This window comes from Staurois parvus, unplaced genomic scaffold, assembly GCF_062004578.1.
Source record: "Staurois parvus isolate SC_StPar_1 unplaced genomic scaffold, SC_StPar_1.0 ptg000897l, whole genome shotgun sequence".
Lineage (NCBI taxonomy): Eukaryota > Metazoa > Chordata > Amphibia > Anura > Ranidae > Staurois > Staurois parvus.
In genome coordinates, this window is record NW_028318693.1 from 972,411 (window position 1) to 1,043,846 (window position 71,436).

Below are 71,436 nucleotides of genomic sequence, written 5' to 3' on the forward strand. Positions count from 1 at the left end.
TCCTCCCCAGTGTCCCTCTATCGATCAACTCTCTATTTTCCCTTCTAACTAGGTGCCATTCCTCTTTTCCCATAGAGCATGTCTCTCCTTCATCTTTTTCCCATCCCGGTGTCTCCATTGTCTGCAGGTCAAGTTTATCACAGAATTCTCTCATATCTTCAGGAAATCTCAAAAATGCTGTAACTCCATTCCTCCATCCGATTAAACACGCCGAGTGACCCCATCTATATTGCACATTTTGTTTTTTCATCTGTTCTAATAGGGGTTTCAATGATCTCTTTCTCCTCAATATCCCAGCCGCTAAATCTACAAAAATCTGAATATTTTTTTCTCCATACTTAATACTTGTTCTTCCTTTGATCTTCTTCCATATCTCTTCTTTGTCCCCATAATTATGGAATTGAACAATTATATCTCTCAATTTTTCTTTACCTCTTTCTTGTTGGAACTTTCCTATCCTATACACACTGTCCAATTTAAACATCTCAGAAGCAGATCTGTCCATTATGGAGTTTAACATTTTGTCCCCCTTAGGTCTTCCCCTTGTGAGAGCTCTGGGACTCCTCTTATCCTAAGATTACTTCTCCTATCCCTGTTTTCTTTAACCTCCATTATATAAAGCAATTTTTTTTTTGTTCTTTCCTAATGTCTATTATCCAATTTTCTAGTTTTGGAATAATTTGGGCATGATTTTTAACTTTTTCCTCCGTTTCTTCCACTCTGGATAATAACTGCCCCAGTTCTTTCCATATTATCCCCATCTCTTGCTTTATTGATTTTTCCAAATTTTTAAACATTTCTGCCATCTCCTTTTTATTTGGCATTTGTAGTTCTTTTTTGGTTTCTCTCAGCTCCATTCCCTCCATCGTTTGTTGACTATTGTTAACCATTCCCAGGGAAGATCTAGGACTGTTATCCATACTGATTTCCATTTCACTGCTTTCACTTACTCCCTGAGATCTTTCCGGGGTCACATTCCCCTGTGACCTATACTTCTTAATCTCACCAGTTTGGGAGCTCTTGGGCCCACTCCCTTTAACATTTTTACTTTGCATGCCGCCTATGGGACTTTTTTCTGTTCTTAAGACTCTGGGTTATATACTTGAGTAGGCACTTGAGAAAGTTTAACCTACTGATCCTTTTATATATCCTCTTCCATATCTAGGGCCAGATATTCCACCTTCTTTCTTCCAAAACTTCAGACCCCCTAGGAATCCCCCTCTTCCACTTTAAACGGTGTTCAGTAAGCTGAAACATAAACAGATAATCAGGAAATGACAAGCCCAGCCGCTCTCATTCACCCTTCTCTGTGGGGCGGCTTCAGGTTTTTAGTCCTCTGGTGCCTGGCCTCCTCTGGCCGTATCCACTCCTTGGGGGGATTCCTTTGTGTCCCTTTTTTCCTTCTGCACCCCCGCATCCACCGGGAACAGACTGGGAACACAAGCCGTCGTCTCACCAGCTCCTTAGGACGCCAGCCAGCTTCTCTTCCTCCCAGCACTCCTCCGTGGCTGCCCACGTGGTCACACCACTTCTCCTTGTCGCCTGGCAACCCGATACTTCAACAGGGATCACCGCCGGCAGACCTCAGGGAAACAGACGCCTCACTAGCTCACCCCGCACGAGCCACCACCCCACGGCCGAGACCCCCCCTTCCACACAGGTAAGTCTCCGGCGTTCAACCAGTGCAGCTATCTGAACACTTTAGGGAGGATGAAAGGGGAAGGCTAATGGAGAATGCTTACTCCACACTCTCCTGCACCGCCATGCTCAGGCTCCTCCTCCCTGTCGATTCACCAGTTCCCCCCTCAGCCCTGTTGTGCCCCCACCTGACCACTTCTGTCTTCAATAGTTCACTGTCACCCACCTTGGATACATTGACCTGCCTCACTACACACAGAATTAGGCCCTGACTGCTACAGCCCTGGCAGACAGACAATACCAGAGGCTTCAAAAAATGTAGCCGTGCTCTTGAGCATTTATGGTGTAAGACTATGTAAGACTATGTAAGTCTGGCATCCTTATTTTTTCTAAATATAGCCTTTTAGTGAATGGGTAGCTTACCATTTACTCATCCGCAGGCGGGGCAGCATAAGGATGTCCTCTCTTTTAAAGGGATACCTTGATGCTAATGAGCCTGCCTGCAAACCTCCATAACCACCGGGCCAGGGTTGTGTGGAAGAGGCCCTTGCCCCCCACCCCCCAAAGCTGATGGCACATGGCCTGGTAAGGTGCAGGGGAGGTCACTCATCCCCCCCCCTTTCCTGCCCTGCCAGGCCTGTGCTTGGATCAAGGGTCCAGTAAGAATCTAGGAGGGACCCCACACGTTTTCACCCATTTGTTTTTGTTTTTTCAGGGAGAATACTCTCCCCTCTGTCTTCGGCTGTGTGAAGCAACACCCTGCATAAGGCATACATGTGATACAGAGGAGCTTTGATGCAGATGAGAACTGACATATTAAGAAGACGTGAGTCTCCCAGGATTCTGGTGACAACCCAAAACTGGGCAAAGTCCTTCACTTTCACTCAACCTCATAACAGTAAACAGGGAAAAAAGAGATGGTGAATCTATCTAATGGGGCACAGGGAGCAGGAAAAAACTGTTTACCCTTTCTCATCTTTATCCAAAACTGATTTTTATTAAGTGTTCTTGCATGGCAGACCACTTACTGTTATCTCACATATATATTCTTATTATTATAGCCAAATTTACCACCCTAACTCCTCCCACAGTTTTTACACTACATAGACAACTAATACATTGAAACGTGCGGATTGTTCCCGATTGGTGTGCTATTACTTTGTGGAACGTTTCGCTGAATTGTTCACAAAATATCGGCATTTTTGTGGTGAAATTGGTCCCATAGGAATGAATGGCGGAACGTTCAAAACTAGAGTGGGAGCTGACAAAAGCTCGAGTGTGAGCTGAAAAATCAGGACGTGATTTTTAAACTGCCATCACTCCCTCATTTTCAAGCCCACCTACACAAATCTTATATCAAAACGTTCAGCTATCCCTGCTGCCACTAATAATGTTCACGGCTAAGCCATAGTCCTGATAGTTTTCACAATATGACCATTTGATTGCAACTCATGCCGCCCATTGACATTCATTGAAACTCCACTCTAGCCACCTCAAATTTGAAGGGCAATTTCTAAACTGCGACTGTGCCTTCATTTTTAGCATTTCAGAGACATACTATACATCAAAATGTAGGTCTAGGTCTTGTGATTCTCACAATATAACATTTTTTGGTGTAAGATTCATAATTTTTAAACTACAACCGTTTGAACATGGCAACTGCCAGTGAAGTAAGCAAGTTGGAGCAGTTTGTTTTTAACCGCTCTTCTATGCCCTTGCTGTAAAGTGAGTTGCCATAGGAACCCAGGTGTGTGAGCAGGCAGCAGAGTGACAAAAGCTAGAGTGTGAGTTGTAGACTACTGGTGGAGGCAAGAACACTTCACACAATTTCCCCAGAAATTGTAGCTTTTCTAGTTACAATTATCTGTATTATACAGGAATTATATAGCGCTGACAGTTTGCTCAGCGCTTTACATTATGGAGGGAGACAGTACAGTAACAATACAGTTCAATACAAGAGGGATTCGAGGGCCCTGATCCTGGGAGCTTACAATCTAGGAGATAATAGTTTGTAAGAAATAAACAGAATAATAGAACAATCTGCAAAGGCCGAGTGTGCAGAGGGGGGGGGGGGGGGGGGGTCTTGGTGTCTGTGAGCTTATGAAAATGCAACACTAGCCGAGGTACATCTTAAAATATTTGGGAAGGGGAGGGGGGGGGGGATATGCCAAAGCAATTTCCAGGTAAAGCTTTTGATGTATTCTTTATTTTCTCCAATCAGTTTATTCCTCACAGTTATTACCTTTTGTCCCACCAGCCCCTCTGTACTAGATTGTAAGCTCCCTGGAGCAGGGCCCTCCTAACCCTCTTGTATTGAATTGTATTGTTGCTGTATTGTCTCCATTTATATTTTTTCACAGCACTGCACAGTGTTGGCGCAATATAAATCCTGAATAATAATATTAATAATGGTCTGTGTAAAGGGGGGGGGACACCCTGGTCCACCACATGGCAGATAATATTAGCTGGATTTCCAGAAAAGGTCTCATTATTGAAATGATCTCTGGGGGAAACAAATGTTGTTGGATTGCAACAATGTATCAGGAAGAGCAGAAAAGAGAAACATATCTTAAGTAACAACAAAATCCTTCCCGTCTATGTGTGTAAAATATACTGACACCTATTAGGAGTGTTGAGCATTGCAGCCAATCCTCCCATCCCCCCAATATGCAGGTTAGTCCGTCCCGGATAGAGAGGAGCCGTGCTCTTGGGGGGGGGGGGGAGCGTTGCATGACAGCTGACATATTCATCAAAGGGGTGAAGTCTCCCAGGTGATGTATTTAACTCTTTATTATTATTAAATTTACAGTATTTATATAGCGCCAAAGGGTATGCTCAGCACTGTACAGTAGCAAGGGGGACAGAACATGAGACAAGACAGTAACAATACAATACACGAGGGTTCGAGGGCCCTGCTCTTTCGAGCTTACAATCTAGGATGGAGGGGAAGGTGGTACAGGAGGAGATGGCTGTGGGGGATGGAGTGGTGGGAGGAGTGGAGGAGGTTGTTAGGTGAGTTCAGGTGTTAGATGAGGTTGGGGTAGGCTTCCCTGAAGAGGAGGGTTTTCAGGGTGCGCCTGAAGGTGAGGAGGGTGGGTGACAGTCTGATGGATTGGGTTAGGGCGTTCCAGAGGATGGGGGAAGTCCTAGAGAAGTCCTGCAATCGGGCGTGGGAGGAGGAGACCAGGGAGCTAGAGAGTAGGAGGTTCTGTGAGGAGCGGAGGGCACGGGTAGGGTAGTATCTGGGTATCAGGTCAGTTATGTAGTTCGGGGTGGCATTGTGAATGGCTTTGTAGGTCAGAGTTAGCAGTTTGAATTTGATGCGTTGGGCAATCGGGAGCCAGTGAAGGGATTGGCAGAGGGGGGAGGCAGATGTGGAGCGGTTGGTGAGGTGGATGAGTCTAGCCGCTGAGTTTAGAATCGACAGGAGTGGGGATAGCATTTGTTTGGGTAAGCCAGTGAGAAGGGAATTGCAATAGTCCAGGTGTGAGATGATGAGGGAGTGTACGAGTTGTTTGGTGGTGTCTGGGGTGAGGAATGTGCGTATCTTGGAGATGTTGCGGAGGTGGAGCCTGCAAGATCTAGATAGCAGTTGGATGTGGGGTAGGAAGGAGAGGTATAGATGGAGAAGAGGAGGGGCCCGAGGACAGAGCCTTGGGGGACCCCGACAGAGAGGGGGAGGGAGGGGGAGGTGGTAGTGTTGTAGGTGACGCTGAAGGAGCGTTGGGAAAGGTAGGAGGAGAACCAGGAGAGAGCAGCGTCCCAGATGCCAAGGGAGTGCAGTTTGGCAAGGAGGAGATGGTGGTCAATAGTGTCGAAGGCCGCGGAGAGGTCGAGGAGCAGGAGGATAGAATAGTGGCCATTGGCTTTGGTGGTTAGCAGGTCGTTGGTGATTTTAAGTAGGGCAGTTTCGGTGCAGTGTAGGGGACGGAAGCCAGACTGTAGGGGGTTAAGGAGGTTGTTATCAGTGAGGTGGGTGCTTAGGCGATTGTAGGCCAGGCACTCAAGGAGCTTGGAGGTGAAAGGCAGCAGGGAGATGGGTCTAAGGTTGTTAAGGTTAGTGGGGTCCAGGGAGGGTTTTTTGAGTATGGGGGTGATGTGTGTGTGCTTTAGATGGGAGGGTGCAGGTGGAGAGGGAGAGATTGAAGATGTGGGTGAGGGAGCGAATAATGGAGGGGGGGGTGACTGGAGGAGCTGTGAGGGGATAGGGTTCAGGAGGCAGGTGGTGAGGCGGGCTTCAGTGAAGACCTTAGAGACCTCCTCAGGGGTAGCTGGGCTGAAGGAGCGGAGTGTTGGGGAGGTGATGGTGATATTCTTTATGGTCATATTCTGGTGACAACTCAACATTTGGCAATATTCCTTTACTTTCCCTCTACCTGAGAACACTAAACAGGACAAAGACCGAAAATGGAGCGCAGAGAGCAGAAAGAATGCTGCAATCCTCATTGTCCAAAATGGGAAACCTTTCTTGTTTGTTATTTGTTTTTTGTATTTATTTTTCTGTACTTTAAAAAGTGTGCATTTTCAATCTTGCCCTCAATGCCACATGAAAACAAACACAACAAAACAATCTTATAGGTTAGTTTGGGGACGAAGGTGTGTGTATGTGTGTGTGTGTGTGGGGGGGGGGGGGTTAGTGTGTGTGTGTGGGGGTACATGTCTTCCCTGTGACTTCTAGGGCACTAGGCCATGGCTTATCTGGGGAGGGGATTGTATCCGGATTAGAATCATTGTAACAAGTGATTCCTGTCGGCGATACTTTGTTGTTTTCAGGTCCATCGTTTGGTGTATTCCCTTCTTGTCGGTGCAATTCTTTCTCCTTGGACTGAGGAGAAGGGAACACCCTGGAGGCTTTTACATGTTAGTACAAAGAAAAGAAGTGTCAGGGTCAGTAGACATGTGTTGGTCTTAGAGGAACCCCACCGCTCATTCCCCTCCAAATAGCCGACATTTCCTCTCCACATTCCCCACATGATAGACAAGAATGGGATTTGCAGCAAACTTCCTATTCCTGAAATGATCTCTCAGGGAATCCAAATGTGATGGATTGACTTCCATCACTGAAAGCATCAAATCCTATTGTAGATCCGAGGATTCCGAGCAAACCTCCCCCCTGAGCAGTCTATGGAGCTGTGGAGTGAAATGCGGCAATCAAGTCATTGGCAGGATTTGGCTCTCAATGTCCATTTGTGATGATGATCCAATAATGACACCTAGGCCATGACACGTGACACCCTGTAATGGGCGGAGCCCTTTGTATCTGTCCCAATGTCTGCCATGACATGACACAAGGATCTCCTGTGATCGGCCGATGTTTTTGTTCCCGGCTCCTTGTAGTCAGCTAGAGATGAGCCGAGTTGTGTATTAGAGGGAAATGTTTGGCGATCTCCCCTCTTCCCTCGTGTAATGTGAAGCGGATTGTAGTGGGGGATGGGAGCAGATTGTTTTGTGGGTAGAATGTGTCCCCCCAAGCAGGTAGAAGGCAGAATGGGCCCCCCACTCCGGAGGATGGTTGCGTTTGCAGCCTCTGTGTTCAGCCTCGTGAGCAGCTCCTGACAGCTGGAAGTGACCCCCGATAAGTGACAGTCCAGGGAGCAGATCGGCTCTCCGGTGCACATCGGACATCGTTCTATTTCGGATTAAAATCGGTTTTATATCTACCGGGAAACACAACGAGAGAGAGAAGATTCTCAGACTGTGGACTGACAGCCAGTGGGCGTGTGTGATGTGTAACCAATAGCAGGACAGAGTGGAGTTGTGTGACAACCAATCGCAGTGTTAGAAGGTCTGTATATAAGGCGGAGCGCCGTGTGATTTGTAATGAACTATTGTGGAAACATTTCCCGAGTCATGACGGAGACTGAGAGCGCCCCAGCCGCCGCTCCTCCAGCGGAGGCCGCCGCCAAGAAGAAGCCGGCTAAGAAGGCGGCAGCCGGAGGAGGAGCCAAGAAAGGCATCAAGAAGGCGTCCGGTCCCGGCGTGTCCGAGCTCCTCGTCCAAGCCGTGTCCGCTTCCAAGGAGCGCAGCGGGGTGTCCCTGGCCGCCCTGAAGAAGGTCCTGTCCGCCGGAGGATACGATGTGGACAAGAACAAGAGCCGCCTGAAGATCGCCCTCAAGGCGCTGGTGACTAAGGGGAGCCTCGTCCAGGTCAAAGGCCATGGGGCCTCCGGATCGTTCAAGATCAACAAGCAGCCCGACGGCGCCAAGGCGAAGCCCAAGAGACCGGCCGCTAAGACGAGCAACAAGAAGCCATCGGCTGCGGCCAAGCCCAAGAAACCGGCCGCCAAGTCCCCCAAGAAGAAGGCGGCCAGCAAAGCCCCCACCGCAGCCAAGAGCCCCAAGAAGAAGCCGGCCGCCAAGAGACCAGCAAAGGCTGCAGCCAAGAAGGTGACCAAGAGCCCCAAGAAGAGCAAAGCTGCAGCCAAGCCGAAAAAAGGCGCCAAGAGTCCCGCTAAGGCCAAGCCGGCAGCTAAGAAGGCGGCTAAGCCCAAGAAGGCCGCTCCGAAGAAGAAATAATGGGCGGCGACCTCCTTCATCTCCACCCCCCAAAGGCTCTTCTCAGAGCCCCCCACCTCCCCCCAACAGGGCTCTCCATACATACACCGACCACGAGCCGCATTCTCCCTCCTCCAGTCTCCATCCTCCTCGCATTGTACACTTGTCCCTTATAGGTCATCCAATGATTCCTCCAATCCTACAAATGATTACTGGTTGGCCAAAGGAGAGATCCCTCCCGATACATTTCACAGGCCCGACCCCCTCCACACTCACCGACATCGGTAATGCGCATTGGAGATCTGTAATTTCCTGCACACTGTCTGGGATGGGGGAGGGGTAACAATGAACATTTCCCGCACAGTCTGTGCAATAGGGTGAGGGGTAACAATGAACATTTCCCGCACACTGTGGGATGGGGGGGAGGGGTAACAATGAACATTTCCCGATCCTTCTACAATGAATTCCCAGCCTTCATTATTATTGCGGCCATTGTGGAAGTTGTACGGAAACGCCATGTAATGATCGGGGACACATCATCCTCTGGACGGGATCTAATGATCGCACGGAGAACATCGTGTTGTGCGGACAATGGACTCCTTCCTATGGATGGATCGCCTCTACAACACAATACAACACGGGGAGCGGCTTCCAGGTGCCATTTGGAGGAAAACAACCGATCTTCGGGCTCTGCGAGTCTCCGGGGAAGATCCGCTACAGTCTGCTATTGGCTGACAGATAAAACGTCGGATGTTCTGATTGGTGGAAAGGAACATTTCTAATGTCCCGCCAAAATGTCACCTGTTCTAGTTGCAGCAATGATTACCCCCCCAGATGATCGATAGGGAATCGTGAGACAGAAAATGTTTCAGGGAGTTTCCAGATTCTCCAGAATGATTAATTGTATTTTCCATAGAACCAGCCGGGGCGGCACACGGAGAGCAGAAGGAAGAATCCTCCCGGTGTGTCCGCGTGTGCCGCCCCGGCAGAGCGATGTGATCTGTGATGAGCCCGATGTAGTATCGGAGGAGGTAATAGAGGACATGACTGACCCCCCCATAGTGACATCTCCGTGTGGAAGGGGCCCATTCGGATGGATCTCATTGTATGTCTCACATTCCATGTCTAGTTATGAGTTGTAGAAACGAATAAAACCAGTAAAGGAATGGCGGTCCCGGGGCGCCGAGAGGAGGAATTGTCCGATAACTTGTATTATAGATTCCTGTCTATCCTATTCATTGTAGCTCGGTAGTGTAGAGCTCTGTGTGGGGGGAGGTTGTGGCTCTGAGAAGAGCCGTTGGTTGGCGGGTTGTGTGGAATGTCTGTTGCGGGGGGTCTAGGCCCTCTCTCCGCGGATGCGGCGTGCCAGCTGGATGTCTTTGGGCATGATGGTGACCCTCTTGGCGTGGATAGCGCAGAGGTTGGTGTCCTCGAAGAGTCCGACGAGATAAGCCTCTGCGGCCTCCTGCAGAGCCATGACGGCGGAGCTCTGGAAGCGCAGGTCGGTCTTGAAGTCCTGGGCGATCTCTCGGACGAGGCGCTGGAAGGGCAGCTTGCGGATGAGCAGCTCGGTGGATTTCTGGTAGCGGCGGATCTCTCGGAGAGCCACGGTGCCGGGTCTGTAACGGTGAGGCTTCTTCACTCCGCCGGTGGCCGGGGCGCTCTTGCGGGCGGCTTTGGTGGCCAGCTGCTTGCGGGGAGCTTTCCCTCCGGTGGACTTACGGGCGGTCTGCTTGGTACGAGCCATCTCTACTCCTCTCTTGCCGGGAACTGCGACTGTAATGCGCCTCCGCGCTGCAGAGCTTTTTATACACATCCCTGCCCTCTGATTGGACAGTGAACGCACACCTCTTCCTCCTCAATGGTTAACTTAAAAAGCGCCATTTTGAAATGCCCGCCTAGATCTGCTCGTTCCATTGTTAGAAGAGCCCGCGCTTTGTTCTCACATGCGCAGTGAAGTCTCCGCCCATCACACAATGCTCGGAGATCGCCGATGTCCTTCGAAGGGGATTTCTATCAGATGATACAGTGTGGGCGGGGCTTCCACACTGACCAGCTGTTGTCTGTTCTCCAAATACACAGCCCAGCGATCAGTCTCAGTGGGAGCCGCGCATGCTCACTTCCTATTGGTCTCGGTATAGATCTGACTTATAAAGAACACTTTCTAGAAGCCCCGAATGTCTTCATCTATATTGGGGATCGGGGGGATTGTGGGGGTCCTCCTAGTAATCAATGAGTCCCTCACTGTTCTCTGTGGATGAAGGTCCCATCTCCATTATAGAGCCCATAGGATCACTGCCACTGCAATCTTCTCCATGTTATGGGGACTCAATGACACCATACACGTGATTGGAGGAAGTCTGGCAGGATGTGTACTCCCACCTTCTACATCATGAATGAGGTGCTTGTGGCAGAACTAATAGAGGACATCGCTGTCTTAGTCTGCTACACCAATCATTCTAAATCAGGGTGCCCAAGTATCCTGGGGTGCCTTGAGGCTTCTTCAGGGGTGACTTTGCAAAATGTCTGCAAATTATCCAAAACTTGTATACAAGCCAGCGGGTGGAACTAGCCTGCCTTTTAGTTACAGAAATCCGCAGATTTTCATTGTGCTCCATTATGGCCTTGCAGTCAGGAAAACCAATAACATCATTTATTTTTTATAACATCATTGATTGATAAGGAGGATGTCAGCTGCCTGCACATCATCCTAGTTTGACCCTCCCCCGCCTCTCTCCATCAGTGCTGAAGTCCCATTAGCTCAGTGATGGCGAAAAACTGAGGGAGAAGAGAAACATTGGAATACTAGTCGGTACCAGTGTGCACAAGTGTATTTGCTTTGGAAGAATAAATCACCTGTAATGTGGGGTGTTCTACATGTGTGGGTGTTGCTGTGTTATATAAAACTGATTGAATAGTTTTTCACATTTTAGAATGGGGTGCCTCGGGACTGTCCATAATTTTGAAGGGGTCTTTGACTGAAAAAAGGTTGAGAAACATTGTGCTAGACATGAAGGGATCCGACAGTTCTGTGTACAATCAGTGACTTTATATGTCATACCAGGGGCGGACTGACAACTCATAGGGCCCCCGGGCAATAAGATCATGGGGCCCCTGTGTCCTCGCCAACACCCAAAAAAGCCTATGAAAAAGCCAATGAAAGGTACCAGGGGCATCTCATGGGGCCCCCTACTGACCCCGGGCCCTCGGGCAGTGCCCGAGTGTTCGAATGGTCAGTCCGTCCTTTTGTCATACACAATTGGTCACAAACTGCAGAGGTCTTCTACCTGTGATAGGAATGGGAGGATGGATGGGGGGGGGGTTCTTAGTAGAGCCTGTAGGAGAATACTGTATATTAGGATGGAGAGGCTGTCAGGGTTACTTGGGTACCCCAGCATTCACCTCCTCAGTGGGCCGGGATCTGATGGTTTTGTGTGTTCAGGGTCCCTTACGTTGGGTGTTTGATTTCTCCAATCTGCTCCTGGAAGAAGTTTCTTTCCACAATATAATGCACGGAGATTCCAATGACCAGGATGAATATTTATCTTACTCCAGCCAATGTCTGGGAGGAGGCGCCCAGCCCCCACATCTTTTTTGGGTGTGGTTTGAGTGTGGGCAAGGACACAGGGGCCCCTTGATTTCCTATTGTCTGGGGGCCCCATGAGTTGTCAGTCCGCCCCTGGGGAGTGTCACCGCACTGGGTGACACCAACCCTAGGGACGCCTCTGCTCGGGACTGTCCATAATTTTAAAGGGTGCCTTGAGTGAAAAAAGGTTGAGAAACATTGTGCTAGACATAAAGGGATCTGACAGTTCTGTGTGCAATCAGTGACTTTACAATGTCATACACCAGGGGTGGGTAACTGTAGCCCTCCAGCTGTTGTAGAACTACAAGTCCCATGAGGCATTGCAAAACTGACAGTTACAAGATTGACTCCCAAAGGCAGAGGCATGATGGGACTTGTAGTTCATCAACAGCTGGAGAGCCACAGTTGCCCGCCCCGTCACACAGAATTGGTCACAAACTCCAGAGATCTTCTACCTGTGATAGGAGGATGGATGGGTGTGTGTTGGGGGGGGGGGGGGGGGGTCTTAGAAGAGCCTGTAGGAGAATACTGTATATTAGGATGGAGAGGCTGTCAGGGTTACTTGGGTACCCCAGCATTCACCCCCTCAGTGGGCCGGGATCTGATGGTTTTGTGTGTTCAGGGTTCCTTACGTTGGGTGTTTGATTTCTCCCATCTGCTCCTGGAAGAAGTTTATTTCCACAATATAATGCACGGAGATTCCAATGACCAGGATGAATATTTATCTTACTCCAGCCAATGTCTGGGAGGAGGCGCCCAGCCCCCACATCTCCATACACAGAGCCTGACATACATTGATGGGGGGAGGATTGTATGTTATCATTTATTGATGTGACTTTATCTCCTAGATTGTAAGCTCCAAAGAGCAGGGCCCTAGAACCCCTCATGTATTGTATTGTTACTGTATTGTCTCATGTTCTGTCCCCCACTATACTGTACAGCGCTGAGCAAACCTTTTGGCGCTATATAAATACTGTATAATAATAATAGAACAATGTGATCTCATGACAGGGACGGATCTTCATTGTCCTCCATCCTTTACTTCTGATACATTTCTTCTGGAGATCAATATATACCAAACAATCATCTTCCCGACTCTCGGAGGAACGCGGATCTCATCATCACCTTCTTCAGTCATCAGAAGAAATCAGAAATGTTACAATTTGAAGGAATCTCCCGGATCTGTGATTGGCTCAACATTCAAATTCCTGCATTCAAATTTCCCGCCGGAATTCTATGGAATCTTCTTCGATCCTCCAACCCGACACACTGAAAATACCGACATTAACCCCCCTTCTTCCGGAGAACATCGATCATCGGCCCCTTCATCTCGGGCAGTTTAATGGACCAAGAATAGGAAATCCGTTGGACATCTTCATGTCAGATCGGTTCCGGCTTCGATTTGTAATTCAGAATACAGAATCCGCCCCGCTATAGAGATCAATGGAGAGTCTACGGAACAAATATTTTCTGGGCTGAAGACGGAGACAGATCTCAGGATACATTTATTTGGACTACAAATCAGGTTGTTATTATTGGCTGGTGAAGGGAACGCTCACAACTGTGATTGGCTCAGATTTCAAATATCTGCTTTCAAATTTGCCCGCCAGAATGGTGTAGATCGTTACAGTTAAACGTTCATAATTATTATACCGCCAAATCCGACCCGGAGAACAAAGGAGATCATCAGATGAGACGTTTCTGCGAGAAATATCAACACTTTAATTCCAAGCAGATTCATCGATCATTCCGGAATGACTACGAATGTATTCTGATGATTACTGAATCATGTAAACACTTCTGTAGGTTCTATTTATTCCAAGTCCTCAAGTCCAGGATCCCCCACTGCTATATATAGAACATGATAGGGAGATGATTTATATTGTAGATCTCCTCCTCTCTATATGATGGGAAATAAAGTATTGTACATTTCATGATCAGATCTGTACATGTTCATGTCACTGACCGATAGTGATCCTGACACTGCCAGATAAATATATACAATACATTCATACAGCAAATATTTCATGTCTGGACAATAATAGAGATAGATAAAGCAAATAAACAGTCCTTTTACCTCTTTGTATCTGGAAATCAACAAAATGTTTACAAGGTTCAAAGTCAAAGAAATTCTCTGCAGAATATGAAATTGCTGTGACCCGTCCCGTTCTGCTAGGACTTATAAACAGGAAAATAGGATATCGTTTTTTTTTCCTTTTCACAAAAATATTTAAAAAAACATGAAATTAATAAACACAGTAATCAGTGATTGTAGTCTCAGTTATGAAATGTGAAAGATGAATGTTTTCGGTGTAATTTTCGAGGACTAAATAGAAGACCATTGAGAAGGAGGAATATAAGTGCCTTCTAGAGATGTATTGTTTTTGCCTCAGTTTCTGACACCATATACACGAAGAACATTGTATTGTGTGTAAAGAATGGGTGTGACTCCGCCTCTTCCCAGGAAGGTTCCCATCAGGTCCGCTCTGGCTGTATAAAAGGAAGGCGGGCCCAGCCCAGAGCTCAGTCGGTGATTGCAGCAGAGAAGAATCGTCATGTCTGGTCGCGGTAAAGGAGGGAAGGGTCTGGGGAAAGGCGGCGCCAAGCGCCACAGGAAGGTGCTCCGGGACAACATCCAGGGCATCACCAAACCCGCCATCCGACGTTTGGCCCGCAGAGGGGGAGTCAAGCGCATCTCCGGCCTCATCTATGAGGAGACCCGCGGAGTGCTGAAAGTCTTCCTGGAGAATGTCATCCGCGATGCCGTCACCTACACCGAGCACGCCAAGAGGAAGACCGTCACCGCCATGGATGTAGTCTATGCTCTCAAACGGCAGGGACGCACTCTCTACGGATTCGGAGGATAAATTCTCATAACCCCCCCCACAAAGGCCCTTCTCAGGGCCGCCCACCTTCTCATACAAAGGGCTATTGATAGAAACATCGAGATCATCAATCTCGGGGAATATTTAGAAACTCAAACATTCTTTTCATTGTACATATTTATTTGGCAGTGTTAGGAGTTATTTCTACGAATCATTTCATCAATATTCTAGATGTGAGATCTGTAACAGCTGCAAGTCTTTAATAGATCTGATATTGAAAGGATTCAGTAACCAGAATCCAGTTGTAGACTTTCATTCCAAGCAGATTTATCGGTTAGTCAGGGAAGTGGTGTTCGCCGATAAATGTCTCATAGTTCTCCGACTCGGATTTGGCGGTGTAATCGGGCTGAATATTTCTCTGAAACGATCTACACAACTCCGGCGGCAGAATTTGAAATCTGAGCCAATCACAGCTGTGGGCGTTTTCTCCGTCGGCCAGTAATGCTTTTCTTACGAGTAAAAAAAAAAATATCGTGCAGGGAATTCAACAAAATCAGTAAACTAAGAACTCCATCTTGTCGGGTTTTGAGTACAAATAAAACATTTCAAATGAATATCTGCAATGCTCGGAATGAATGGAAGGATTGATCGATCTTCCCAGATACAATCTGCATCCATTGGCCATTTTAACGGTCCATAGAACTCCGGCGGGAAAGTGGCATTTAGACAATTGAAGCAATGAAAGGTTATTCATTCAGATAAGTGGTAGGAAACTATTTGATCGGACATTTTTAGAAAAGTTTTGAAAACCGATTATCAGCTACAAATAACCCGCCCAATCCCGGGGCGCCGAGAGATCACTTTCTCCGCAGAAAGTTCAACATAGAAATCCTTCCCGGCGTCCAAACGTCTTTCTATGGAGAAGCAGAGATGACACCCGGATGTAGAGGAGACTTACTGTCCGGACGGCGGGAAGGATTTCCAACTTTTCGAATTGTCATTACAAACACGTGACAGCTTCCATCCCAGAACGTCCTTTACTAATCCGACATCTACAGAGCAGGACGGAGGGAAGAAGTCGCCGACTTTCCTCCTCCACCCCCCCCCCAGACACTGAGAATCCCATAGAAGCGGGAGATAGAGAGGAGTGTGGGATTGGTGTCCATAGAAGCCGTATGTCCGCCCTTTGTATGGAGATGTGGGGGGCTCTGAGAAGAGCCGTTGTGTTGGCGGATAGAAGGGAATCCTGTGGGGGGATTACTTGCTCTTGGCGGCCTTGTGGCTCTCGGTCTTCTTGGGCAGCAGCACGGCCTGGATGTTGGGCAGGACTCCTCCCTGGGCGATGGTGACGCCGCCCAGCAGCTTGTTGAGCTCCTCGTCGTTGCGGACAGCCAGCTGGAGGTGTCGGGGGATGATGCGGGTCTTCTTGTTGTCTCGGGCGGCGTTGCCGGCCAGCTCCAGGATCTCAGCCGTCAGATACTCCAGGACGGCGGCCAGATAGACGGGAGCTCCGGCCCCGACCCGCTCGGCATAGTTGCCCTTCCGGAGCAGGCGGTGAACACGACCGACGGGGAACTGCAGACCGGCCCGGGACGATCGGGTCTTGGCCTTAGCCCGAGCTTTGCCTCCTTGTTTGCCGCGACCAGACATGACTGGATGACTGACGAATCACACACAGATAGGGCCCAGCAGCCGCTTCCTCTCCTTTATACACTCCGTGCTCTGACGTCACACGCTGGGATTGGTTGCTTTTCAATACAGCCAATAGCATTCAGATTTGTTTCTACGCCAATCTGTAACTGAGAAAAGAAAGCATGACCTCACTCTCTCTCACCTGACCAAGTCCTCCAATAGAAGAGTGAGGAGGGATGAGGCTCCTTTGCATAGGCCGCCTATAAAAGCAGCACATGAGGGCGGCTCCAGCACACTTTCCCCGCAGCCAGCCAAGCAGTGGTGAACCCTGATCATGCCTGAACCAGCCAAGTCTGCGCCGGCGGCCAAGAAGGGCTCCAAGAAAGCCGTGACCAAGACTCAGAAGAAGGACGGCAAGAAGCGGAGGAAGACTAGGAAGGAGAGTTATGCCATCTACGTGTACAAGGTGCTCAAGCAGGTCCACCCCGACACCGGCATCTCGTCCAAGGCCATGAGCATCATGAACTCCTTCGTCAATGACATCTTCGAGCGCATCGCCGGCGAAGCTTCCCGCCTGGCTCATTACAACAAGCGCTCCACCATCACCTCCCGGGAGATCCAGACCGCCGTCCGCCTCCTCCTGCCCGGAGAGCTGGCCAAGCACGCCGTCTCCGAGGGCACCAAGGCCGTCACCAAGTACACCAGCGCCAAGTAATCCCCCCGCCCCCCGGGGCCCCATCATCCCAACAAGGACACAAAGGCTCTTCTAAGAGCCGCCCACCATTCCAATCACTGAGCTGTCATCACATTGTATTGCCGCTAGAGGTCCCCCACACGTCACACTTACACGGGGTTTCTAGATTTGTTCTCGCTATCAGAATACCAGCCAGCCTTCTAGATCCCATTTATTGTGGAATTCCTGATTGTTCCATTTGGAGGATTTCATTTTGTCTTCTAGTGGATCCAGAAACAACCCGCATTGTAGATCTTCCCCGATCCCCGGACAGAAGGCAGAGATTTGCCCCCATTAGCTATCAGCGTTCCGTTCTTTCACAAATGTTCGTGAAGCGGCCTGCATGCCTCGGGGTTTGATGGGAACACCGGAACCCAATGATATGGAGGGCCGGCCCAATACTACTGGTAATATAGTGTGTATCTATATTTCTTTTTCATTGGAGTATTAGGTGAATTTCAAGTGCATCAGATTAATACACAGAATGGAGAGTCACAAATTGTAATACGGATATCATAAATGGAGGGGAGGTGTAATTGGGCCGATTAATCCCCCCCCCCTTACTTTGTCATCAAATTTACTGAATTATGGACATAAATAGTCCTCTCTCGGAGATTGCAATTCTTACATTGAGAAGAAATTCGAATCTTGACTTGTAAATATCTTTCATATCAATGTTTTCTCATCTGGCCGTAAGGAGCTCCCAGAGAGATCGGGATATTCTACTAACAAAGAACCTGCAGATCTTGGCGGGAAATTACAAACAATATTCCGATCAGAAGAAAATATAAGATATCAATACAATGTTTGTTACAAATAAACTCGTAAATGTGAAATGAATGGGATGAATTGCTGCAGACTAGATGTCCGCCTCCTCACATCCTGAGCGATAGATTGTCATTGTGCCATCAAAGTCCACACTGTCCTCGCCGGGATCTGATTGTCCTTGGAAGTGGGATTCGGAGAGAAAAGGCAGAAATCACATTGTATCTCCTCCCAGATCCGCACACAAGTCATGTCTCTTGTCATCTCGCTCTTCTATAGACAATACATTGCAGCCCTTCTGACTGTCCCTGTTAGTCCACAATTGTGCTGGATGGACCGAGATGGGCGACAAACGTTCTGCTTCTTAGTCCCGAACAGAGGAATCATCGGATCCGTGAGATCGGAGGAGGATCTTCTGTCATCCCATTCACTGTATTATGGAGGAATCCAGTCCGATGTCAATGGATGTAATTGTTACATTGTACAGGGAGTCTCTGATCTCTGATTATTAGCAGATCTCTGATTAATCTTCTCTTCTTTGGTAGTAAGGAGAGCTCCGAGCATTGTATGATGTGGAGGAACTCCCCTCCCCCACCCCTGACACAGCGGGCTTCTCTACCTACAGAGATAACGTGCAGATCCTGGCGGGCTTTTTGAAAATCCCGCTCTTTTTATGTAAACCAATCATTAGAAGGGGCGTGACGTAGTTCTCCAATCAGAGGGCAGGGATGTGTATAAATAGCTCTGCAGAGCGGCTTCAATTCCTATTCCCAGCACAGATCTGAGAAGTAATGGCTCGTACCAAGCAGACCGCCCGTAAGTCCACCGGAGGGAAAGCTCCCCGCAAGCAGCTGGCCACCAAAGCCGCCCGCAAGAGCGCCCCGGCCACCGGCGGAGTGAAGAAGCCTCACCGCTACAGGCCCGGCACCGTGGCTCTCCGAGAGATCCGCCGCTACCAGAAATCCACCGAGCTGCTCATCCGCAAGCTGCCCTTCCAGCGCCTCGTCCGAGAGATCGCCCAGGACTTCAAGACCGACCTGCGCTTCCAGAGCTCCGCCGTCATGGCTCTGCAGGAGGCCGCAGAGGCTTATCTCGTCGGACTCTTCGAGGACACCAACCTCTGCGCCATCCACGCCAAGAGGGTCACCATCATGCCCAAAGACATCCAGCTGGCACGCCGCATCCGCGGAGAGAGGGCCTAGACCCCCCGCAACAGACATTCCACACAACCCGCCAACCAACGGCTCTTCTCAGAGCCACCACCTCCCCCCACACAGAGCTCTGTACCGGGACTTCTCCGCCTTTCCCCCTCATGGCGCCTTTTACAATTCAGCGCAATCTGGAGGCGCCATTACAACATGTAAAGAACCAAACCGGTTTACACAACGCGGCGCCGTCTGTACATGGGGGGCGCCCGATGGGGGAGGGGACTTGGGACTTTCTTTTTATTCTTCCAAAGCAAGTAGTTTCTGTTCTCCCTAAGTTGCCGGGTTTCTGCCTCGGCTAATGTGACCTCACTGCTGACAGGGGCAGGCAAGGATCCTGTGCAGGGGCCCCTTGTCCTTATCAATGACGTCATGGGTGGTTCTGTTACCAGCAGCTAGTAGGTTGGGGTAAACGCTGCTGTCTCATCTCCACCTTAAATGGTCTCCCTGCAATGCATTGACTTTCTGCAAATCTCAGGATAATTAGTCTATATCTATTTGTAGTGATTGATTCTCGCCTCCTTGTGCCTTTCTTTGATCAGAGAATCCTCCATAGTTTGACTTTGGCCGGTCTGGTTTAGATAAGCCCCTCCCCAAAAAAATTAATGTGATCCTTATCAATTCTTAATTGGGGCGGAGAAGAGTTGTTCATTTGATCATCTCCCTATAAATATAGACCAGTTTCTGGGGGAAGTCACAGATGGCTCTGTCCTGTGAGGGCATTTTCAGTTGAACACAACAGGATAACTAAAGCAGCAGGAAGAACTCTACTGCACACTGGATGGGCTGCAGGCAAATACCCTGGGAAACGTCTACAAGTCTAAGTCCCACTCCATGTACCTGTTTAATATGCCACCTCTACTCATATTACTATCCTTTACTCTCAAAATCTCCTTTCTTTATCCCTCTTCTCCACTTCAATTTATACATCTCACCCTCACTGCTACCATCTCCCTACTACTGCTCTCATCACCTCCTGATACTTTACTCACCAGCTGACCCAAACACCAGGACAGGAAGGCATGTGCCCTCATATACATCCCGCTCCCAACTTACTTTCCTCACCCTGCTTCTCTTAGCCTCTGGGGATATCTCCCCAAACCCTGGTCCCCCAGTATCTCACCCCCATACCAGGCACCCTCCTTCCTCCAGGAATAGCTGCAATCCACTCCAATTAATCTCAATCCCCGCGCTCCTAAAAATCACCCTCCCTTTTTCATGTGCGCTCTGGAATGCCCGCTCTGTCTGTAATAAGCTCACCTCTGTCCATGACCTTTGTGTCTCCCACTCCCTTAACCTACAAGCAATTACAGAAACCTGACTCCAAGCAGAAGACTCTGCTTCACCCCCAGCACTTTCCTATGGAGACCTTCTCTAGGCTCACTCACCCAGACCCAGTGGTATGAAAGGAGGTGGAGATGGTTTGCTTCTATCCCCACTGAGCACCTTTCAAGTCCTCCCTAACCCTCCCTCTCTATCCTCTTTCGAGACTCGCTGCTTTTGGCTGTTTTCTACCATTTCTCTGAGGATTGCAGTGATCCATCGGCCTCCTGGATTGGTGTCCCGCTTTCTTGATGACGTCTCTGCCTGGTTACTTTCTCTCCTCTGAAATACCCACTATCATTCTTAGAGATTTTAACATCCCCATTAATGTGAGCAACCCGACTACATCCCAACTCTTCAACCTAACCATCTTTTACCTTAACACAATGGACACAGTCCTCCACTCACTCTGATGGGAATACATTAGACCTTGTTTTCTCCCATCTTGGCACTCCCTACAAACTCACAAACACCCACTTTCCTCTCTCTGAAGATGAGGACACGGAAGGTGATGAGATTGTGATCAAACACCTATGCCTCTGAACAGCAAACAATTACCCGCAGAAACCTTCACAACTTAAACCCTTCTCTTTTCCACTCTGCATCTTACCGCCTCTGACAATCTCTCCCCTGCCCTGACCTGGCCACGGCTGTCTACAACAGTTCGCTTCCATCTGCACTAGACTCACTTGTTCCTCTAACAACACAAAGTATCAGGACCCGACCATTACATCCGTGGCAGACTGACCACACCAGAAATCTTAAGCGACATAGTTGTGCACTGGAGCGATTGTGGCATAAAACCAAATCTCAGCAAGCTTTCACCCTATATAAATCTGCTTTAACATACAATTCATCCCTCAATGCTGCCAATCAAACCTACTTTGTCACTCTTATTAATACCTTGTCCATCCAGTCCTCGACTCTTCTCTACTTTTAACTCTCTACTTTCTCCACCCAGTACCTCACTCACAAGATTGCAAATCATTTCAAACACAAGATTGATGCAATTTGTAGGGGCATCTCCACTACACAGACATCCATCCCACTTAGCATACCTTATACTAAACCTCCCTCAACACTTTCCTCTTTTGACCTTGCTACTACTGAAGAGGTCACTAAAGTTTTCTCAGAAGCCCGTCTCACTACCTGCCCCCTGGATCCTGTCCCTTCACAACTGCTACGGTCACCCTCTTACATCCTATGCTCTCTCACATCTTCAATCTCTATTCCTATCCAATGGTGCCTTCCCCTCCCCTCTAAAGCATGCACACATAACTCCCATATTTAAAAAGCCCTCCCTGGACCCCACCAACCTAAACAACTTAAGACCCATCTCCCTGCTGCCATTTACCTCTAAACTCTTAGAACGCTTAGTGAGGTAGGAGCTCAGGCAATTGTAGACTGACATCAAACTTCTTGACCATTTAGTCTGCCTTTCACTCACTACACTCCACTGAAACTGCCCAACTAAAACTCACTAATGATCTACTAACTGCTAAAACCAATGGCCACCACTCTGTACTCTTACTACTTAAAATCTCTGCGGCCTCTGATACTATTGACCATCTCCTCCTCAAAAAACTGCACTCTTTTGGCCTCTGAGACTCTGCTCTCTCCTGGTTCTCTTCCTACCTATTTCAGCACTCCTTCAGCGTTACCTATAACTCTGGCTCCTCTATTCCCTCAAACAGGGGCGGTCTGACAACTCATGGGGCCCCCGGGCAATAGGGGATCATGGGGGCCCTGTGTCCTTGCCCAAACTCAAAAAGCCTATGAAAAAGGTACCAGGGGCATCTCATGGGGCCCCTCTACTGACCCTGGGCCCTCAGGCAGTGCCTGAGTTTCCAAATGGTCAGTCCGCCGCTGCCCTCAAGATGCTGTCCTTGGACCTTTTCTCTTCTCCATCTACACCTCCTCCCTTGGTCACTTGATAAACTCCCATGGCTGTAAGTAGCTGATGACACACAAATCTATCTTTCCACCCCTCACCTCACCCCTTTAGTCTCCTTTCACATTACTAACCTGTGGCAGGCGCAGCACCCTTTGGTGCCTAGTGCGCTGTGGCATTAGAAAAATTATGCAATTGCTGTTTCTTTGTTTTATTAAACTGACTTTACTCTGTAATTCCTCCAATGCCGCTCTATGGATGCAGTAGGTTTAAAGAGCACACCGAATACTTTAGTTAACTTCTTTAATAACTTCAATCTTCTTCATATAACACGGCTTACAATGGCTTGTTTCTTTCATATTACAATGGTTTAATTTGTATTACATTGGGTTGATTCAATAGCTTGATAAATTTGTTTTATTATGATTACTCTACAGTGACTTGATTCGTAAATTTGTAAGTTTGATTATTTGAATATTCGTAAAATTAATTTGGTGGAACTACAAGTAAACACATATAACAGTTTTTACATACAGATCTACCTGCATTACTAAACAATAGAGGAACATACAAGTGCATTAAATACCTATTTGGCCTTCTCTGTTTCCATAAAGCTTCTCTGATTGGAACTGTCTGTTTCCTCCTCTGTCTGGTGAGCAAGTGTCTCTAGAAAATCCTAGCAGGGAGTTTTACACAGGCACAAATGTGAAACTGGCTGGGATTGGTTAAGGCTCTGTACAGTGTGAGGCTGGCTGTGATTAGCTCACCTTATACTAACTCTTAAAGGCACACTTTCCTTTTCTGCTTCTGCTAACACAATGAATATATAAATGTCATATAACAATCAAAGACATAAATCACAGCAATGATTCTGCTTTTGGCTTTAACATATACACATATACACTGTACTGAGGTTATTGGCAGGTTTGGTATACACATATATGTGAACCATATTAGCAACCTAGGACTGGTCTTAGCTGGCCAGCTACATAACCTACTTAGTGACATATCGGCATGGATGTCACTCCACTTCCTCAAACTCAATCTTTATTTCTATCAAATCTTCTATATCGGGGAAAGATGACATGCAGAGCAGTGTGTGCACTCAGCAATGCCGGTGTATGTATGGAGAGCTCTGTTGGGAGGAGGTGGGGGGCTCTGAGAAGAGCCTTTGGGGGTGGAGATGGAGGTCGCCGCCCATTATTTCTTCTTCGGAGCGGCTTTCTTGGGCTTAGCCACCTTCTTAGCTGCCGGCTTGGCCTTAGTGAGACTCTTGCCGGCTTTTTTCGGCTTGGCTGCAGCTTTGATCTTCTTGGGGCTCTTGGTCACCTTCTTGGCGGCAGCCTTTGCCGGTCTCTTGGCAGACAGCTTCTTGGGGCTCTTGGCTGCAGTGGTTGTTTTGCTGGCCGCCGCCTTCTTGAGGGACTTGGCGGCCTTCTTGGGGCTCTTGACTGCGGTGGTTGTTTTTCTGGCCGCCTTCTTTTTGGGGGACTTTGTAGCCTTCTTAGCAGCCGGTTTCTTGGGCTTGGCCTTGTCTTTGGGGCCCTCGGGCTGCTTCTTGTTGATCTTGAACGATCCGGAGGCCCCATGGCCTTTGACCTGGACGAGGCTCCCCTTAGTCACCAGCGCCTTGAGGGCGATCTTCAGGCGGCTCTTGTTCTTGTCCACATCGTATCCTCCGGTGGACAGGACCTTCTTGAGGGCGGCCAGGGACACCCCTCTGCGCTCCTTGGAAGCGGACACGGCTTGGACGAGGAGCTCGGACACGCCGGGACTGGACGCCTTCTTGCTGCCTTTCTTGGCTCCTCCTCCGGCTGCCGTCTTCTTAGCCGGCTTCTTCTTGGCGGCGGCCTCCGCTGGAGGAGCGGCGGCTGGGCGCTCTCAGTCTCCGTCATGACTCAGGAAATGTTTCCACAATAGTTCATTACAAATCACAGGGCGCTCCGCCTTATATACAGACGTTCTAACACTGTGATTGGTTGACACAAAACTCGACTCTGTCCTGCTATTGGTTACACGGCAGACACGCCCACTGGCTTTCATTTCAGTGTCGGAGAATCTTCATTCTCTCATTGTGTTTCCCAGGCAGAGAGAAAAATGAATTTATTCCGAAATAGAATGATGTCCGATGTGCACCGGGGAGCCGATCTGCTCCCTGGACTGTCACTTATCGGGGGTCACTTCCAGCTGTCAGGAGCTGCTCAGGAGGCTGAACACAGAGGCTGCAAACACAACCATCCTCCGGAGTGGGGGGCCCATTCTTCCTTCTACCTGCTTGGGGACACACCTACCCACAAAACAATCTTCTCCCATCCCCCACTACAATCCGCTTCACATTACAGGAGGGAAGAACCCTTGTCCCTCCCTCCATTCCTAGCCCTTCCAGGCCTGTGCTCGGATCAAGGGTCTGGTAAGAACTTCGGGGGGACCCCACATTTTCGTCACCCATTTTTTGAGGGGAGGGGTTCCACTTAAAAGTCCTTTTAGGCCTGGTAGGACTTTTAGGGGGAACCCCACACACTTTTTTTATTTCTTACTTTGGGGTGCCTACTAACCTTCCTACCAGACCTAAAGGGTCTGGTAAGAACTAGGGGGGACCCCATGCTGTTATTTTTTTTAATGTAATTTAAAAAAAAAAGTCAGTCCTTCTGCAGCTGGTTCTATTTATTGCACAGATGTGTAGCTTGCATGTAGTTTAAAGGGATCCCCCAGACATGATATTTAAAGAAATTATTGTTTACTTTAAATAATGAAAAATGACTGCCCCTTTAAAAATTTACTTTTTGAAAAAAAAATGCTTTCACTGATTCATGTCTCCATACCCCTTTTATGGCCTAAAACTTGCATATAAGCCTTCAAAATGGGCACATTTGAATTTACAAGTGAGTCCCATAGACTTTCATTGAGCTTGAAGTTCGTCGTTGAACATCTATTAGGTTTGAACGTTCGACCGCAAACCAAACACAGGGGTGTTCGGCCCATCACAAGTAACTTCTATTACCCAACACAACAGTTCTTCTCAGAGCCACCCACATCTCCATACACAATTCTATAAACCTCTTTATCAACCAATTCCATCTCAGGGAGGAAAATCAGGAGATTGGGAAAAAGGAGGAAAGCGGTAACTGACCATTGTAGATGTACGGCGTGGCTCCTCCCCCAAGTCCATTATCCTCAAATTATGTTGATGCAAAATCTAAAATAACTAACTTTTTGTATGCGTTATAATTTAAATAAAATGGGGGCGTGTCCAAGATGGCGACCGGAGCGGCCGCATAATCCGGAGCTCCGGCGCCGTATTCCGGAATCCGCTGCCATCCGTGCAGCAGCGGATCACAGTGGAGCAGCGGAGGGCCCTGGTATCATCCCGGATACCTGGGAGGTAGAATCCGGGCGATATTTCCGCCCTTCATGGCGGCGGACGTTCGCGGCCTGGTGCGGCCGCGTGGGCCGGGGCTCCGGCACCTCCTATCCGCATCCGCTGCCATCCGGGCTGTGGGGGATCACCCGAGGACGTCTGCAGCGTCCTCTGCATCACAGAGGCTGAGAGAGGGACATCGCTGAGTGTTGCTGCTCCCCGCGGCGGCGGCGACGTTTGCGGCCTACACCATCTGCCAGAGGCCTCTTTTTACCTGGTCACAGTGAGTGGGGGGTACAGGTGGCATCCTGTTATCATGATCTCCCCACAGTGATTTGGGGAGTGGGCCTCACATTAATAGCCCCAGAGCCCATCTTCTTCTCTGTCTGTGGCCCTTGCTGGGCTCAGAGGCCTACTGGGGCCTTGATACTGCCCAGGGGGTGTCTCCCTGTGGGGCCCTGTGCTCAGAATCGGAGGTCCTCTGCTTCCTGCTTCCCACCCATTCCTCTCGTGTCCTGAGTTGGGATCTGGTGCTATCATCCTGCCCCGGAGTGAAATTTTTGCTGGTTGCTGTGACTTATGTTCTATCTACCCTTTCAAGGCTTGCTGAATATTTTTACAATATAATGTTATCGCAGATGGGTTTGACAGCATCCATGTAACTACAACCCTGAACCTATTTTGGGCGCTATAGGTCCCCTGGGGTTATAGTCTCCATTCACTTTCCAATTTTCAGTTGATCACCCCCGGGAGATTCTTTGTATGCCGTCCACCAAGAAAAAAAAGGGACAAGCTCAGAAGTCCCTCACGACATACCTCCTTAAGGCTCACGAGATTTGCGGCATGTCTCCAGTCAATACAGAGCAAGCATCCCTGTCCGATCCCGCACGGGATACCACCGTTCCCTTATCGGCCTTGGTCAGCGAAAATACACAGCAACTCACAAAAGGGGACTTGGAGTCCTGCTTGGAATCTATGTACGCCAAACTAGCCGCCAAATTTCAATCAGAATTGCATAAAAGCACTAATGTTCTCTCTCAGGAAATAGCCACGCTGGGCTCTAGGACAGACCGCTTGGAAACCAAACACGATGAACTTAGCCTGGCCTATGGTGAACTTTCCAGAGAGCATGATCATTTACAAACGGCCTTTTCACAACTGCAGGCGCAGGTTGAGGATCTTGATAATCGCAATCGCAGGAATAATCTGCGAATCAGGGGAATCCCGGAGTCTATGTCGTATCTTTCATTAATTATAATCAAGTTATTCAAGTCACTCCTTCCAGATCGTGACCCTGGATCTTTTGCTTGTGACCGCATCCACAGAGCCCTACGCCCTAAACCTCCTGCTGACAAGCCGCCTAGGGATATTGTCTTGTGCATGAAGGATTTTCTGACCAAGGAAGAAATACTCAGAGCTGCTCGCAATACTCCAACAATCTCCTTTGAAGGCTCGGTTTTACAAATCTATCCTGATGTTTCTCCGGCCACGTTGGAGAGGCGTAGAAAAATGAAAGAAGTTACAACTGCCCTGTTCTCTGCTCGTATCCGCTACAAGTGGGGCTTCCCTTTTAAGCTGATAGTTCCACATAATGGGAGCACATATATCGCTACATCCCCTCCCGAAGGTAGAGCAATCTTGGCCAAATTAGGCTTGGCGGATGCCCCATCACCTCAACGCCCACCCTCCACCCCTCGTATCTCTCCCATTTGGCATACCCCTTCCCCACGGAGGGATAGAAGGAGAGTCAGACAAGAACCGGGTTGACAGGTCCATTCTCACTTGCCTAATACTCATTGTCTTGATAGTCTTTGGTCTGGTCTATTGTTTTTTATGATTTTACTAAGATTTGGGACACAGGGATTTTGCTCTCTATTTCTTACATTGTCAGGTTGTATATTTCTGTGGTTGCTGCTGTGATCTTTTTGCAATACTGATTTTTTTGTATGCCTTGCATTGATAACTGGACGAGTTAAGGTATAACAAGGGTCATTGGACCCTCCTAATTGTGCCCATTAATTCATGGTTGTACTACTCTTTGACACGTTACCCCACCCTGCCTCCTGACATGGCCGGAGGTGTCGCCGCCCGATTGCGGGGTGGCAGCTCTGTTTTACATGTTCTAAGGAGACAGGGTTTGGGCCCGTGTGGCCCCTTAATGTTTGAACTTTTTGTTTTATCAGGTATGACGACTTTTCTGCCTGATCCATGTTCTTCAGTTACCCTTTCAAATATAGAAGATATTAAAGCTTCTTCTCCATTGTTTTTCGTTTTCTCTTCTCTCAAAACTTTAGTGTATGAGGATGGTATTGTGTCGGTCTGTGGACATCACGACCCCTATGTTGGGGTCTGGAGGTCCCCTAGGCTGGATCTGCCACCTGTATGTCTGTCTGATGCAGACCTGCGGGTTTCTATGTCTAGTCAAATAACTTTAGGGGATATCTTTGTAATGTGTACTTTTATGATGATAGTGGCAAGCTCTGTTTATTATGGCAATTCAATGTATTTCACATAATGTCCAGGGTTTCAATTCGCCAAATAAGCGCAAAACAGCCTTTCTTCAATATAAAAGATTAGGAGCAAAAATTATCTTATTACAGGAAACGCATTTTGCAGCCGCAAAACACCCGACCTTTTTTCATAGATCCTATAGGCAGGGGTATTATACCCTACATTCCTCCAAGAGTAGGGGATTGGCCATTTTTCTACATAACTCATTTCCCTTTGAGGTTCAACATGTGTATCGTGATCCAGACAGTAGGTTTATTATTCTTAAGGGCACCCTTTCAGGTCGAGAACTTACAATTGCTAATGTCTATGCACCAAATTCGGCACAGGCTACTTTTTTTTTTTAATTTTTTGGTGCTCTGGATAAATTTTTGTCCCCCCATCTATTGGTGGGTGGGGATTTTAATCTGGTGGCAAATCCTCTTTTGGACCGTAGCTCCGCCTCGCACACTTCCCAAGCTTTCCCAAAATCCATTACTAAGAAACTAGATGCCCTCCAGTTGGTGGATGCTTGGAGAGCGCACAACACGGGAGCCAGGGATTACACATTTTATTCCCACCCACATGACTCTTATGCTAGACTAGACTATATCTTTTGTACCCCTATATTGCTAGCTAATTCTAGGATAGCTAGTATTCATTTGAGCCCCTGGTCGGATCACAGTATTATGGCCTTATCTATCACGTTTGTGGGATTGGCACCTACTCCCTTTTCATGGAGACTTAATGATTCTATGCTAACTGATACTGACTCTCGGCAGGAGGTGGTTACATCTCTTAAGGAATACTTTCAATCTAATTCAACCCCTGATATTTCCCCAGCCACACTCTGGGTAGCCCACAAGGCGGTCCTACGGGGCCGACTTATCTCTATGGCTTTGGCCAGAAATAAAAAACGTTGGCAGCAGATACTACTTTTAACCCGAGAATTAGAAGCACACTATAGAAGCCATGTAGCTGATCCATCTTTACTCAATAAACAGCTATTGTCCCAAAAACGCTTGGAACTGAATGCCCTGCTTTCCCAAAAAACTGAAAAGGCCCTCCGCTGGTCGAAGGCCTCGTTCCTATTACATAGCAACTCAGCATCTACCATGTTTGCAAGGAAATTGAACCATTCTTTGCGCCCCCCACATGTGTATAAATTGCGTACTAATTCAGGTGCTATCTCATCTTTACCTCAGGAAGTTTTGGGTATTTTTGAAAATTTTTATTCTAAACTACTGGCTTCTCCACAGTCGGATTCTGTTTCTCTATCAGATTCATGGCTAGATTCTATACCCCTTCCTGCTCTCACACCTTCTCAGATTGCCTCTCTTAATGCCCCCTGTACTTTAGAGGAAATAACATGTGCAATAGGAACGCTGAAACGCTCTACTGCACCGGGTCCTGATGGATTTACTGCTAGCTATTATAAACATTTTACCTCTATATTGGCTCCATACTTGATAACACTATTTAATGATGTTTTACAGGGGGGTAAGTTCCCCGAGGAGATGTTGTTAGCTAACATGTCTCTAATACCCAAGCCACAGAAAGACCACTGTTTGCCGCAAAACTATAGACCAATCTCAGTAATGAATAACGATCTGAAGATATTTAGCCGCATTTTGGCGAACAGGTTGGCTCCTATTATCTCCTCTTTGGTATCTCCAGACCAGTCGGGTTTTATTCCCGACAGATTTATTACTGATAACATTCGTCTCACTCTAAACGTTATTCAAGATGCCAATTTACATTCCAAAGAGGTTCTGTTGATGAGTTTAGACATAAACAAGGCCTTTGATAGTGTTCTTTGGCCCTACTTGTTCTCTTTGCTACAGAAAATGGGCTTCAGTGATGGGTTTTTGGCAGGCATACATGCCCTATACGACTCTCCTAAAACAAGAATAAGGCTTCCTGGCTGTAACTCTGACTTCTTTACATTGGGTAGAGGTACCCGTCAGGGTTGTCCTCTTTCGCCCCTTTTGTTTGCGCTGGTGTTGGAACCTTTGGCATTGGCGATCAAATCACATTCGGATATTTCTGGCTATTCGTTATTAGTTTCACATTTTAAGCTGAGCATGTATGCTGATGATGTTATGCTTTTTATTACTAACCCGTTGACTTCTTTGCCTAATTTGTGTGTCGTATTGAATGATTTTGCTAAAGTGTCAGGTCTCACCGTTAATTTTACCAAATCGGTAATTATGCCTGTTAATGTTCCTGACTCCCTAAGTGCATCTCTCCGTAGTTCTTTTCCATTTCGCTGGGTCAAGGACAGGATATCCTATTTGGGGATTAATCTTGCTCCCAGATACTCTGATATGTTTGCGGCTAATTATCCACCATGTGTATCACGTCTCTCTACTCTACTGAGGATCTGGCACGGTTATCATGTCTCCTTTCTGGGTAGAGTCACGGCGGTTAAAATGAATATCTTGCCCAAACTGCTTTATCTTTTTAGAGCACTTCCAGTTCCGGTTTCAAAAACGTTTTTGGATCATTTTCAGCGGATTATTAACAATTTTATTTGGGGAAATAAGCATCCACGTTTTGCCTCATCCATTTTGTATCGTTCACAATGGACGGGAGGTCTCGGTCTTCCTAACTTTTGGCTATATTACCTCTCGGCTCGTTTTGCGCAATTATCACAATGGGCTACTATTAACTCTCAAATCCCGTGGATCAAGTTTGAGTCTCAGTCGATACGTCCTTTTTATTTACCGGGAATTTTATGGTCTAAAATCTCCCCCCGATCGCTTACTTCTTATAACTCTATAGTGACCCACTCGCTGACACTTTGGTCCAAATACAAGGCTAAGCTGAGTTTAGTCTCTCCTATTCCCCCAGGTGTTTCATTTTTTGGTGATCCTACTTTTGTTGTAGCCTTTTCTTCCCCTCACATGTTTCGTTGGTGGTATGATCGATCCTTTATCAGATTATCTGATTTCCAAAGAGGAGGATCTTATATTACCTTCGATATGCTGCGCGTGCTATTTGATGTTCCTCTTCGTGAGTACCTTCGTTATAGACAGATTAGGCACTTTTTTAATGCGCACTTTGGCCTTACCCCGTCTTCTCCGATCTCTTTTTTTGAGCGTGTCAGCCGTGACTCTCCTAGAGGTAAGGGTCTTATTTCAGATCTTTATCACCAATTTTTGATCTGTCTTTTTCATGCTCCCCCTATGTACAGGCAGAGGTGGGAGGAGGATTGTGGTATCACTTTTTCGGATGAGGATTGGGACTCCATGGTGGATAATATATGCAAGAGCTCTAGATCTCTTTCGGTTTGTGAGACGGCCCTTAAAGTTTTAACCAGATGGTATTATACTCCGTCCAGACTACATACAATGTTTCCACAAACATCCCCTTTATGTTTCCGGGGCTGTGGCCGCACAGGTACTTTGGCCCATATGTTTTGGGATTGCCCGAACATATCTTTGATCTGGCGTAAGATATCTGAGGTGGCTACCTCACTATCGGGCAACCCGATACAATTGTCCATACAGACCTGTTTATTGGGGGTTCATATCCCAGGGGTCCCTGATGCCACTCTGAGATTGCTACATACATTATGTATTGCCACTTTATGGTCCATTGCCCTGCATTGGAGGTCTAATGTTGTACCCTTGGACTCCGTTTTACACAGAATTGACGCTGTAATGCTTATGGAACGTATTCATTATACACTACTGGATAAGATGCACTTATACGATAAAAAATGGGAGTCATGGAAGGATTGTAGACATTTATTGCATGATTGACAACATCCCCGGTAAAGAATGGCTGACATATATTGTTGATAGATGTATCACTCAATCTATTTTATCATTTATGTATCTCATGCACTCATAACTTTCTTTCTTCCTCTATCTTCTTTTTTATGTTAATATACTTTTATGTATTGTACATTTCAAATGTGCCATATTTTTGTTGACAATATCACTTTCATACTGTGCTGTTGTTTTACTGTCTACTTATGTACAATAAAATCGTTTGTAAACAAAAAAAATAATTTAAATAAAATGGTATAAATCTTGAGTAATAATATATTATGCATGTTAATTATGACAATTATACATTCATAGAAAATGCTTTCAGTGTGAGACTCTGGGGAAATGACATCTTATTCCAGGGACTGATCTTATCCGCCTTCCTTTAGTTGTGATGAGTTTCTCCTGAAGATCAGAGATTGTTCAATATATACCGAACAACGATCCTCCCGACTGAGGGAACAGATCTCATCGCCTCCTTCACACTCCACGTAGAAAAAAAAGATGTTTTACTATCTGAAGGAAACGTCTATAACTGTCATTGGATCAACTTTCTAATTGCTTCATTCAAATCTCCCGCCGGAATTCTATTTGACGTCACAGACAATCCGCCCTCTTACCGCCAAATCCGATACGGAGAACCGACCGCATCCATTTACCTTTTTATCTGGGAAGATCGATCAACCCTTCCATTCATTCCAGGCTCTGCGATCAGCCAAACATCATTATAGAAGCATTACGAATGTTCATATGAAATGTTTTATTTTCACTCCAATCCCTCAGAATACCAACCCCAACAAGATCTAGTTATTAGTTTATTGATTTGTAGAGAAGAGATCAATCAAAAGTCTACAGAACAAGGTGCCTGGAGTTTGCATGTTCCCCCTGTGCCTGCGTGGGTTTCCTCCGGGTGCTCCGATTTCCTCGCACACTCCAAAGACATGCTGGTAGGTTAATTGGCTCCTGTCTAAATTGTCCCTAGTATGTGTATGTATGAATGTAAGTTAGGGACCTTAGATTGTACGCCCCTTGAGGGTTAGGGACTGATGTGATGTACAATATATATGTAAAGTGCTGCGTAAATTGACGGCACTATATAAGTACCTGAAATAAATAACAGCTTTGCTAACATTGTGATCACATGATCACCGGGTCCTGATTGCCGGGATCGCACAGCGGAAGGATGAGAAGTGCTTAAAGGAGTGAAAATAATAAAGAAAACAAAAAAATATATATTTTTTAATTAATACAGTAATTTATAAAATAGAAAAAAATCAGGAAGATAATTAAATGGAGAAAGATAAAAGGAGTTAATAGGACCAATTACAGTAGTTTAAGGGTTAATAAGGGGTTAAACAAAGGAACATTGAATTTAAAAAAAAAATAAATAAATACATATTTGACAGATTGTTTTTAACTGACTTCAACTGCAGATTGAAGTTCATCCCTTTGATCTGTAGATGAATAAACAGAAAGATACAAAATTAAACAATGTTTCTTCTTATCTTTCTGTTTTAAGGCTGAGCAATGCTGTTTATAAACATCGTTAGTCAGTTTAATTTTTTTATAGAGCTGAAGGATTAACGTTTTGAGAGGAAGTAAACTAATAGAATGATTTATCGAAAATCTTCCTGATCAGATAATTTCCTCGAAAACTATTTATTTTTTTTTTTTATATGAAACAACTGTCAATGCCGATGGCTGAATATTTGTCTGGAACGATCTACACAATCCCGGCGGGCAGAATGTGATGACAGCGATTTGAAATCTGAGCCAATCACAGCTGTGGGCGTTGTCTCCATCAGCCAGTAATGTTTGTCTTGCGAGAAGTCCATAGAAATGTATCCGGAGATCTCGGTGTCGATGTTTCTAGTGCAGGAAGTGTTTTCTTGTTCTGTAGACTTTTCATTGATCTCTTCTCTACAACTAAATCAACAGACTAATAACTAGATCTTGTCGGGTTTTGTATTATGAGGGTTTGGAGGGAAAATAAAACATTTTATATATGAATATTCGTAATGCTCCTATAATGATGTTTGGCTGATCGCAGAGCCTGGAATGAATGGAAGGGTTGATCGATCTTCCCAGATAAAACGGTAAATGGATGCGGTCGGTTCTCCGTATCGGATTTGGCGGGAAGAGGGCGGATTGTCTGTGACGTCACATAGAATTCCGGCGGGTGATTTGAATGAAGCAATTAGAAAGTGGATCCAATGACAGTTATAGACGTTTCCTTCAGATAGTAAAACATCTTTTTTTCTACGTGGAGTGTGAAGGAGGTGATGAGATCTGATCCCTCAGTCGGGAGGATCGTTGTTCGGTATATATTGAACGATCTCTGATCTTCAGGAGAAACTCATCACAACTAAAGGAAGGCGGATAAGATCAGTCCCTGGAATAAGATGTCATTTCCCCAGAGTCTCACACTGGAAGCATTTTCTATTATTAATGTATAATTTTCATCATAATTAACATGTATAATATATTATTATAAAATAATTATAACATTTTATCATTTAAATGATAACAAATACAAAACTGTTAGTTATTTTAGATTTTGCAGCAACGTAGCTTGATAATCGACTTGGGGGAGAACCCACGCCATACATCTACAAATCCTAGATTGTAAGCTCCCAGGATCAGGGCCCTCCTATCCCTCTTGTATTGAACTGTATTGTTGCTGTATTGTCTCCCGTTATATTGTAAAGTGCTGAGCAAAGTGTTGGCTCCATAAATCCTGTATAATCACCACAATCACCAGCCGCAACCTCTGCAACCTGGACCCGGCCCCTCTCCACTCTGCAGCTGATCGTCTCTACGACAGTATCCTTCCACTGTCATGCCCTGACCTGGCCACTACTGCGTATAACAACCTGCTATCAGCTGCCTTAGACTCCTTGGTACCCCCAACCACACGCTGCACCAGACCCCGACCGCTCCAACCCTGGCAGAATGACCACGCAAAAGATCTTAAACAACGCAGTAGCGCACTGGAGTGCCTTTGGCGCAAAACTAGATCCCCCCAAGCTTTCTCCCTCTACAAATCCGTCTTTCTCACCTACACCTCCTCCCTCCACGCAGCCAAACAAGCCTACTTCGTAACCCTCAATAACACCCTCTCCTCCAATCCCCGTCGGCTCTTCTCCACCTTCAAATCCCTACTCTCCCCCCCCCCACCCCCACCCAGTACCTCACTCACCGCCCACAAGATTGCCGAACACTTCCAGAATAAAGTTGATGCAATCCGTAAGGACATCACCAATGCTCAACCCACCTCCCCACCTGGCCTCCCTCCCACCATAGCCCCAGCAACTCTCCCCTCCTCTGACCTCGCTCCCACCCACCACACCGAACATCCCGCACAGCTTCACCTCTCCTACACACCACTCCTTCAGCCCTGCTACCTTTGAGGAGGTCACTAAGGTCTTCTCAAAAGCCCGCCTCACCACTTGCCCCCTTGACCCTGTCCCCTCGCAACTCCTCTGGTCACCCTCCTCCTCTATCCTGCGCTCCCTCACCCACATCTTTAATCACTCCCTCTCTACTGGCACATTCCCCTCCCCCCTAAAGCACACGCACATCACCTCCATACTCAAAAAACCCTTCTTGGACCCCACTGACCTGAACAACCTCAGACCCATCTCCCTGCTGCCATTCACTTCCAAGTTCCTTGAGCGCTTAGTTTACAATCGCCTAAGCGCCCACCTCACCGACAACAACCTCCTCGATCCACTACAGTCTGGCTTCCGCCCCCTACACTCCATCGAAACTGCCCTACTCAAAATCACTAACGACCTGCTATCCGCCAAAGCTAATGGACACTACTCAGTCCTCCTACTCCTCGACCTCTCTGCGGCCTTTGACACAGTTGACCACCCCCTCCTCCTTAACAAATTACACTTCCTTGGCATCAGAGACTCCGCTCTCTCCTGGCTCTCCTCCTATCTCTCCCAACGCTCTTTCAGCGTTACCTATAACGCTGCCACCTCCCCCTCTCTCCCCCTCTCTGTTGCTGTCCCCCAAGGTTTTGTCCTCGGACCCCTCCTCTTCTCCATCTACACCTCCTCCCTCAGCAAACTGATACACTCCCATGGCTTCAACCATCACCTCTACGCTGATGACACGCAAATTTACCTCTCCACCTCTCACCTCACCCCTTCATTCTCCGCCCGTATCACCCACCTACTGAACGACATATTGGACTGGATGTCGCTCCACTTCCTCAAACTGAACCTTTCCAAAACTGAGATCCTAATTTTGCCCCCAGCCCGCACCCCCCCTCCCTTCCCACCCTCTCCAACACGACCAACAATGCTACCATCAGTCCCACCATGCAAGCCAAGGTCCTAGGTGTCATCCTAGACTCTAACCTGTCCTTCCAACCCCATGCCCAATCGCTGACTACCGCATGCAGGTTCCACCTCCGCAACATCTCCAAAATACGCTCGTTCCTAACCCCAGATACTACTAAACAACTCGTTCACTCCCTTATTATCTCACGCCTGGACTACTGCAATTCCCTTCTCACCGGCCTACGTCAACACAGGCTATCCTCGCTTCAGTCTATCCTGAACTCAGCGACCAGACTCATGCACCTTACCAGCCGATCCACTTCTGCCACCCCCCTCTGTTATTCCCTCCACTGGCTCCCGATTGCCCAACACATAAAATTCAAACTACTAACACTGACATACAAGGCCATTCATGGCGCTGCCCCAGGCTACCTCACCGACCTGATACCCAAATACCACCCAACCCGTAATCTTTGCTCCTTGCAAGACCTCCTACTCTCTAGCTCCCTGGTCTCCACTTCCCACGCCCAACTGCAGGACTTCTCCAGAGCTTCCCCCTTCCTCTGGAACTCACTTCCCCAATCCATCAGATTGTCCCCTACCCTCCTCACCTTTAGGCGCACCCTGAAAACCCATCTCTTCATGGAAGCCTACCCCACCCTCACCTAACAGCCGATCCCCTCCACTCCTCACTCCATTCCATCTCCCACAGCCATCTCCTCCTGTACCACCATCCCCTCCCTCCTAGACTGTAAGCTCGAAAGGGCAGAACCCTCTAACCCTTGTGTATTGTGTATTGTTTTGCTACTGTATTGTCTCATGTCTTGTCCCCCATTCTAATGTACAGCGCTGAGCAAACCCTTTTGCGCTATATAAATACTCTATAATAATAATATAATAATATAAGAATAATAATGGTCAGTTACTGCTTTCCTCCTTTTTCCTATCTCCTGATTTTCCTCCCTGAGACTGAATCGGGTGATAAAGAGGAGGTTTATAGAATTGTGTATGGAGATGTGGGTGGCTCTGAGAAGAGCCATTGTGTTGGGTAGTAGAAGTGAATTGTGAAGGGCTGAACTCCCCTGTGTTCGGTTTGCGTTCGAACGTTCAAACCCAATACATATTCAACGAACTTCAAGCTCAATGCAAGTCTATGAAACTCACTTGTAAATTCAAACATGCCCATTTTGAAGGCTTGCTTGCACGTTTTTGGCCTTAAAAAGGGGTATGCAGACATGAATCAGTGAAAACAGTTTTTTCAAAAAGTACAGTTTTAAAGGGGCAGTCATTTGTCATTGTTTAAAGTAAACAAATAAACAATAATTCCTTTAAATATCATGTCTGGAAGGGCGCATGCGCAGCCGGCACCCGAATGGACGCTTAGAGCGGAGCTCTCTGTCCAGTCGCCAGTGACACGAGCGGCTCACTCAGCCACCAGGGAATTCCAAGCACACCAGACCCTTTATAAGAGGTGCCCGCACCTCCCCAGGCATGCCAAGAAGCAGAAAAACCCCGGGACAGCCCGGAAAACTCCCAAATCTTCCCTGTCATATCGACAGGAATCCAAGATGGCGCCAGCGGCGGACAAACGGGACTGCAGGCAGGAAAATAAAGCACGGAGTCAGATGACAGATCCCAGGCTGCAGCATCCACTATACCCAGGGGATCCTGGTGAGTTGTCTCCCCCTATGTCCCCCACCACAAGTAGCCCGGCCAAATCAAGACCTAGACTGAACTTAGAACACCAAAGACCAGACCACCAGGCCCCTATTCACCCATTTCCTCAAATTAATGCAGACCTTCCAGCAATAGAGGCATTCCCAGTGGTAGAGCAACCACTGACGGAAATATCTATGAAAAATATGCTCTTATCGTTAAGACAGACCCTAGATAATGACATATCATCATCACTATTACAACTCAATACCGCGATCCAACACCAAGAACACAGAATACAACATATTGAATCCAAAATTAGTTACATCGTTACAGCGCACAACAACCTAATTGACGCACATACTGAACATACGTCCGACATCGACCAAATCAATTTGAAACTTGCTGATTTAGAGGATCGATCAAGACAAAATAATATTAAATTCAGGGGCATCCCGGAAAGTGTCACTAACGAAGCACTGCTTCCCCACATCCAACAATACATGAAACTCCTCATTCCATCTCTCTCTGACCTTGAATTGGCTATCGATCGAGCCCACCGCTTACCCAAACCTGCGTTTCTGTCAGCATCCATCCCTAGAGATGTCCTGGCTCAAATTCATTTCTATCATATCAAGGACAAAATTATTCTAGCAGCCAGGAACACAACTACACTCCCACCGTCCCATGCCAATATCCGGCTGTTCGCAGATCTCTCAAAGGGCACGCTACTTAATCGCAAGAAAATTATAACTATTACTAAAGCCTTAACAAACCACGGCATAGCCTACCAATGGGGATTCCCCACAAAATTAACCATCAGACAGCAGGGCCGAATTTTTACTGTCAAAAACCTTGAAGAGGGCTTAGACCTCCTTAAAGCCTGGAATATTATCCCTGGAGAAATGCAACAATCCACACCTACTACGCTCCAAAATATGGAAGATGAATAATCCAACTGCAACCAACTCCTAACATCTCACCATTCTTATACCTCAAGTTGCTATACCACCTTATTATTCTCTGGCGGTCGGCCATGTTTAGAAAATTTCTATGTTCTCAAGTTTTAGTTGGCATGACCTACGTTATGGTCGAAGCCTAATCAAACCCCCCATATCTGTAGTAGCACGATCAGCTACTCAGACCACTTGCATTATCTGCAAGTATTTTTTTTACCCTCTACCACCCTCACCTCCCCTTTCCACCTCAGTACCATCAGTCGTTTCCTATAGATCTACTGATCACCAGTTTCCGCTGCACTCTTGTGAAGTTCTCATCTTAAATACGAGACTTAAGTTAAACAGCTCTAACCAAACTGCCGAAACACCTTTTTCAGCACCGATAACCACAAAACCTCTTACTCTCTCAAGACTCCAATGCAATTCTCAACTCAGCTCTCAAACATTACAATATGATTCATTTCACTTCTCTTAACGTTCGTGGTTTAAATTCACCATTCAAAAGGTCGATGCTCCAAAAAGAAACGAGAAAATCTCAGGCCGACATCATCTTTGTACAGGAATCCCACTTTGCTACAAACAGAACTCCCAAACTCCACCTCAACCGATTTACGCATCTCTTTTTGGCTACTAATCCCAAGAAAAAAAAATGGCCTCATAACCACCATAAAAGACTCTATCCAGTTCAGCTTCATATCCGAAACCACCGACTCCCAAGGCCGCTATCATATCCTAATTTGCTGACTAAATGACATCCTCTATACATTAGTGAACGTTTATGGTCCCAACAAACACCAGATCAAATTCTACAACAAGCTCTACAAAACCGTTACTTCTTTAAAACAAGGGAGACTTATAAGTGGAGGAGATTTCAATATTATTGGTGATTCACAAATGGATTCATCCTTCCTCAGAAGAGCACCTAAACAATCCTTCAATCAATTTCTACACAACCACAACCTTTACGACATTTGGAGATGCCAACACAGCACTGAAAGAGATTTCACCTATTATTCTCCTGCACACCTTGCATACTCCAGAATTGACTTTTACTTGACGGACAAATGGACACTGCAACATATAACTTTGTCCTCCATCGGCACGATCACCTGGTCAGACCATGCTCCAATCAACGTTTCGATAGACGACAATCAACGCGCAACACTCCCGCCCATTTGGAGATTAAATTCCATAATATTGAAAAACATAGATAACCAGAAACATCTATTAGATGCTCACAACTTATTCTTTGACACCAACTCTACTCCCGACATATCCATTACAACACTATGGCTCACTTATAAAGCATATATGAGAGGCATTCTCATACAACTAAATTCCCATATCAAGAAACAACGATCCCACCAAATTGACCAATTACTAACCACCATCAAACTTAACGAAGAGCCCAACAAAAATAACCCAAACCCACTCACGGCCGCAACCTTGACCTCAGATAGAAATAAATTACGACTCCTTCTATTACACAAATACGATCTCAACCTCCAGAGAACTAAATCCAAGTTTTATGCACTAGGCAATAAAGCAAGCTCCCTCTTATAGAAAACAGTTAAACAAAAACGACTTAAATCAAAAATTGCAAATGTCCATCACACAAACACTACTTACTAACCCACAAGATATATCCAATGCTTTTGCAACGTACTACCGACAATTGTACAACATCAATAATGACCCTGACACATGCCAACCCACAACTGAAACCATTCAAAATTTTCTAGACAATACCAATCTACCTCATCTTACACCATCTCAGCTTACATCCTTATCTCTACCAATTTCTCCCACAGAGATACAACAAAGCATTTCAACACTACCCCTTAACAAATCTCCAGGCAATGATGGCTTTTCAAATGAATTCTACAAAACGTTCTCACCCAACCTTATACCACATTTATCTTCATTATTCAACCATGCTGCCACCACAGGTACTTTCCCCTCTGAAATGCTACAATCCATCATCACCACAATACCCAAACCAAATAAAGACCCCCCGATTGGTTCAAAACTATAGACCAATTTCCCTTTTAAATACGGACATAAAATTATACGCCAAACTTCTTGCACAACGGTTGCTCCCATACCTTCCCACACTAATTCACCCAGACCAAGTAGGCTTTATCCCTGGCCGACAAGCACCTGACGCAACTAGAAGAATTATATCCCTAATACACAACCTAGAGACCACTAAACAACCTTCATTACTCTTGTCTCTGGATGCCGAAAAAGCATTTGACCGAATCAACTGGCTGTTCATGAAACTCACCCTACAAAAATTTGGGATTATAGATTGGTTGTTATCAGCAATACTCTCCCTATACTCCAACCCTTCCGCCAAAGTTTTAACCAATGGTACTCTCTCACAAACCTTCCAGATCTCCAATGGCACTAGACAGGGATGCCCACTATCACCCATAATATTTACATTACTGATTGAACCCTTAGCATCCAAACTCAGAGACGACCCTTCCGTCACGGGTATTACTCATCTTGAAACAGAACATAAAATTAGTCCCTTCGCCGATGATATTATCCTCATGATCACTAACCCTTACAAATCACTCCAAACGATACGCACTCATCTCCACAATTACTCAGACATCTCTTACTATAAACTTAACGAACCAAAATCCTCCATTTTGAATTTATACACTCCACCTAAAATCCAAAATTTATCTGGGAATGAAACTTACTAATACAACAAACCAACTATATAATGCTAACCACAAGCCTTTACTCAACTCTATTCCGCGAGAACTCAAGCAGCTACGTACATCTACCTGTCAGGAATGGACTTGCCAATAACGGTGAGACTCACCTGCCTTGTGGGCTGCAGTACCAGGGCTGGCCAGCGGGTGCTCTCAGCAATCAGAGACTCACCCCTGCAGTCAGCCAAAACACCTGAAGCTGATTGCAGGGGTTGTATTTAAGGAATGGCCAGACTCACAGTCAGGGCTTTGGTGTGTGTTTTTCCATGGGCCCCTGTATCTTGTAACCTGCATTCCTGCATTCCTGCATTCCTGTTCCTGTTTCTGCCTGACTTGTTGCCGACCCTGCCTGACCCTGACCTCTGCTGACTTCTCCTGTTTGATCCCTGGCTTGTGACCCTGACCATTCTCTCCGCCTGCTCCTCCTGTACCTACCTGCCCGATAGTTATCGACCCGGCCTGCCTGACTACATTGTGCTCTATATGTGAATGTACCTGTGTATCTATATCAGTTTAGGTTTGTGTTTGTTTCACCTTGTTGTATGTATTTGTGTTAGCTTGGGGTTTGGTGCACTGCATTTATATTTGTATTGTTAGTCTCAATAAATTATATTATTTACTATATCTGAAGCCTACGTTTCCCTGTGTCAGTCCACACACTTCTGGTCACACCCGCATCCCTGACATTACACCAAGGCCAATCCTGACCAGAAGTGGGTGCACAGGGAAGCCATCTTGGCCTATTGTTGCTGGGAAGGATGGATCTTGATGAGGTGGTGTATTTATCTCTGCTAGTGTTTTATGACAGGGATTATGCTTATCAGACTCTGAAGGAGTATCCCAGGGATCAACTACTAGAGTGTATAAGGATTGCTCGTTGCCTAGTAGCTCAGGGCACAGAATTCTCTGAGGTGCAGCCATTGATTCAGGTTTGTGCTGAGTTGGTTTCATCTGGTACCCCCGAATGCAGGGATGAATTTTTGCCACCATTTAGTGCCGACCAGGTAGAGTCCCTGGTATGGTTATTAGAGGATGATGTGGATTACTTTCTGGAGTGTTATTCTGCATGTTCACCACAGGTACTAAGAGATTGACAAGACAGGCTTTGTGTAAGCGGAGCTTTGTTCAACCCATACTGCAGACATTAGAGATGAGCGAATCGAAGTATCCGAAGTGGAATTCGAGTCGAATATCGGAAAAATTTTGATTCGTGCCAAATCCGAAAAATAGCCTAATTAGGACGCGCAAATCGAAATTTTTCAGAAAATGGCGGCTGACATGTGCGGCGACGGAGCGGGGATGTCTGGGAAGGCGCGCAGACAAGGCGCGCTGACCCATAATGCATTCCTCAACTACATGTGATCGCATCAGCCAATCAGCAGCCAGCCAGCCAGCACTGTGTAATGGTCGAGCTATAAATAGCGGCCATTTTGGAATTCTTCATTTGCCTGCAGTTATTGAACAGAGGCAGACCGCTCTGTACTAGGGACAGGGACAGAGTTAGGGCCACAGAAACGATAATTGGGGACAGAGAAAAGTTACTTAGGGACAGAGAACCATTACTCAGGGACACAGACTTGTTAATGAGGGCCACAGAATCGTTATTTAGGGACAAAGAAACGCTAGTTAGGGCCACAGAATTCATACTCAGGGACAGACAGAATTGTTACTCAGTGCCCGAGAATTGTTACTTAGGGCCACAGAAACGTTATTAGGGCCACAGAATTTTTACTCAGGGACAGACAGAATTGTTACTGAGTGCCAGAGAATTGTTACTCAAGGACAGACAGAATTGTTACTGAGTGCCAGAGAATTGTTACTTAGGGCCACAGAAACTTTACTTAGGGCCACAGAATTTTTACTCAGGGACAGACAGAATTGTTACTGAGTGCCAGAGAATTGTTACTCAGGGACAGACAGAATTGTTACTGAGTGCCAGAGAATTGTTACTCAGGGCCCCAGAAACTTTACTTAGGGCCACAGAATTGTTACTCGCACAGACACAGAATTGTTACTCGCATAGACACAGAACTGTTACTGAGGGCCACAGAAACTTTACTTAGGGCCACAGAATTGTTACTCGCACAGACACAGAATTGTTACTCGCACAGACACAGAACTGTTACTGAGGGCCACAGAACTGTTACTTAGGGCCACAGAATTGTTACTCGCACAGACACAGAATTGTTACTCAGGGCCACAGAACTGTTACTTAGGGACAAAGAAACGCTAGTTAGGGCCACAGAATTCATACTCAGGGACAGAAAGAATTGTTACGGAGTGCCAGAGAATTGTTACTCAGGGCCACAGAAACTTTACTTAGGGCCACAGAATTTTTACTCAGGGACAGACAGAATTGTTACTGAGTGCCAGAGAATTGTTACTCAGGGCCACAGAAACTTTACTTAGGGCCACAGAATTTTTACTCAGGGACAGACAGAATTGTTACTGAGTGCCAGAGAATTGTTACTCAGGGACAGACAGAATTGTTACGGAGTGCCAGAGAATTGTTACTCAGGGACAGACAGAATTGTTACTGAGTGCCAGAGAATTGTTACTTAGGGCCACAGAAACTTTAATTAGGGCCACAGAATTTTTACTCAGGGACAGACAGAATTGTTACTGAGTGCCAGAGAATTGTTACTCAGGGCCACAGAAACTTTACTTAGGGCCACAGAATTTTTACTCAGGGACAGACAGAATTGTTACTGAGTGCCAGAGAATTGTTACTCAGGGACAGACAGAATTGTTACGGAGTGCCAGAGAATTGTTACTCACGGCCACAGAAACTTTACTTAGGGCCACAGAATTTTTACTCAGGGACAGACAGAATTGTTACTGAGTGCAAGATAATTGTTACTCAGGGACAGACAGAATTGTTACTGAGTGCCAGATAATTGTTACTTAGGGCCACAGAAACGTTATTAGGGCCACAGAATTGTTACTCAGGGACAGACAGAATTGTTACTGAGTGCCAGAGAATTGTTACTTAGGGCCACAGAAACTTTAGTTAGGGCCACAGAATTGTTACTCAGGGACAGACACAGAATTGTTACTGAGGGCCACAGAACTGTTACTTAGGGCCACAGAATTGTTACTCGCACAGACACAGAATTGTTACACAGGGACACAGAACTGTTACTGAGGGCCACAGAACCGTTACTTAGGGCCACAGAATTGTTACTCGCACAGACACAGAATTGTTACTCGCACAGACACAGAATTGTTACTCGCACAGACACAGAATTGTTACTGAGGGCCACAGAACTGTTACTTGGGGCCACAGAAACGTTAATCAGGGACACAGAATTGTTACTGAGGGCCACAGAACTGTTACTTAGGGCCACAGAATTGTTACTCGCACAGACACAGAATTGTTACACAGGGACACAGAACTGTTACTGAGGGCCACAGAACCGTTACTTAGGGCCACAGAATTGTTACTCGCACAGACAGAATTGTTACTCGCACAGACACAGAATTGTTACTCGCACAGACACAGAATTGTTACTCAGGGACACAGAACTGTTACTGAGGGCCACAGAACTGTTACTTAGGGCCACAGAATTGTTACTCGCACAGACACAGAATTCTTACTCGCACAGACACAGAATTGTTACTCAGGGAAACAGAACTGTTACTGAGGGCCACAGAACTGTTACTTAGGGCCACAGAATTGTTTCTCGCACAGACACAGAATTGTTACTCGCACAGACACAGAATTGTTACTGAGGGCCACAGAACTTTTACTTGGGGCCACAGAAACGTTAATCAGGGACACAGAATTGTTACTGAGGGCCACAGAACTGTTACTTAGGGCCACAGAATTGTTACTCGCACAGACACAGAATTGTTACTCGCACAGACACAGAATTGTTACTGAGGGCCACAGAACTGTTACTTGGGGCCACAGAAACGTTAATCAGGGACACAGAATTGTTACTGAGGGCCACAGAACTGTTACTTAGGGCCACAGAATTGTTACTCGCACAGACACAGAATTGTTACTCGCACAGACACAGAATTGTTACTGAGGGCCACAGAACTGTTACTTGGGGCCACAGAAACGTTAATCAAGGACACAGAATTGTTACTGAGGGCCACAGAACTGTTACTTAGGGCCACAGAATTGTTACTCGCACAGACACAGAATTGTTACTCGCACAGACACAGAATTGTTACTGAGGGCCACAGAACTGTTACTTGGGGCCACAGAAACGTTAATCAGGGACACAGAATTGTTACTGAGGGCCACAGAACTGTTACTTAGGGCCACAGAATTGTTACTCGCACAGACACAGAATTGTTACACAGGGACACAGAACTGTTACTGAGGGCCACAGAACCGTTACTTAGGGCCACAGAATTGTTACTCGCACAGACACAGAATTGTTACTCGCACAGACACAGAATTGTTACTCGCACAGACACAGAATTGTTACTCAGGGACACAGAACTGTTACTGAGGGCCACAGAACTGTTACTTAGGGCCACAGAATTGTTACTCGCACAGACACAGAATTCTTACTCGCACAGACACAGAATTGTTACTCAGGGACACTGAACTGTTACTGAGGGCCACAGAACTGTTACTTAGGGCCACAGAATTGTTACTCGCACAGACACAGAATTGTTACTCAGGGACACAGAATTGTTACTCAGGGACACATAATCGTTTAATTAAAGAGTATGTCAGACAACATGCAGAGGAGTGGCAGAGGAGGCAATGTTTTAGGAGCGAGCAGACGTGGCAGCAGAGGAAGGGGTCGAGGCAGCACTATTCGCAGCCAGAGGCCAGTGCTCCCGGTGTCATCCAGCGGTCGTGTCTCCACCGACAACCCTGCCGTCATCGATTGGTTGGCTCGGTCGTCTTCCTCTTCCCAGGTCACCTCTGACACCTACAGCCAACGGTCGGTGGGTACGTCAGACACAACCGTTAGTTGGCATGGCCCGGGACCAAGCCCACTGAAATCACGTGTCCTCTACCTGCCCCTGTCCTTTGGTGTTCCCTCACCAAGCGAAGTATCGCATGCTGTGGGCTCAGCCCCACTATACAGTGAGGAAGAGCTAACAGAGGGCGGTCAGGAACGGGGGGAGACATCCGCCTTTTCAGCAGCTAGGCGAAGAAGTAGTGGCGAGGAGAGTGGCCCGGTAGCCGGTCTAGAGACAGGTCTGTCTCCTGACCCAGACGCAGCCGAGGGGGCTAGTAGTGAGGCGGAGACCCTACTTGATGATGAGGAGGTTGATCGCACTTGGCAGCCTCGTCGTCATCAGGCAATTTCTTCCGCATCATCAGGAGAAGAGGGTGGCAGCTTGGCAGTGAGCGAAACAGTCGGTGGGTTGCCCAGGAGACAGCAGCAGGGTCGCAGCAGTGTCAGTGGAAGCAGTGTCAGTGGAGCCAAACGGCCACGGAGTAGAGCACCAGCTCCACTGCAGCCTACCACCACGGCCAGTAGTGGTGCCGGTGTGCACGGAGGAAGCAGCAGTCAGCCAGTGAGGAGTATCGGGGGCAAAGTTTCCTACTCGGCGGTGTGGCAATTTTTCGTCAAGCCGCCTGAGGAAGTAAACGTAGCCGTATGTCGACTATGTGGCCAGAAAGTCAAGCGTGGCCAGGGGGCCCATGTTGGGACTACAGCGTTGCGGCAGCATATGCAGCGTCGCCATTTGGTGGCCTGGGAAAACCGTGATAAAGATACGGCGGTTCTGCCCGCCCCAGCCCCCGCTCCATCACCCGCTATGTTACTTGCTCCATCACCCGACGTCAATCGCCCTTCATCAGCCAGTCAAGGCTCCAACACCTCTGCTGAGGGGAGTTGTCACTCGTTGGCATCTTCCGCTCGTTCAGATGCTCCTTCTCCTGCTACTCCTCTTCACGGATTCCGTCAGCAGTCTTTCTTGGAATCCGTTTCCAAGAGACAACAGTTTGCGAGCACGCACCCGACGGTGCAAAAGCTGAACGTCCTCCTGTCCAAGTTGCTGGTGCTGCAGTCCCTCCCTTTCCAAGTGGTGGACTCAGCACCTTTCAGAGAAATGATGGCTTGTGCCGCGCCGCGGTGGAGAGTGCCAAGCCGTCATTTCTTCGCCAAAAAGGCAGTGCCAGCCCTGCATTCACATGTAGAAGAGATGGTGGGCCATTCTTTGAGCATGTCGGTCTCTGCCAAAGTGCACGGCAGCGCCGACGTGTGGAGCTGTAACTACGGTCAGGGACAGTACATGTCATTTACGGCCCACTGGGTGAACGTGGTGCCGTCACAGCCGCACCAGCAACTTGGACAGGTCACGCCGCTTTTGCCTCCACGTTTGCACGTCCTTGGTCCGGCAAAGATGTCCGCCTCTACCACCTCTTCTTCCGCCGTGTCCTCAGCCGCCACCCCCGTGCCAAGTCCCATTACCGGACCGGCATATCACATGTGCAGGGCGCAACGGTGTCACGCTGTTCTGCACCTGGTATGCCTTGGCGAACGTAATCACACAGGGGAGGAACTTCTGAGTGTAATGAACAGAGAAATCGACAGATGGCTGTCTCCGCGCAAACTGAAAATCGAAACCATGTTGACCGACAACGGAAAGAACATGGTGTCTGCTCTGCGTCAAGGAAGGTTGTGCCATGCGCCATGCATGGCTCACGTGTTCAATCTGGTTGTCAAGCGCTTCCTAAAATCCACCATCCCACTGCAAGACATCCTTAAAATGTCACGTAAACTTTGCATGCATTTCAGCCATTCCTACACCGCAAAGCACACCCTCCTTGAGCTGCAGCGGCAGAACGGAATTCCACATCATCGCCTGATCTGCGACGTTGCAACAAGGTGGAATTCAACCCTACACATGTTAGACCGCCTTTACGAGCAGCGAAAGGCCATCACCGATTTCCTGATGTTACAAGCGGATAAAGGTACTCCCCTGTGTAACTTCGATGTCAGCCATTGGCAGCTCATGCGTGACACCTGCCGCTTGCTCAGGCCCTTTGAGGAGGCCACGCTATTCGTGAGTCGGCAGGACTATGGGATGAACGACGTCATTCCTCTGTTGCACGTCCTTGAACAAATGCTGTTAACAATGGCTGGTCAGGGTGCGGTAGACGTGGCGCACAGATCTCAACGCCACATGACCCCTGTGGGGGCAGGACAGGAAGAAGAGGAGGAGGTAGAGGAGGACATTTGTGCTCAGGAATTATTGAGTGAAATGGGTGGTTTTTCCACTCAGCGGACAGGAGTGGAGGAGCAGGAGCATCTGGTAGAGGAGGAGGAGGAGGAGACAGAGGACCCAGACGCACCGTGGCAGTATGCTGTGGAGATGGAGGCAGGGAGTCCCTCGCATTCCTTGGCACAAATGGCCCATAGCATGCTCGGTTGCTTGCGTAGCGACAGCCGAATAATAACCATCAGACAGAGGGATGACTTTTGGCTGTCCACCTTGTTGGACCCTCGCTACCGTTCCAAAATGGTGGCCTTTTTCACACCTGCTGAGAGGGAGGCCAAAATAACGTACTATAAAAACCACCTATGTAGTCAGTTGGTCTCTGCCTTTGTGCGCCAACGTCCATCCTCAGACACTGTGGGCCCTGTGCGCTCGAGTTCCGCTGCCATGGCAGCAGGGGAGGGGTGGGGTGGTAGGAGCAGTGGCAGCTCCACCAGCAGCGGCTGCCTCAGTCTGCAGTCGATGATGAGTAGCTTTCTTCACCAGCGCAGTGAGGAAACTACTAACCAGCCGCAGCAGCAGCAGCAGCAGCATCAGGTGGACCTGGAGCAGGACCTCAAACAACAGGCTTGGGCCTACTTGGACAGCACCCTGCCAACCGAGGTAGACAATCCCCTTGACTACTGGTCAACGAAACTTGACCTTTGGCCCCAACTAGCTGAATTTGCCCTTGAAAGGCTGTCATGCCCGGCCAGTAGCGTGGCATCGGAGCGCGTGTTTAGTGCAGCAGGAGGTATTGTAACTCCGTGGAGGACACGACTGTCCACCCAAAGTGTGGAGAGACTCACGTTTGTGAAAATGAATCAGGCGTGGATTAGTCTGGATTTCAAACCACCAGTTCCTGACACAACTGACTAAATCCGCCATGAATCATGCCTCAAACATGTGCCACTTTCAGGTCTCCTCACACACTGCTGGTGTGTAGAATTTTTTGACATAGGGTGCTGGCAGATTACGGGCCTCCCATAGCTGCTGCCAGGCCCCTAATCTGCCATAGGCCCCTATATACCGCCTCCTCATGCTGCTGCCAGGTCCAGAGTCTCTCATGGGTCCCTGTACGGCCTCCCATTGCTGCTGTCTCCATCGCCACACTCTGCCATGTGCCACTTTCAGGTCTCCTCACACTGCTGGTGTGTTCAATTTTTTGACATAGGGTGCTGGCAGATTACGGGCCTCCCATAGCTGCTGCCAGGCCCCTAATCTGCCATGGGCCCCTATACCGCCTCTTCATGCTGCTGCCAGGTCCACAGTCTCTCATGCCATGTGCCACTTTCAGGTCTCCTCACACTGCTGGTGTGTTGAATTTTTTGACATAGGGTGCTGGCAGATTACGGGCCTCCCATTGCTGCTGCCAGGTCCCTAATCTGCCATAGGCCCCTATATACCGCCTCCTCATGCTGCTGCCAGGTCCAGAGTCTGTCATGGGTCCCTGTACGGCCTCCCATTGCTGCTGTCTCCATCGCCACACTCTGCCATGTGCCACTTTCAGGTCTCCTCACACTGCTGGTGTGTAGAATTTTTTGACATAGGGTGCTGGCAGATTACGGGCCTCCCATAGCTGCTGCCAGGCCCCTAATCTGCCATAGGCCCCTATATACCGCCTCCTCATGCTGCTGCCAGGTCCAGAGTCTGTCATGGGTCCCTGTACGGCCTCCCATTGCTGCTGTCTCCATCGCCACACTCTGCCATGTGCCACTTTCAGGTCTCCTCACACACTGCTGGTGTGTTGAATTTTTTGACATAGGGTGCTGGCAGATTACGGGCCTCCCATAGCTGCTGCCAGGCCCCTAATCTGCCATAGGCCCCTATATACCGCCTCCTCATGCTGCTGCCAGGTCCAGAGTCTGTCATGGGTCCCTGTACGGCCTCCCATTGCTGCTGTCTCCATCGCCACACTCTGCCATGTGCCACTTTCAGGTCTCCTCACACTGCTGGTGTGTAGAATTTTTTGACATAGGGTGCTGGCAGATTACGGGCCTCCTATAGCTGCTGCCAGGCCCCTAATCTGCCATAGGCCCCTATATACCGCCTCCTCATGCTGCTGCCAGGTCCAGAGTCTCTCATGGGTCCCTGTACGGCCTCCCATTGCTGCTGTCTCCATCGCCACACTCTGCCATGTGCCACTTTCAGGTCTCCTCACACACTGCTGGTGTGTTGAATTTTTTGACATAGGGTGCTGGCAGATTACGGGCCTCCCATAGCTGCTGCCAGGCCCCTAATCTGCCATAGGCCCCTATATACCGCCTCCTCATGCTGCTGCCAGGTCCAGAGTCTCTCATGGGTCCCTGTACGGCCTCCCATTGCTGCTGTCTCCATCGCCACAATCTGCCATGTGCCACTTTCAGGTCTCCTCACACTGCTGGTGTGTTCAATTTTTTGACATAGGGTGCTGGCAGATTACGGGCCTCCCATAGCTGCTGCCAGGCCCCTAATCTGCCATGGGCCCCTATACCGCCTCTTCATGCTGCTGCCAGGTCCACAGTCTCTCATGCCATGTGCCACTTTCAGGTCTCCTCACACTGCTGGTGTGTTGAATTTTTTGACATAGGGTGCTGGCAGATTACGGGCCTCCCATTGCTGCTGCCAGGCCCCTAATCTGCCATAGGCCCCTATATACCGCCTCCTCATGCTGCTGCCAGGTCCAGAGTCTCTCATGGGTCCCTGTACGGCCTCCCATTGCTGCTGTCTCCTTCGCCACACTCTGCCATGTGCCACTTTCAGGTCTCCTCACACACTGCTGGTGTGTTGAATTTTTTGACATAGGGTGCTGGCAGATTACGGGCCTCCCATAGCTGCTGCCAGGCCCCTAATCTGCCATAGGCCCCTATATACCGCCTCCTCAGGCTGCTGCCAGGTCCAGAGTCTGTCATGGGTCCCTGTACGGCCTCCCATTGCTGCTGTCTCCATCGCCACACTCTGCCATGTGCCACTTTCAGGTCTCCTCACACTGCTGGTGTGTAGAATTTTTTGACATAGGGTGCTGGCAGATTACGGGCCTCCTATAGCTGCTGCCAGGCCCCTAATCTGCCATAGGCCCCTATATACCGCCTCCTCATGCTGCTGCCAGGTCCAGAGTCTCTCATGGGTCCCTGTACGGCCTCCCATTGCTGCTGTCTCCATCGCCACACTCTGCCATGTGCCACTTTCAGGTCTCCTCACACTGCTGGTGTGTAGAATTTTTTGACATAGGGTGCTGGCAGATTACGGGCCTCCCATAGCTGCTGCCAGGCCCCTAATCTGCCATAGGCCCCTATATACCGCCTCCTCATGCTGCTGCCAGGTCCAGAGTCTCTCATGGGTCCCTGTACGGCCTCCCATTGCTGCTGTCTCCATCGCCACACTCTGCCATGTGCCACTTTCAGGTCTCCTCACACACTGCTGGTGTGTTGAATTTTTTGACATAGGGTGCTGGCAGATTACGGGCCTCCCATAGCTGCTGCCAGGCCCCTAATCTGCCATAGGCCCCTATATACCGCCTCCTCATGCTGCTGCCAGGTCCAGAGTCTGTCATGGGTCCCTGTACGGCCTCCCATTGCTGCTGTCTCCATCGCCACACTCTGCCATGTGCCACTTTCAGGTCTCCTCACACTGCTGGTGTGTAGAATTTTTTGACATAGGGTGCTGGCAGATTACGGGCCTCCTATAGCTGCTGCCAGGCCCCTAATCTGCCATAGGCCCCTATATACCGCCTCCTCATGCTGCTGCCAGGTCCAGAGTCTCTCATGGGTCCCTGTACGGCCTCCCATTGCTGCTGTCTCCATCGCCACACTCTGCCATGTGCCACTTTCAGGTCTCCTCACACACTGCTGGTGTGTTGAATTTTTTGACATAGGGTGCTGGCAGATTACGGGCCTCCCATAGCTGCTGCCAGGCCCCTAATCTGCCATAGGCCCCTATATACCGCCTCCTCATGCTGCTGCCAGGTCCAGAGTCTCTCATGGGTCCCTGTACGGCCTCCCATTGCTGCTGTCTCCATCGCCACACTCTGCCATGTGCCACTTTCAGGTCTCCTCACACACTGCTGGTGTGTTGAATTTTTTGACATAGGGTGCTGGCAGATTACGGGCCTCCCATAGCTGCTGCCAGGCCCCTAATCTGCCATGGGCCCCTATATACCGCCTCCTCATGCTGCTGCCAGGTCCAGAGTCTGTCATGGGTCCCTGTACGGCCTCCCATTGCTGCTGTCTCCATCGCCACACTCTGCCATGTGCCACTTTCAGGTCTCCTCACACTGCTGGTGTGTTCAATTTTTTGACATAGGGTGCTGGCAGATTACGGGCCTCCCATAGCTGCTGCCAGGCCCCTAATCTGCCATGGGCCCCTATACCGCCTCCTCATGCTGCTGCCAAGTCCAGAGTGTGTCATGGGTCCCTGTACGGCCTCCCATTGCTGCTGTCTCCATAGCCACACTCTGCCATGTGCCACTTTCAGGTCTCCTCACACTGCTGGTGTGTTGAATTTTTTGACATAGGGTGCTGGCAGATTACGGGCCTCCCATAGCTGCTGCCAGGCCCCTAATCTGCCATGGGCCCCTATACCGCCTCCTCATGCTGCTGCCAAGTCCAGAGTGTGTCATGGGTCCCTGTACGGCCTCCCATTGCTGCTGTCTCCATAGCCACACTCTGCCATGTGCCACTTTCAGGTCTCCTCACACTGCTGGTGTGTTGAATTTTTTGACATAGGGTGCTGGCAGATTACGGGCCTCCCATTGCTGCTGCCAGGCACGTAATCTGCCATGGGCCCCCGTACCGACTCCTCATGCTGTGACGTTGCAACAAGGTGGAATTCAACCCTACATATGTTAGACCGCCTTTACGAACAGCGAAAGGCCATCACCGATTTCCTGATGTTAAAAGCGGATAAAGGTTCTCCCTGTGTAACTTAGATGTCAGCCATTGGCAGCTCATGCGTGACACCTGCGCTTGCTCAGGCCCTTTGAGGAGGCCACGCTATTCGTGAGTCGGCAGGACTATGGGATGAACGACGTCATTCCTCTGTTGCACGTCCTGGAACAAATGCTGTTAACAATGGCTGGTCAGGGTGCGGTAGACGTGGCGCACAGATCTCAACGCCACATGACCTCTGTGGGGGCAGGACAGGAAGAAGAGGAGGAGGTAGAGGAGGACATTGGTGCTCAGGAATTATTGAGTGAAATGGGTGGTTTTTCCACTCAGCGGACAGGAGTGGAGGAGCAGGAGCATCTGGTAGAGGAGGAGGAGGAGGAGACAGAGGACCCAGACGCACCGTGGCAGTATGCTGTGGAGATGGAGGCAGGGAGTCCCTCGCATTCCTTGGCACAAATGGCCCATAGCATGCTCGGTTGCTTGCGTAGCGACAGCCGAATAATAACCATCAGACAGAGGGATGACTTTTGGCTGTCCACCTTGTTGGACCCTCGCTACCGTTCAAAAATGGTGGCCTTTTTCACACCTGCTGAGAGGGAGGCCAAAATAACGTACTATAAAAACCACCTATGTAGTCAGCTGGTCTCTGCCTGTCTGCGCCAACGTCCATCCTCAGACACTGTGGGCCCTGTGCGCTCGCGTTCCGCTGCCATGGCAGCAGGGGAGGGGTGGGGTGGTAGGAGCAGTGGCAGCTCCACCAGCAGCGGCTGCCTCAGTCTGCAGTCGATGATGAGTAGCTTTCTTCACCAGCGCAGTGAGGAAACTACTAACCAGCCGCAGCAGCAGCAGCAGCAGCATCAGGTGGACCTGGAGCAGGACCTCAAACAACAGGCTTAGGCCTACATGGACAGCACCCTGCCAACCGAGGTAGACAATCCCCTTGACTACTGGGCAACGAAACTTGACCTTTGGCCCCAACTAGCTGAATTTGCCCTTGAAAGGCTGTCATGCCCGGCCAGTAGCGTGGCATCGGAGCGCGTGTTTAGTGCGGCAGGAGGTATTGCAACTCCGCGGAGGACACGACTGTCCACCCAAAGTGTGGAGAGACTGACGTTTGTGAAAATGAATCAGGCGTGGATTAGTCTGGATTTCAAACCACCAGTTCCTGACACAACTGACTAAATCCGCCATGAATCATGCCCCAAACATGTGCCACTTTCAGGTCTCCTCACACTGCTGGTGTGTTCCATTTTTTGTCATAGGGTGCTGGCAGATTACGGGCCTCCCATAGCTGCTGCCAGGCCCCTAATCTGCCATGGGCCCCTATACCGCCTCCTCATGCTGCTGCCAAGTCCAGAGTCTCTCATGGGTCCCTGTACGGCCTCCCATTGCTGCTGTCTCCATCGCCACACTCTGCCATGTGCCACTTTCAGGTCTCCTCACACTGCTGGTGTATTCCATTTTTTGTCATAGGGTGCTGGCAGATTACGGGCCTCCCATAGCTGCTGCCAGGCCCCTAATCTGCCATGGGCCCCTATACCGCCTCCTCATGCTGCTGCCAGGTCCAGAGTCTCTCATGGGTCCCTGTACGGCCTCCCATTGCTGCTGTCTCCATCGCCACACTCTGCCATGTGCCACTTTCAGGTCTCCTCACACTGCTGGTGGGTTCCATTTTTTGTCATAGGGTGCTGGCAGATTACGGGCCTCCCATAGCTGCTGCCAGGCCCCTAATCTGCCATGGGCCCCCGTACCGACTCCTTATGCTGCTGCCAGGCCCGTAATCTGTCATGGGCCCCTGTTGTCGCTTGTTGGCATATTCCGCTCGTTCAGATGCTCCTTCTCCTGCTACTCCTCTTCACGGATTCCGTCAGCAGTCTTTCTTGGAATCCGTTTCCAAGAGACAACAGTTTGCGAGCACGCACCAGACGGTGCAGAAACTGAACGTCCTCCTGTCCGAGTTGCTGCTGCCAGGCTCGTAATCTGTCATGCGCCCCTGTACCGCCTCCTCATGCTGCTGCCAGGTCCAGAGTGTGTCATGGGCCCCCGTACCGACTCCAAATGCTGCTGCCAGGCCCGTAATCTGTCATGGGCCCCTGTACCGCCTCCCCATGCTGCTGCCAGGTCCAGATTGTGTCATGGGTCCCTGTACGGCCTCCCATTGCTGCTGCCAGGCCCGTAATCTGCCATGGGCCCCCGTACCGACTCCTCATGCTGCTGCCAGGCCCGTAATCTGCCATGGGCCCCTGTACCGCCTCCTCATGCTGCTGCCAGGTCCAGAGTGTGTCATGGGTCCCTGTACGGCCTCCCATTGCTGCTGTCTCTATCGCCACACTCTGCCATGTGCCACTTTCAGGTCTCCTCACACTGCTGGTGGTTTCCATTTTTGTCATAGGGTGCTGTATGGCCTCCCATTGCTGCTGCCTCCACCGCCACACTGTGGCTCCACACTCTGGTTTTGGCCCCGTGACTGCCCAAATGAGTGAAGTGTGCGGTGATTCTAAGATCGACGGCACTCATCTGCATGTCATACTGCCTGACAGTATTATTTCTCTTCCCCAGCAGACTCCAAGGGCATTTAAATTAAAGGTACAGTGTTCAGCACTAATATTAAGTCTCTCTGAAGCCTAGAAACACCCTTTTTTAAGTTAAATTCACAGCGAATATATTCGACTCGAATCGAAATTTTTCCACAAATTCGCCGAATCAGTCGAATCGAATTTTTGAATACTTCACTCATCTCTAGCAGACATGGTCAGACTTGTTGCACCCAGCCTCAGTCGGCTTGCAACATCATTCCTCTGCTCAAGGCACTCTTCCTGCATCCCCGACAGCACCCCCAGTGACGGCCCAGTATACTCTGCTAACTACCACATACCAGTCCCCGCTCCCACTCGCTGCACCTATCCTTTCTTTAACCCTGTAAAGAAGTCCTCTGTAGCAACTGCTCCCCTTTATGAAGGCCACCCTACAAGCCTGGTTTGAATTCCTATCATCAAACCACCCCGATTCTGAATTGAAAAGTATCTACGCGCCTATCTCTACTCTACATCTCCTCATCCCTTTTTTAAACCTGTCACAATGGGAAATCAGCGGTATGTCACATATACGAGATATATACACCAACAACAAACTAAACTCATTCACTACTCTCCAAACAAAATTCCACTTACCTAAGGATGAAAATTTTAACTATCTAAGAATATCTCACTCCCTACAGTCAATGGCCATACCTTCAGAGCTATCAATCCCCGCCACGGCCTACTTTTTTTCCACAAAACACAATATCTAAAAAAGGAATTTCGACATTTTATAAACTACTTACCAATGCCCAATTTTCCATAAAAACCACCTCCCTCACTAACTGGGAAAGCAACTTACACCAACCAATTTCCCCACACATATGGGCTAAAACTTTCAACATTACATACAAAGCTTCCATATGTAGCTCCCACTGGGAATCATACCTAAAAACCTTACATCAATGGTACCTAACACCAACTAAACTCGTTCTTTTTTACCCCCAACACTCACCTAAATATTGGAGACAATGTGGAGAATTGGTCTTGATCACCCACATATTATGGCAATGTAAATCTCTTACATCATATTGGAATAAAGTGTTTCAACTAATTTCTACAATCTCAGGATTCCGTATTCCCCAAAATCCAGCCTAGCCCTTTTGAATATAGGAATAGACAAATTTCCCCCAAACTCACAAATTATCATAATCCACACACTAGCAGCGGCAAAAACTAATATTACCAGACTGTGGAAATCCACTAAAATACCTGCCATCTCAACACTTATATCTGACCTAAATTTTCAATGTGAAATGGAAAAGAGAACAGCATCCCGAAACCTCACATACCATAAATTCTGATTTCAATGGTCTCGTTGGCTAAAAAACCCTAACTGCTCTATTAAATTACATCCACTTAATAACATTACTATTACGTAACCAACGCTTGACTGGGGGGTCCCTTTAAACTACCCACAAAGCTGCACTGTATAGAACCTGCTGAAACAGGACTGACATTTTGTTTTGTTAATTATATTTTTATTAAAAAAAAAATAAATAAAAAGTGTGAGGTCCCACCCTAATTCTTACCAGACCCTTTAGGTCTGGTAGGAAGGTTAGGAGGCACCCCACAGTAAGAAATAATAAAAAAAAAGTGTGGGGGGTTCCCCCTAAAAGCCCTACCAGACCTAAAAGACCTTTAGGCCTGGTAGAACTTTTAAGTGGAACCCCTCCCGTCAAAAAATGGGTGAAGAAAATGTGGGGTCCCCCCTAAGTTCTTACCAGACCTTTGATCCAAGCACAGGCCTGGCAGGGCTAGGAAGGGAGGGAGGGACAAGGGCCTTCCCCAAAACGCTGGTCCGGTTAATGTGGGGGTTTGCGGGCAAAGGGAGCTTGTTATCATCAGGGTACCCTTTTAAATAAGGGGTCACCCTGATTACTTGTGAATGAGTAAGGGGTTCTTGTACACCTACCCATTCATTAAAGGGTTAAATGCAGTATTTAAAAAGAAAAAAAAAGAGACCAATCTTTTGAAAAATTCCTCTAAGTGAAAATAAAACAAAACAGATTTTGACAAGTCCTTTAATAATAATTTAAAACAAAAATAAAATCGCTCCATCATTGTAATTTATTGTTAATTACGGGGTCCAGCGTTGTCACAAGGATGCCGACTCACCAAAATTAAAACAAACCAAAATAAAAGAAGTAGTTATCGGTGACGTCCCCACCTGGTCTTCCCAATTGTTTACATCTGACCGACAACTGTCAGACCTGTCTTATTGCAAAGAGTGCTGGGTGGGTGCAGACGGGTGGGCGGGCGTAGTTTTCTTTTTTTAATTTTGGCAAGTCGGAATCATCAGGACAACACCGGACAACGTGACTGATGATGGATTACACCGATGGAACCATTTTTTATCATCCTGAGTGAGGATTTACCCCCCTTCCTGACCAGGTCTCTTTTTGCTATTCGGCGCTGCACTATTTTCTCATTTCTATAAAAAAAAAATCCAAAAAACTCAAATTTTGTCATAAATTTAGGCCAAAATGTATTCTGTTACATGTTTTTGGTTAAACAAATCCCACTAAGTGTATATTGATTGTTTGGGGGAAAGTCATAGCATCTACAAACTATGGTATAGTTAATGGAATTTACACAGCTTGTACTTTCTGATTGCCTATCACATTTCTTGAGGTGCTAAAATATCAGGACAGTACAAACACCCCAAAGTAGTCACTCTAAGCTATCTGTTGAGAGGCATATTGAGTCCATGGAAGATTTCTTTTTTTTCAACAAGATTTCGGAAAATGACAACTTTTTTTTTTTTTTTTGTTACACAAAGTTGTCATTTAATTATTTCTCACACAAGCCATGGGTATATGTGGAATTACACCCCAATAATACATTCTCCTACTTCTACCGAGTATGGGGATACCACATGTGTGAGACTTTTTGGGAGCCTATCCACATACAGGAGCCTGAAATCCAATAATCACTTTGATAGCCTGAAGGTGGGTAACTTCCTCATTTCACTTCCTCACTACCTATTACAGTTTTGGAGGCCCTAAAATGCCAGGATAGCACCAAACCAAAGTAGACACCCCAAGGAATTTAAAAAGAGGCATGGTAAGTATTTTGCAGATCTCATATTTTCCAACAAGGTTTTGAAATATATACAAAAAAGAAAAAAATATGTTTTTGTTTTCTTTCTTCATTTTCCAAAAACTTGTGACAGCAAACGAGATCTGCAAAAATACTCACCATGCTTCTTATCAAATTTCTTGGGGTATCTACTTTCCAAAAATGGGTCATTGTGGGGGGGGGGGAGGGGGTTGGTGCTATCCTGGCATTTCAGGGCCTCCAAAACTGTGATAGGTAGTCATAAAGTGTAATGAGGAAATAAAGCCCTTTAAAAGCCTGAAGGTGCTTATTGGATATTGGGGTCCTGTACTTGGCTAGACTGCCACAAATTCTCTCACATATGGTACCCCCATACTCAGGAGAAGTTGCAGACTGCATATTGGGGAGTAATGCCACATATACCCATGGCATATAAATTGTTTAAGTGAAAATGTTGTGTAAAAAAAAACAAAAACTTTTTTTTTGTCATTTTCTAAAAACGTGGTAAAAAAATACATTTTTTAACTGAATCAACAAGGATCTCAGCAAATAGATTGGGGTATCTACTTTCCAAAAAGGTCATTTTGGGGGCTGGGGGCATTTTATGCCCAGCATTAGAAGTTTATGCCACAGATCCCTTTTTCTTCTAGCCACCTGAAGACCAAGCCTTTTCTGACACTTTTTGTTCACATGAAAAAAAAACAGTATTTGTTGGTAGGAAAATACTTTGAACCCCAAAATATTATATATTTTTTTTAAAGCAGACACCCTAGTGAATAAAATGGTGGGTTCTGCAACTTTTGTTTGGCATATAGTGCTCACGCAGCGATTTTTCAAGCACAATGTTTTTTTTAGAAAAAAAACAAATTTTTTACTTTTGATGCGCAAAAACACAATATATTGGCCAATTATTTGTTAAAATATAAAAGATGATAGTATGCCAAGTAAATAGATACCAAACATGACATGTTTTAAAACTGTCCATGCCCTGTGCAATGGCAATAAACTGCATATATTTTTAATATCCATAGGCAACTCTTTAAAAGCCTTTACAAGCTACCATTTTAGATTAACAGAGGAGGCCAATGCTTGACCGATGGATGGAGGGAAAGGATGCTGCTTTTTTTTTAAGTTATTTTGATTTTTTGTATTATTTTTACACTGTCCTTTTAATTTTTTGTTTTTTTGTTTGAACACTTTTAATGCTCTCACATGGAATGCAAATATCCCCTATAACTTCAATGGGCATTGTCTTATATTCTTTTTGAGAAATCTGGGGTCTATCAGACTCTAGATATCTCCTGTGCTCTTACATTCTCTAATCTCACCAAGATCTGTGTGATCAGATGCTTTCCCAATTTTCAAATGGCACTGTTTATATCCTGCAAAACTGAAGTGATGAAATTCTCATAGCTTCTGATTTATTAAACTATAGAAACGATTGGTGCTATTCCGGTCTCCAATCAGCTCTATGGTCAGCTGGCAGAAACACCGGCTGTATTCTCAGATTCCCCCAATGGCACAGGACTGTCTGAGAAGACCGTGGAAGGCAGCGGGGGAGGGGGCATATACTCCCACTGCTTGTAAAAGCAATCCTGCAGCTAATAAACCACTAGGATGGCTTTTACATGAAACCTGATTGCCAGGTGAAAATCCAGGGATGTACCAGTACGTCACTGGTCGTAGACTGTACAAATGTCTACATAGTGGCACGCTTTAATAAAAATTGTCCACGTATAAGTGGTACCCCATATGGAAAAAGGATGACACCAAGTCCCAAACTATCTTGCCACTACTCCCCATTAGTCTGCGCATTCAGGGGGCTCCACGTGATCTTTTCTCTCACAAATCCGAAACTTATATGTATAGCCTGTTGCCCTTTCACAGGTCTTCTTCATCTTGGCCCCATATCTGGCACGCTTGCTGGGGAGAAATTGTTTGAATTCAAGGCATCCAGAAACTTTTTTGAGGGACTCGTCAATGCACATGTTTTGTTGGGGAGTATAGACATCTGAAAATTTTTGGTTAAGGTAATTTACGAGGTATTTCTACTATAGGGAGGCGCAGAAGTGGATCAACATGTCCAGTAAAAAAAAAAAAAATCAAAATCAAATTTTATCATAAATTCAGGACAAAATGTATTCTGCAACATGTCTTTGCTTAAAAAAAATCCCAATACATGTAAATTAATTGGTTTACGTAAAAGTTATAGCATTTATAAATGGCAGTATAGATACTGGATTTTTTTTTATTTTACTATTAATGTTGGTGATCAGCGTCATATAGTGGTACTACAGTGTACATTCTAACACTGAGGGGGAGCTGACTTGGTGCCACTAACATCCTCAGAGACCCCAATACAGTGATCAGTGCAAAAAAAAACACTGACACTGTACTAATGGCACTGGACAGGATGGGGTTAACATGCGGGGGCAATCAAAGAGTTAAATGTGTGCTGGGTGATTTTTTTTTTTCTAGGGGGTGGGGGCGGAGGTGCTTCACTGTAAGTGATCCTTGGCAATCACTGGGCACCGGCGGGTAATCACCAGCCAGGACCAGTGATTGACACCTGGGCTGCGATCGGCGGAGTGGGTAGGGCAGTTGCTTGCCTCACGTGCCCTCCCACCCGGTAATGCAAAAAAATGCAGTATATCTACTACATGGCGGTGGGTATTAAAAGACTTGTCAAGCTGTTGTTTTGTTGTTTATTCAGTTGAAGGAATTTTTCAAAAGTCTGGCATCATTATTTTTTCTAAACATAACCTTTTCGTGAATGGGTGGCTTATTGCTTACTCATCCGTGTGGGGGGGCAGCATCAGGGTGCCCCTCTTTTAAAGGGATACCCTGAAGCTAATGAGTCTGCCTGCCTGCAAACCTCCATAACCACCGGGTCAGGGTTGTGTGGAGGAGGCCCTTGCCCCCCCCCCGAAAGCACATGGCCTGGTAAGTTGCAGGGGAGGTCCCTCGATCGCCCCCCCCATCCTGCCCTGCCAGACCTGTGCTCGGATCAAGGGTCCGGTAGGGATTTAGGAGGGACCCCACACGTTTTCCTCCCATTTGTTATTTTTTTTTGTTTTCAAGGAGATTATTCTCCCCTCTGTCTTCGGCTGTGTCAAGCAACACATTGCATACGGCATAAATGTGATACAGAGGAGCTTTGATGCAGATGAGAACTGACATATTCAGAAGGCGTGAGTCTCCCAGGATTCTGGTGACAACCCAAAACTGGGAAAATTCCTTCACTTTCACTCTGCCTGATAACAGTAAACAGGAAAAAAAAAGAAGGTGAATTGATCTAATGGGGCACAGGGAGCAGGAAAAAACTGTTTACCCTTTCTCATCTTTATCCAGAAACAATTGAGTACTGTCCATGATACTTTTTTTATTTGCACTAACATACAATTTTGAGGACAAGCTTTTGGGGTATGTCCCCTTCTTCAAGGTCCAGGCAGTACTACTTCACAAAGTTTTAGCAGAATGTTAGAAGAGATGTTGAAAGGGGGAGAAAAAAAAAACATAAACACACACAAACAAATGTACACAGCAATAGTTATAAGACTAGGATTAGACTAGAGATAAAACACAGCAAATTCAAAGACTGGGGGGGGGGGGTACACTCACAGAGGGGGTCATAAAACTGTTGGATAATGAGTGAGGAATCCCATGTCCAAGTTAAGGTCGTTATCTCTTGTATCAAATAGAATTATCATTCTTAGTTCAAACGTTTTCCTTTCCTGAATAGTTTTGAAATTTCATTTAAGAACTCAAATATCGAGGTCTCCCATTGTGTGGTCCGGTTGTGCGAAATGGTGTCCTACAGGTGTGCAGAGATCATCTTCTTTATGTTCCTTGATGGTATATCTGTGCAAATTCATCCTTGTTTGCAACTTCTGTCCTGTTTTGCCAACATAAGATCCTTTGCTGCATTTTCTGCACTGGATAAGGTACACAACATTACTGGAGGTGCAGCTGTATGATCCGGAGATATTAAACATCACTTTTGAGTGTCTGACACTTTTTGATGGATTGATTTGGTTGCACAGTTTGCAGCGTTTCTTATTGCAGGGTTTGCTTCCATTATTTGTGACATCATCAGAAGGAAGTTTCCTACTGATTAGTTTATTTCTGAGGTTGGGGGGTTGTCTGAAGGCCAGTATTGGGGGGTTGTCTGAAGGCCAGTATTGGGGGTTGCTGGAATATTTCTTTCAGAGTTCCATCCTCTGTTATGATGGGTTGTAAATCTTTGATTATTTTTCTTATCCCCTCTAGTGCCGGGTTGTATGTGGTTACTAGAGGTACACAGTTGTTTTTTTTTTTTTTCTTTGTATTGAAGTAGATTTTCTCTTCGTGTTCTCAAGGCTGTGTTTATTCTGTTGTTGATAGTTTTGTCCTTGTAACCTTTCTTATGGAAGGAGTCTGCTAGTTCCCCGAGATGTTTATCTCTGTCTCTTGGGTCAGAACATATTCAGTGGTATCTAATGGCCTGACTGTGTATGATGGCACGTTTTGTGTGTTGGGGGTGGAAGCTGGAACTGTGGAGGTAGTTGCATCTGTCAGTGGGTTTCCTGTATATTGAGGTGTGAAGATTATCATCCTTGATGTATACTGTGGTGTCTAGGAAGTTGATGTGTGTGTTTGAGGATTCCATTTTTAGTTTGATTGATGGATGAAAAGTGTTGATCAATGAGTAAAATTGTTTTAGGTTTTCTTCACCTTCTGTCCATATGATGAAAATATCATCAATATAGCAATAGTATCTGTATGGTTTTTGTTCCATGCTGTTCAGGAATTGTTCCTCCAGGTCAGTCATAAATAAATTGACATATTGGGGTGCCATTTTACTTCCCATCGCAGTACCCATACATTGAAGATAGATGTCTTTATTGAAAGCAAAGTAGTTGTGTGTGAGTATGAATTCAATAAGCTGTGCAACATCCTCAGCCGTGTATTTGTGGTTTGGTGAGGATGATAAGGATCTGTGACATGCAGATGCCAAAGCAATTTCCAGGTAAAGCTTTTGATCATATCCCCCCTTATGTATTATACATGGAGATCATATCCCCGCCTTATGTATTATACATGGTGATCATATCCCCCCTTATGTATTATACATGGAGATCATATCCCCCCTTATGTATTATACATGGAGATCATATCCCCCTTATGTATTATACATGGTGATCATATCCCCCTTATGTATTATACATGGAGATCATATCCCCCTTATGTATTATACATGGAGATCATATCCCCCTTATGTATTATACATGGAGATCATATCCCCCTTATGTATTATACATGGAGATCATATCCCCCCTTATGTATTATACATGGTGATCATATCCCCCCTTATGTATTATACATGGAGATCATATCCCCCTTATGTATTATACATGGAGATCATATCCCCCCTTATGTATTATACATGGTGATCATATCCCCACTTATGTATTATACATGGAGATCATATCCCCCCTTATGTATTATACATGGTGATCATATCCCCCTTATGTATTATACATGGTGATCATATCCCCCCTTATGTATTATACATGGAGATCATATCCCCCCTTATGTATTATACATGGTGATCATATCCCCCTTATGTATTATACATGGTGATCATATCCCCCCTTATGTATTATACATGGAGATCATACCCCCCTTATGTATTATACATGGTGATCATATCCCCCCCTTACGTATTATAAATGGAGATCATATCCTCCCCCTTATGTTTTATACATGGAGATCATATCCCCCTTATGTATTATACATGGAGATTATATCCCCCCTTATGTATTATACATGGAGATCATATCCCCCTTATGTATTATACATGGAGATCATATTCCCCCTTATGTATTATACATGGAGATCATATCCCCCTTATGTATTATACATGGAGATCATATCCCCCTTATGTATTATACATGGTGATCATATCCCCCCTTATGTATTATACATGGAGATCATATCCCCCCTTATGTATTATACATGGAGATCATATCCCCCCTTATGTATTATACATGGAGATCACATCCCCCCTTATGTATTATACATGGAGATCATATCCCTCCTTATGTATTATACATGGAGATCATATCCCCCTTATGTATTATACATGGTGATCATATCCCCCCCTTTTTTTTTTTTAAAGAAGCTTTATTGGGTTTTATTGTACACACAAAATAACCAACGATGAGGTTTGTCAGTATTCATAGCGTGGCAACATGCCAAAACAGATGAATAAATTCCAGGATAACAATTTACTCATAAACATATTACAGAAGCCCCGAAAGAATCCGAGAGGGAATGGAGAAGTTTGGAATGAAGAGTATCTATGGGAAAATATAGCACATGTAAAATGTCAGGGTACAAGGGCTTGAAGTTAAAGTATGCAGGATTTCGAAAAATCACATATATATATATAAACATACGTAAAGCAAAAGAATAAGCGACTTGAGCAATGTTAACCATTTGTCATATCGACCGATAGGTAAGTCATCGTGCATGAGATTAAGAAAGGAAAAAAGAAAGTGAAAATATAGGATAGAGATAGAGCAGTAGGGACATAAGACCAGGGAGTTGGAAAAGCCAGCATATAAAGAATATGCCAAAAGGGACAGAAAAAAAAAAGGAGAATTGGAGTACAAGAAGTTATGTACCAAAAGTCTGAGGCCAGAGGACCATGAAAACAAGCCAGGATAAAGAGATTAGGATAAAAAAAGTAATAGACTGATAAAGTAATAAGATAGTCAAGTATAATGAGATATTAAAGTATAGTGAGAAGCAGCGCATCAGTATGTATAAAGATGTGCTAGTAGGGGACCACTTCATATAGGTCCGCCAGGAAAATGAGAGAGAGATTAATAAGCCAGATTGGCGAAGTGGGAGTGGAGCAAAGCGAGAACAAAAGAGATTTCTGAGAGGTACACAGCATTTATAATGTTACAATCATTTGACCCCTTGAGCAATAGAATCACCATGCATCAGGAATACCCTGGAAACTAGCTTAAATCTAGCTTATAGAACCATGAGAAGGGTGCTGGGGCTCAGGACTTGGGAGAACTTTTGAAACATATTGACCCCACTTGCGGTTGAACTTATCCACTCCTGTTGTAGAAGGAGCTATATGTAGACCAAGCCGATCCAATCGAAGTAGAAAGTTGAGTTCCAATTTGACGTCTGAGATGGTAGGTGGACAGTTGGAGACCCATTTTTTCAAAATAGACCTTCTCGCCGCCATCAAGCAAATGGATAGCCAAGGTTTGGTTGCTCTGAACAAAGCAAGATTGCAGTGTGAGGCAGCAGACACTGATATTTCCAGATTGCCAAAGAGAAGAAGCAGCGGGTCCCTAGGTAACTGGAGAGTAGTGACGAAAAGCACAAAGTTCAAAAGTTGGTTCCAAAAGATACAGACCCGTGGACAATTCCAGAATCTGTGATGAAGTGACGGTTTATATGAACCACAGAGCGGGCATGTAGAGATCAATGAGTCTGCTCGGGAGTACAAGCAAGGCATATATGCATGGTGCATAATTTTGAATTGCTGCTACCTCCAAAATTTGTTCGTATTGAACGCACAGGTAGTATTAAAACCTGTGAGCAATTGCTCCGCGGTGAAGGCATTGTCAAAGTCTCGTATCCACGTTTTGATGGAAGTATAGGAATCCAGCGGTTTTGCATAGTGCATAGATAGTTGACCATAGATATTGGATATGTTGTATTTTTGATTCCTTACAAGGACTTCTATCATAGTAGAACAAAAGCGAGAAGACTTATTTTGTACTATGGAATTCACATAATTCCTAACTTGCAAAATATACAAAAAATGATGGGAAGGTAAGTCAAACGCGCTGAGAATTTGTTGGAACGGAAGGGGGGATCCTGATGCTGAGTCATACAACTGACTTACAAATCTAAGACCCTGGTCATACCACTTTTCATAAGCTGCATACTGTTGAGAGACAGAAAAGGAAGGATTGTGATGGATAGGAAGATATCGAGACAGCCAGGGAGAAACTCCTAGTCTACGTCTGACCTCCCTCCATGTGAAGAGGGTGTCCCGTATGAGTGGATTGTGTTGAAGATGCGGAGGAAGTGAGGCAGAGTTAGAATGTAGGAGGGCCGACAGATCATATGGGCTCACCATAGCAGATTCGAGTCGGTAATTAGAAAACACGGACGAACGGGAGATCCAATCTACACACACCCGTAAAATACAAGATAGATTGTAGAGCCTAATGTTAGGAAGGCCCAGACCACCCTCACATCTAGGAAGAAACAACTTATGTATAGCTATTCGCGGACGGCGCCCCCTCCATAAGAAACTAGAAATCGCTTTATTCAGCCTGACTATATCCGTATGTTTGAGCAGGAGAGGAATAGTTTGAAGAGGATACAGAAGCTTCGGAAAACTCGTCATCTTGAAGAGATGGACTCTACCCATAAGTGATAATGGCAGTTCTTTCCACATTTCCAATTCCCCTAAAATTTTTTGAATTACTGGTGAATAATTCAGAGAATAAAGGGACGAGGCCAATTTCCCAATTTTAATACCTAGATAAGTGATATGGTTCGTATTAATTTTAAAGAGTGAGTCGCCAGCCCACTCAGGGAGTCGAGCGTGATATAACGGCAGAACCTCACTTTTCGCAAAATTAATACGGAGGCCCGAGCAGCATCGAAAATCTGCGAAAATGGACTGAATGTACGGTAAGTCTAGAGTCGGGTTGGAGGTGAATATTAGTATGTCGTCCGCAAATAAAGCTAGACGAAGATCCTGTTGGGCAATTTGAATGCCATGGAGTCGTGATTGAAACAACAGGAAGCGGGCTAAGGGTTCTAAAGCTAAGTTGAAAAGCAGGGGGGACAATGGGCAGCCTTGTCTTGTACCCTTATGTAATGGAATGGGATTGGATATTTTCCCCGCCGCCACTACCTGAGCCGTCGGGGCGGAATACATAGCCTGAATTAAACGCGTGAACGGTCCGGAAAAGCCAAATTTAGTGAGGACCGAATAAACCCATTGAAAACTTACATTGTCAAATGCTTTTTCAGCGTCGAGGGAAACAATCGCTAGATCCTGTAATGGGTTATGTTTAGCCTGATGTAAAACTGTGAGCACTTTGCGAATATTTGAGGTGGCCGAGCGCCCCTTTATAAAGCCAGCTTGAGAAGGATGAATAAGGGTGGGCAAAATGATGGCCAAACGATTAGCTACTATTTTGGAGAGAATCTTTGCATCTAGATTAAGGAGAGAAATCGGTCGATAAGAACCAGGGTCCGAGGGGTCCTTGCCTTTTTTGGCTATTAATTTAATGTGGGCCTGCGAAGCTGATGGCAGATATACCCCGCTCTCCTGAATAGACTGATATACCAGCTGTAGAGTAGGAGAGAGAGTTTTATCCATAAGTTTATAAAATTCAGAAGTGTACCCGTCCGGGCCTGGAGCTTTACCATTGGCTAAGGAACTAATAGCTAAACAAATATCCGCCTGCGATATCGGGGCATTTAAAGATTGCAGTGCTATTGGATCAATTTGTGGTAGATGTACGCTGTCAAGAAAGGAGTGTGCCTGTGCCTGGTCTATAGGGTCCGGCCCATATAAATTTGCGTAAAAACTTTCCAGAATAGATATAATCTCTTCCGATGATTGTTTAAGTATCCCTTGAGAATCCTTTAAAGAGGTGAATTGTGTGGGGGTAAAAGGCTTCCTACACATGCGCGCCAAAAATTTTCCTGGTTTGTTACCAAACCTGTGATACTGTAGGTCAAGGTATGAGTGATGAAGTGTTTCCTGTGCTGCCGCCCAAGTGTTGAACTGGTTCTTAGCGGCCGCCCAAGCTGTCCTATTGTCCTGCGTATTTGAGTCCGTCATCCTGTGCTGAGTCAGTCTAAGAAGGTTACTAGCCTCCGTGAAATGGTGCAGAATTCTTTTTTTATATGCGGACGTAAAAGCAATAATTTTACCGCGTAATACCGCCTTCCCCGTATCCCAAAATAAATTTGGATTAGAAACATGAGCCGCATTAGTAGATTGGAAATCTGCCCAGGTGTCTTGTAGCTGCCGGGAAAGCTCCTGATTATTTGCCAAAAACGAGGGGAAACGCCATATCCTAGGGTGCGGTGTAGGATCTAAGAAATTTATCATAATAGAAATTGGAGAGTGATCCGATATGGCTATGTCATGTATAGTAGATGATACCACATGTTGCAACGTTGTGGGGTTGCAAAAAATATAATCGATTCAAGATAAAGAGTGGTGAACAGGAGAATAGAAAGTATAATCTCTACCATCTGGGTGAGTCAAGCGCCATATATCAGTAAATTGCATAGCTTCAACAAAATTGCCAAGTAAAGTGGGCGTTGGACGGGGAGGCTGAGTAGAGCGAGAGTCTCGGTCAACACTCTGCGATTTATCCTCCTGCTCCTGCATAACAGAATTAAAATCACCTCCTATGACAAGCGGCTTGTGGATATAGGGTGCCAGCCGTGAAGACAGGCCCTGAAAAACCTGCCTCGTCGGGGAGTTAGGAGCATATATATTGGCAAGGACCAACTCTTGGGGTCCTATTTTGACATGTGCTGCTATGAAACGGCCTTCGGCATCTGCGTCCACAGAGACCAATTCAGGATTAAGTCTCTTGTGAATAAGAATAAGTACTCCTGCTTTATTATTAAAGGAGGAGGAGCCGAAGACGTGACCCACCCAGAGTTTTCGCATACGAACAAAGTCAGGCTGTGTAAGATGAGTTTCTTGGAGTAGAGCTATATCCGCGCGTAAGCGCCGCAAATGTCTTAGTACTGCCATGCGCTTGTGAGGGGATCTGAGGCCCTTAACATTCCAGGAAAAAATACGTGTCATTCTAGCTGGGATAAGGTATGTGATAAGAAGATACGGGACTTACCAATTAGAGATGTAGTAACAAATAGCGCTGCTTCATTAGGCGGACGTGGGAGGTGTAAATCTGGTCTCAGAAGACGACGGAGATCTCCAAAGAAGAGAAAGTGAAATTGGAGAGAAAAAAGAGGAGAGAAAGCGAAGACAAGAGCAGGGGCCCTAGCAGAGCCCAACAAAAATACCAAACATATAATATACCACAACAGTATAAAGGACTTCACGTCATTCCGCATGCTGTATCCACCAACATCAGCGTGACCGGGAGTAGCAGTGAGAGGAGCCTGCCCCAGGGACCAAGTTATAATTGCTAAGGATACGTGGGGGCGTCCCTCAAATGAACTCCCGACAGCGGCTCCAGCACCCCTCCCCCGCAGCACCGCTGATGTATGGAGCAAGGCAAATGCAGTCAGGAAGAAGTAAAATTCAGGCATATATGTAAATAAAACATGACATTGAAGTAGGCGACAATGCAAAGGCCTTGTGCCAAACAAATAATACATAGAACATCTAGCGCTGAACAATCGAACTGACTCAGACTGTAGAACGTGTGAGCTGTCAGTCAGTATTCAAAAAAAAAAATACCATTCAAAAATAAGAATTCCAATAGAAAGCTCTTTCATCAGAGCCAATCGAATCAAGAGAAAAGCTTGAAGCTTTAATGTAGAGACCAATGGCCTCCTAGACCTTCAAGGCGGACGAGCTTTAGAGGAAGATGGAATGATTTGTTGACGTTTAGGTGGGTCTTTGCGGGGACTGCGTTGATCTCTGGGCCCAAAATTTCTACCCGCTGGCTGTGATGCCGGATCCCCTTCGGCTAGGTGATCTCGGATATATTGGTGGGCTTCTTCAGGATGGACAAAAGATTTAGAGACCCCAGATGGTGCAGTGAACCGTAACGTGGCCGGATACGCCAATGTGAACTTTATTCCTTTCTGATAAAGAGTGCCACATACTTGTTGGAATGCTTTCCGTTTACGCGACACTTCCTGCGAGTAGTCCGCAAATAGCAGTAATTTGTGACCCTCAATCTGCAAAGAGCGTGAGTTACGGAAAGAGGTGAGGATCGCCACGCGGTCAGCATAATTGAGATAGCGGACAATCACTGAGCGAGGCGTTCGGCGCTCGGTAGACGGAGGCCCCAGGCGGTGAGCTCTCTCGACCTGGCAGGAGGAGGATAGGCCTAATGCCGCCGGGATCCGTGTTGAGCATAAATCGGGGAGAGATCCAGTATTAAAAGATTCTGGAAGACCTACAATGCGTAGGTTATTCCTACGTGATCGATTTTCCAAATCGTCGATTTTATCCAAAATATTTTGCTGTATACTATTGGATTGTGATGTGCCCGCTTGCATGGAATGGACTTCATCTTCTAAATCAGATAAACGCTGCTCAGCCTCAGTCAATCGTTTAGAATGATCACATAAATCCTTTCTCAGCTGTTCCATGCCCATTGTGACAGCTCTATCCACAGCCTGAGTGATATTAGGAAGCAATATAGAG

General features: G+C 46.8%; 7 protein-coding genes across 7 annotated transcripts; 4 read left to right on the forward strand and 3 right to left on the reverse strand.

Moving 5' to 3' along the window:
* Positions 1 to 7,478: 7,478 nt before the first annotated feature.
* LOC149442275 (uncharacterized) lies at positions 7,479 to 8,209 on the forward strand. Its single transcript, XM_089656242.1, has one exon. The coding sequence runs from the start codon at positions 7,489 to 7,491 to the stop codon at positions 8,152 to 8,154; it is 666 nt and encodes a 221-aa protein (XP_089512368.1). The 5' UTR covers positions 7,479 to 7,488; the 3' UTR covers positions 8,155 to 8,209.
* Positions 8,210 to 9,409: 1,200 nt separating this feature from the next.
* Positions 9,410 to 9,895, reverse strand: LOC149442276 (histone H3). The gene has a single exon (XM_089656243.1). It carries the CDS (start codon positions 9,878 to 9,880, stop codon positions 9,470 to 9,472), a length of 411 nt encoding a protein of 136 aa, XP_089512369.1. The 5' UTR covers positions 9,881 to 9,895; the 3' UTR covers positions 9,410 to 9,469.
* A 4,243-nt stretch (positions 9,896 to 14,138) lies between these two features.
* LOC149442277 (histone H4) lies at positions 14,139 to 14,598 on the forward strand. The gene has a single exon (XM_089656244.1). The coding sequence runs from the start codon at positions 14,275 to 14,277 to the stop codon at positions 14,584 to 14,586; it is 312 nt and encodes a 103-aa protein (XP_089512370.1). The 5' UTR covers positions 14,139 to 14,274; the 3' UTR covers positions 14,587 to 14,598.
* Positions 14,599 to 15,743: 1,145 nt separating this feature from the next.
* Positions 15,744 to 16,205, reverse strand: LOC149442278 (histone H2A type 2-B). The gene has a single exon (XM_089656319.1). The coding sequence runs from the start codon at positions 16,192 to 16,194 to the stop codon at positions 15,802 to 15,804; it is 393 nt and encodes a 130-aa protein (XP_089512445.1). The 5' UTR covers positions 16,195 to 16,205; the 3' UTR covers positions 15,744 to 15,801.
* A 281-nt stretch (positions 16,206 to 16,486) lies between these two features.
* On the forward strand, positions 16,487 to 16,956 carry LOC149442279 (histone H2B 1.1-like). The gene has a single exon (XM_089656245.1). The coding sequence runs from the start codon at positions 16,511 to 16,513 to the stop codon at positions 16,889 to 16,891; it is 381 nt and encodes a 126-aa protein (XP_089512371.1). The 5' UTR covers positions 16,487 to 16,510; the 3' UTR covers positions 16,892 to 16,956.
* A 1,509-nt stretch (positions 16,957 to 18,465) lies between these two features.
* LOC149442280 (histone H3) lies at positions 18,466 to 18,876 on the forward strand. Its single transcript, XM_089656281.1, has one exon. It carries the CDS (start codon positions 18,466 to 18,468, stop codon positions 18,874 to 18,876), a length of 411 nt encoding a protein of 136 aa, XP_089512407.1.
* A 4,417-nt stretch (positions 18,877 to 23,293) lies between these two features.
* Positions 23,294 to 37,192, reverse strand: LOC149442281 (uncharacterized). Its single transcript, XM_089656282.1, has 3 exons — positions 37,171 to 37,192; positions 33,137 to 33,168; positions 23,294 to 23,971 (listed from the first exon to the last, which is right to left on the reverse strand). Exons 1-3 carry the CDS (start codon positions 37,190 to 37,192, stop codon positions 23,294 to 23,296), a joined length of 732 nt encoding a protein of 243 aa, XP_089512408.1.
* Positions 37,193 to 71,436: the final 34,244 nt, after the last annotated feature.

Bases quoted from the DNA above. Each gene is read 5' to 3' on its own strand.
- LOC149442275 (XM_089656242.1), top strand. From the start codon at position 7,489: ATGACGGAGACTGAGAGCGCCCCAGCCGCCGCTCCTCCAGCGGAGGCC.
- LOC149442276 (XM_089656243.1), bottom strand. From the start codon at position 9,880: ATGGCTCGTACCAAGCAGACCGCCCGTAAGTCCACCGGAGGGAAAGCT.
- LOC149442277 (XM_089656244.1), top strand. From the start codon at position 14,275: ATGTCTGGTCGCGGTAAAGGAGGGAAGGGTCTGGGGAAAGGCGGCGCC.
- LOC149442278 (XM_089656319.1), bottom strand. From the start codon at position 16,194: ATGTCTGGTCGCGGCAAACAAGGAGGCAAAGCTCGGGCTAAGGCCAAG.
- LOC149442279 (XM_089656245.1), top strand. From the start codon at position 16,511: ATGCCTGAACCAGCCAAGTCTGCGCCGGCGGCCAAGAAGGGCTCCAAG.
- LOC149442280 (XM_089656281.1), top strand. From the start codon at position 18,466: ATGGCTCGTACCAAGCAGACCGCCCGTAAGTCCACCGGAGGGAAAGCT.
- LOC149442281 (XM_089656282.1), bottom strand. From the start codon at position 37,192: ATGGGCATGTTTGAATTTACAA. The intron at 33,169-37,170 runs GTGAGTTTCATA...ATTCATCTACAG, and splicing joins GGGCATGTTTGAATTTACAA to ATCAAAGGGATGAACTTCAA. The intron at 23,972-33,136 runs GTCAGTTAAAAA...GGAGACTGAGAG, and splicing joins AACTTCAATCTGCAGTTGAA to CGCCCAGCCGCCGCTCCTCC.